This window comes from Thunnus albacares, chromosome 4 (assembly GCF_914725855.1).
Source record: "Thunnus albacares chromosome 4, fThuAlb1.1, whole genome shotgun sequence".
NCBI classification, from domain to species: Eukaryota; Metazoa; Chordata; class Actinopteri; order Scombriformes; family Scombridae; genus Thunnus; species Thunnus albacares.
This window is the reverse complement of record NC_058109.1, coordinates 6,198,211-6,259,158: the sequence shown is the minus strand read 5'-3', so window position 1 is coordinate 6,259,158 and position 60,948 is coordinate 6,198,211. Positions and strand designations below refer to the sequence as shown.

The 60,948-nt window shown below is 38.3% G+C and overlaps 1 protein-coding gene, 3 long non-coding RNA genes and 2 other non-coding genes across 6 annotated transcripts; 2 read left to right on the top strand and 4 right to left on the bottom strand.

The window, feature by feature from the left end:
* The first annotated feature begins 9,388 nt into the window (after positions 1 to 9,388).
* On the top strand, positions 9,389 to 12,864 carry LOC122981457. The gene is made up of 3 exons (XR_006403241.1): positions 9,389 to 9,644; positions 12,189 to 12,233; positions 12,574 to 12,864. It is a non-coding gene; the product is annotated as an uncharacterized LOC122981457 (long non-coding RNA).
* Positions 12,865 to 18,296: 5,432 nt separating this feature from the next.
* On the bottom strand, positions 18,297 to 19,149 carry LOC122981134. Its single transcript, XR_006403163.1, has 2 exons — positions 18,944 to 19,149; positions 18,297 to 18,643 (listed from the first exon to the last, which is right to left on the bottom strand). It is a non-coding gene; the product is annotated as an uncharacterized LOC122981134 (long non-coding RNA).
* Positions 19,150 to 19,558: 409 nt separating this feature from the next.
* LOC122981133 lies at positions 19,559 to 22,649 on the bottom strand. Its single transcript, XR_006403162.1, has 2 exons — positions 22,059 to 22,649; positions 19,559 to 19,777 (listed from the first exon to the last, which is right to left on the bottom strand). It is a non-coding gene; the product is annotated as an uncharacterized LOC122981133 (long non-coding RNA).
* A 1,455-nt stretch (positions 22,650 to 24,104) lies between these two features.
* lsm3 (LSM3 homolog, U6 small nuclear RNA and mRNA degradation associated) lies at positions 24,105 to 28,169 on the top strand. Its single transcript, XM_044349691.1, has 4 exons — positions 24,105 to 24,204; positions 25,792 to 25,902; positions 26,080 to 26,175; positions 27,235 to 28,169. Exons 1-4 carry the CDS (start codon positions 24,184 to 24,186, stop codon positions 27,313 to 27,315), a joined length of 309 nt encoding a protein of 102 aa, XP_044205626.1. The 5' UTR covers positions 24,105 to 24,183; the 3' UTR covers positions 27,316 to 28,169.
* A 5,815-nt stretch (positions 28,170 to 33,984) lies between these two features.
* Positions 33,985 to 34,056, bottom strand: trnaq-uug. Its single transcript has one exon. It is a non-coding gene; the product is annotated as a tRNA-Gln (tRNA).
* A 577-nt stretch (positions 34,057 to 34,633) lies between these two features.
* trnaq-uug lies at positions 34,634 to 34,705 on the bottom strand. The gene has a single exon. It is a non-coding gene; the product is annotated as a tRNA-Gln (tRNA).
* Positions 34,706 to 60,948: the final 26,243 nt, after the last annotated feature.

Below are 60,948 nucleotides of genomic sequence, written 5' to 3'. Positions count from 1 at the left end.
CAAATGTCCATGAGCTGAGCTCAAGGCTCAAGTTAGGGACCATCTCAAAAATGGCCTGCATGCAAAATAACAAGAAGACATTTTCAGATTTCTGTATACAATAGCGTTCTAATTTCTTCTCATAAAAACTTCAAACCAACTTTATTTTCATGTGGACCTCCTCCCACTTTATTTATACTCAGTTTAGATTCACTTTTTCTTTTTTTGAAGGGCTGCATCAATACAAATATTGCTCAATTATTTGATTCATTTAGGTACATGATCAAAAAACTGTATTATGATATTTTGTTGTCAGCTACACACATACACATTAGGAGTATAAATGGCAGTAGAAAACAAAAATGAAGCAGTCTATCAAAGCTGATGACCTCCAGTATAAATCTGATTACAGATATTTTATGAAATAAACAGATACAGATGCAGATAGTAGCTTTGTCACACTCCTAATTAAAAAAAAATAGCCTAAACAATTTTTTTATTGCTTATTTTTGTCTACTACTGTACAATACGACTCAATACAATATAAGTATACACTGCACAACTATATACTCTTATAGTGTGAATGGCAAGACATTTGAACTTTGTGTGTGGATATTTCATGAATAATTTATTTTAAAAAGCCTGACATTTGAGGCGAGGTTTGCTCGAAAATGAACTTGTTTGTACAATGTTTCGTCCGACCACACTAGAAGGCGGATCTGTCAATAGCTGTTATGAAGTTGGGCTGAAAAGCCCGCCGTCACAGAGAGGGGAAGGGTGAGAGGCAATGTTTGTTAAAATGGGGATACCGGTGAACATTTTCGGGCAGTCGCTCCTCCTCCTTGAGGTGTTGTACTTACCAAAAGTGATGAAGAAGAAAAAATGAGAGCTTGAAAGAGAAGTTCAAACCCAATCGCTGCATTAGGTGAGTGCAATAGTTGGACTGTCTGTTTAGGAAAGTTACAAAAATTGATGATTCTATAACCCAAGAAAGCACACTGACACCTTTAACCTTGGATAACGCATTAAATGTTATGTGGGCTTTTGCAAAATTGTCCAACATCAACTTTCCTGTCTTGTGAATAGGTTGCAGCTACACACACACATACATACAAACAAGCACACAGTCCCGCACACGCACATAAACACACATTTGCAGCGGTAATGGACAGTAGGCTGCATTTTCTCATGGAATTTATTTAGTAAAGTGAAATTCACAACAGTTTGCCAACAATCATCAATTCTCTTCCATTTCCTCTCTTTTGTCACCGCTCTGTTGCTCTCCGTCCACTTCTCTCTCCACCTCTTCTCACTCTTGCTGTTGTGATAACAAGGAAAATGGGTTCTGCACTCTTATAATAGAGATTAATAGTGATATTAGAAACAGTATTGCCACCATTTATCACTTTCCCTCCTCTTGTTTCTTCCCTCCTTCCGTCGCGATAATCAACCCAATAAGTAAGTCTGCAATGGTGGAAAATATTTGATGACACACAGTGTTGCAGCAGACTTACTGTAAGTGCAGCAGTGCAGTCATATCCAAACCCATTAGATAATGGAGCTAATATTGGGATGGAGCAGATAATGCCATCCTCAGCTCAACTTTCTTTACACAATGTTGAATATATAGATATGATACATTTCCTGAACTGCAGCACTCTATTTTATTGACTAGAAAGCATCAACAATATTTCAATTTTAAATCATTTCAGGCTTAAAACAACTATTAAAAACATCTTACCAATGCAAATTGTTAAAAAAAAAACAGAAATTAGGAAAAAGCAAGAAAGAGCGCTAACTCAGCATCTTCACATGGCTGTGTTCCACATATTTATCTTGAATTATAATGAGATTGTGTTTGTGTAATGCAGGACTGACACAGGACAAAAGCACAAGGGAAGGATGTCTGCAGTGGCTCTCGCAGTACAGTATACAGCACTAATGCTCATACTGTATGAATATATACAGATTACATGCATGCCAGATAATAACAACTGCACCGAGTCTAACAAGCTGTGTAATAAATAATCCCCTTATTCTGCAACAAGCTCTGCTGCACAGAGAAAATATTGCTGCTGTCAAATACGGTTTTAATATATTCATCATGTGCAGCTACTGCAGTCATGTGGAGCCTCTTCTTCTTTTGGTGCTCATTGGTCACCATCTCCTAGTTTTAATCAGGAGTTTTGTTTGGTTGCAAAACATTTACTTTATTAAATAAGCTCTAAGATAAATGATGCTTCAGTTTTTACATATATAGCCTCATAGATATAAAATGTGGCTGCTGTCATGTGTTTTGATATATTGCTGTTGTTGGATGAAAAGCAGATACCTTCCTAAAGTATAGTTTAGCCACAGTGAAGTTGAGGCTCTAGAGATGGTTATGGTCTGTTGGAAAAGAGTAACGCCTGCACACTTCCTCTTTTTTTTACATTTTGACCTGATGAAGATCCAACTTGGATGAATAAAGAACTACTCTTTTCCTATTGATTCTGTTTTGAATAGTCTTGCACTTGCTGTTATGTGTGTGTAATTACACCCCTTCAATGTTGGCCTGTCAGTCAGTGCACCACTTTGATGAAGAATGAAATATCTCAAGAACTATTGGATGGATTTTCATTAAATTTGTTACAGATATCAGTGGCACTAAGAGGAGGAATCATTATGAGTTTGATGATCCCAGACTTGTCCTTTAGCACCACCAGCATGTCAAAGTTTTTAAATTAATAACTCAACGTCTACTGGATGGATTGGCAGGACATTTTGTGCTGACAGTCATGGTTTCCATGGTTGTGGTTATTGGTGAAATGTCTTTTGGATGAAATTTGGTACAGACAGTCACATCCCCCTCAGGATGAATTATAATAACTTAGCACCATCATCAGGTCAAAACTGCATCATTCCTATTCAAAGAAGCCTCTTCAGTTAGTCACCATTTTCTGTAACAGCATCGAAAGAACCAAATTTATTACCAGTGCAAATTAGAGAAAGTAACACTTATCGTTCTTTCACTGGTCAGTAGAAGCTGTAGCTCGTTAACAATTAAACGTGAACATTAGAAGACTAGTTCACTTTCTCTGCTAACTTCCTGTCGCCAGTTTTGTCTGTCTTTATCAATTTTTTCCTATTCCCATCCCTGAATGTTTGTTTGTTTTCTTAACTTTCTTAGTATGTATTGTTGTTAACTATCCTCTATTGTGTTCAGACATTGTTAGATTGTTGGATGTGTACTGTTTTTAGTTGGTGTATCTTTTAGGCTAATGCTGTTCTTTCCCCCCCCTCTTGATTAATGAGCAGTAAAATGAAAATTCAATTTGTCCAATACTCAAAATACAAAATTAGAGACATTCCCATCAGCCTCAGATGTACTTTGTGATTACCACTACTTTGCAAAATGTTAGCACGTTTACGTACTAAACTAAGATGATGAACATGTTGCTGATGTTAGCATTTAGCTCAAAGCACCACTGTACCTGAGTGCAGCCTCTCAGAGCTGCTAGCATAACTGATTCTTTTCAGATTTAACTTCAGTCAGTTCAGTTGCATTTGATGTGAATTTCCAGTTCTGTAAACCCCTGTGAGTTTTTACCTGTCTTGAGTAATTAAGGGTCCACAACAAGTGTTTTGAGTGACTCTGTCTGATTAGACCATGGCTCAGGTTAAAGTTGGTGGAGTCATGCTGGGAATCACTTGAGTTTCCTGAACTTAATGTACTAATGATAAAATTTGTCGCACAAAATAACCTGGAGAATGGGGGAGATGTCAATCAAGCAGAGTCTGTACACACAGTCCTGAGGAGAGGTCTAATCAGGCAAAATATGCAAAAAAAATACCTGTGGCTGTAAGGGCTTAAACATCAGCATGTTTTCCTGTAGAAGACTGTAATGTCCTAGAAAGCAATGTTGATTTTAAAGCCCACATTATCATTGTTCAATAAACATAACATAAACTTGTACTATCTATAGAACCAAAACCTAGCGGACAATATTCAGCACAAACTCTTTGTTTTAAATGAGAATGATTCATAAATAATACTTCTTTATTACAACACGCATGTCTGGCTGAAGCTCGTGATGAATGAACGTGTTAGCAGAGTCGCTGCTCCATGGAGACATACTGCCGGTGTCCATTATTTTTCATTGTGTCATCGTCCCGGACAGTAAGATATAAGGCCTGCTCTCTACTGCGAGGAGTCGCTCCGCCAGCTCTGACATACTGATATATTAATTAGTCTAGATAACAAGCTGTTTGTTGAGACAGGAGACACCTCATGTTTTGGCCCACCCAGAGCTCTGTGTCTGTAAGGTGTGTGAATGTACTGTATATGTGTGTGCTGTTTGAAGTTTATCTGTGTTTGCATTTGCATTGATCTGAAGGTGTTTAGTGTGTGTTTTTGCATGTCCACTGTAATGTGTATATCAAGTTTTCATGTGTTTCGGTGTGTGTTTTTGGTGTGTGTATTCATATCTACTTGTGTTGTCAGAATTTGTGAGTTTTTTGTGTTCACTTACTGGTTTTAGACCTTTAAAGTTGGGGAAATGAGGACATGTGCGCCCCTCTTTTCTTCAAAGGACTGACTGGGAATTTTTTGAGAGCACAAAAACCTAACAAGACCAACCGGGAGACATAGAGTAGTCATTTGTCTGTGGAATTTGTTTTGTGGAATAGCAATGCTAATCACCATCGGGGAGCCACAATTAATGTGCATTGTACCCATAAATAAACAATTAATTATTGTGGATGTAGGTTAAGGAATGAATTATATTTAGTGGTGTAACAGAACGTAGTTGATCCATGATCCAAACGGATCACCCCCCACGGTTCAGCACGCTCGTGAACTGCGGATTAACTACAAAATTTAACGTCTCATTGGAGACAAAGGAAACAAACTGCTGTAGCTACAAGTCACAGACAGACAGCGTGTTGCTAACAGGGATTTTGAAACGCAATGACCAAATTAGCCTCTAACAGGTCTGAAGTGACATTTTCAGGTATGTTAATGCGCTGTTTAATGTGCTGCCGCTGAGCAGCTAATTAGCTTGTAGCTGCTAACTGATGTTAGCGGTGCACTTTTTCCTGGTGAATGTTTGTTTGGTGGCTCGTTCAACAAGCTAAGCTGCTGGACAAGACGTGTGTTCATGTTTGTAAGTTATCATCAAGGTTTGATGATGTGGACACAGGCTGTTGTTTTATTTACTACTATGTTTAAAGGAAAAAGGTATCATGCCTCATATTGCACCTTAATTTAATTGAATATTTTATATATTTTAAGATTTTATTTAAGCGTTGGACATCTTGAATGTTGTTTTCCTTTAAGACCATGGGCAGAAGTTCCTCACTTTAAACGTTTTACAGAGCAAATGAAAAGCAAAGTTATATTTGTCTCCCTCTTTTTTTCTTTCTTGCTGATCTGAAAAATGATCTGATCCATGATTCAAAACTGTGATATGATCAGAACTGTGAGTTTTGTGATCCGTTGCACCCCTAATTATATCAAGGAGGGTTCTCACAGTTATAGAAATACAAACATGTGAATATGTGTTTGTAATAGCCCCCTGACTGTTGTCATTAGGCGGTGTGTCGGTCTATTTCTGTGTTTGGCTTTGACATTGCTGGAGCACATTACCATCATAAAGAGAAAATTAATGTCTTGGTGTCCTGTTGCTCCTCAGAGACGAGCTGCTGACCAACTAACAAGTCCCTGATTCACAAACACAGTCACGATTATTATTACCCTGCTGCTGGATTGCTGGTTAACAGCAGCTGGCATTGCCCATTTTCAATGTACAGTATGTAAAGGAAAAAAGTAACCTACCTAGAGGATTAGATTAAATGTTACAGTAGTTTTCACTCAGATTCCTGTATAATTCATCTTTAAGCTGTGTTTAAAATTAAAATAAAAACAGATAATGAGCCCTATACATGTATGAAGTGAAGTTTTATCACCTATTGTCAATGTCTTTCACACATTTCATCATAAAACATACTTACATCAGGGATCTCAGGGGATCAAGGGATCTCTTGCAGAGCTCTCACTGGATACATAGATTAGATTTTTGCCCCAAATTCAAGTAATGTCCCTCTGGCTCCAGGTCTTCAATATAACTGCTCTCCTCTTCCCTGCTCAAATGTTATTCTATTCTCCTCCCATCCTTCTTTTCCTTTCCTTTCATTTCCCTGATATATACACCATTTTCCTCAGCTCTCCTTTTTCTGTCACTTCCTCTCCTGTCTTGTCATCTTCATCCCCCATCTCCTCTTTTCATCTCTTCTTTCATTTCCTTTTACTCCTCTTTTTCCTCTTCTCAGTAGTATCGGAGACGATAGCGGTCTAGCCTCATGACAGATAGCTATCATTTCTGCCTGCTCTAATTCACATTGCTCCAAATAACCAGCAGTGGGTCACAGCCTAAATTGCTGTGAACTCCCTTCTCTGAAATGGGTTTCTGTCACAGAAAGTAAACGGGCACAGCGAGTTTGATCAAAGAAACCAGAACTTATTCTGGTGCGGGAAACTTCAGTGACACCACAACGGCTTACTGTGGTAGAGATTCATACTCTCCTGAGATGTTTTTGGTCTTGCTATGTGAGTCATCCAGGTGTTAGTTGATAGATGATGGTTGTTGTAACTAAACTGTGTGCATAAATTCTTCTTCCTCTGTTGTTTTGTAGCCATTACCAAACAGCTTCAAGTATATTATCACCACCCTCTGGAGTATAAATGAAAGTGTATTAACTGTATCTGAATTTAATTTGGATATAAGACACTTCAAATAAGTGTAAATGGGGCCTTTCCTGTTTCCATTGTCCTGGACATTGCATTGACATTGTATCCTCTCTTGTGTTTCTGCATGATTCACTGCTGCTATTTGGATGCTCATTATCAAATTTAGCAGTGTTACTTAGTGCTTTCTTCTATTTTGTAATGAATAATGAAGACTAGATGTTAATGGATCATGTGTGTGTTTTTCCCAGCAGCCCTCTGCAGGCTTGATAGTTCTCAGCTCCTGCTCGGCCGGTGTTTTAAATAGATCCTGTTTAAATAGCTACAGAGCTCACTGAAAATGACTGTGTGACTCGGTATTTCTGTGTTTTTTTGCCATATGAGTTTGTGTGCATTTGTATCTCTGTCTGCTCCATTGACTTTGGCTTCATCCATAATTAAATCCATATAAATCAGGCTGTCAGTCACTGCTGTAATGAGAAGGACTGAATGACATTTTAACGACTGCTGAGCTATTTTAGGGTCGACCTAACAGGTATGCACTTTCATCACTCATATTCAACAATTAGTTATTCTCCTTTTATACCCTACCCTCTATTTTTTGACTTCCATCTCTCGGCCCTTCCTCCTCTTGAAAGAGTGTATTTTTAGATGCTTGCATGGAATATAAATCTCGTCATTTAAAGAGAAGGAAATGTGATTTTGCAAGTGAAGTCACTGTATGTATTAACAGCATTAAGTCATGGTGTAAACACTTCCTCAGCTGCTCCGTTTGGGTGTTTGATTGTGTTTGTGAAACTGATAGAAAGATTCAGATCTTAATGACCACATCTATCCTCGCTAAATGCATTGTAAAGAGGAAATGAAGCAATACGTGGTTATTTTCAGAAAACGAAACACAATTTACATGAACTTTGAAGTCAAGTTTCATATTGATGTTGACTTGTATTGATAATGTATTTTCAAAAAAGCACACACACCCAAAACAGATCAATATATGCAAGACAGAAAAAAGACTTCTCCTCTGCTGCTCTTTAAAAATGAAAGCACATGTAGAGTATCTACAATGACACAAAAACACATAACTATAACTTTAAAGTGGCTATAATCAATATTTTGAACCATGTATGAAATGACCAATGTGTAATGTGAGAGGCGTCGCTCGCAGTGACAAACCTATAAGAATTATCAGTGACTCAGCAGCCAACTGAACACTACCTGCTCAACAGACACAGTTAGCTGTAGACTAGCTGGTGAACATAGTGAAGCATTTAGCAGCTAAAGAGCCAGATATTTCCCTCAGGAGTTGATAGAGAGAAAAAACAAGAGAGCTAAAAAAAGAGTGAATATTGGTCTTAAAGACACCAAATGGATGGAAACATGACTCCAACTGAATGATAATGTTGCTCCGTAAGTGCCGGATGTGTAAATGAGCAACAGTTTGCAAATAAGTTTAACATACCAACTTAAACTTAAAAGGTGATGATATGTCAGTTATGTTCATAACTTGTTTCTGCTGCCCCCAAGTGGCCAAAAAAGCAGTTAATGCAGGTTTAAGTGGATCTGGATTAGATACTTTAAATGACCACGAGGACAGTCATCAGTGTTAATACCAAGATACTTTTCTTCTCTCATGACGAACATAAAACAAAGGGCTTGAAATGAACGAAAATAAAAAAAAAGAAAAACGTAATTAGAATAAAAATAATCACAGTATACTATCAGATGGTGAAACAGTGACTTCAAGTTTGGCGCGGCCGCAGTGAGGTTTCCGACAGAAAATGACGCAGGACGACAGATTACGGCTGTGAATGTTCAGACTGAGCAGAAATAATGACACCCCGTCAAACAGACAAATGTTGGTGTCACAACATTCAGCCTTGTTGCTGTTTATTTTTGGATTTGGGGAAACCTGCCAACAGGATGTTGTGGTTGGAAGTCACCATGTTTTGAACGACATGTTGTTATGTCATTTGTCTGGACTGAAATCTTCTACCATCAGGCTCTGATGCTCAGCCTTGAATGAGTGTGAAGACAAAACCTGTCAATGTTTAACTGAGATAAAACCTATTTCATGCCACTCAGTTTAATTATAGCTTTAATTTGATTATTGAATATCTATGAGATACAGAAGTAACTGTAATTTAATTATAAACCTTTATTTTATCCAAAGTAGGTTCACTGAAGACAAAAGTTCTTCTTGAGAGATGCTTCACTTTGCACTAACACTTATCCACACCTGGAATCTGCTCAGTATGAGTCTATGAGCACAGATACCTCTGAGACCTGTCTGCGTGTACATCATGGTGTTGTATCTTGCATTTCTTCGGAACATTGGTTGCCTGCATAGTCAGAAATTCACACCAAGCCCATGGACAGTGGGGGCAATTTATCAGGATGTGACGTAAGCTTAGTAGTAGACTGAAAAAAACAACAACAATGGTGGAAAGATTACAAATTGTAGATGTTTTGGAGCAGTGTGTGAGAGGCACACAGTCTGCAATTGTTTTTCCCTAGCATGTTTTAGAGTGTTGGGTTTTGTTATTTTAGTTTGTGTTGGAGATCATTGGTAGTCCAGTTATTGGGTTTTTGTGTTGGCTAAGTTTAGATTAGATTTTCCTTTTGGTAGTTTAGGGGGACAAGCTGGGTGCAACGGCCCATTGCGTGGCTGGCTCAGTAGCTTCCCCATCTTTTGTTCCTTTTGGCTAGGATCTGCACCTCTTGTTTGCTTTCTTTGCAGTTTGAGTATGCTTTATTATTTTCAGCTCAGAGGTGTTGGCGTCCTTTTATATGTTTCGGTCTCCCGCTGAGCCTTTATTTGTTTAGAAGTTATGTGAAGTAGTAGAATAACAGTAGTTATGTGAAGAACAAAAAAAGAGCTTGAGAGACGTTCAAATCCAGCATACGATGTCCAGACACCTGGCCAATGGCTGGACAATGGGTGAGTGTTGCCTTTTTTGGAAAGTTATAAAAAAACAGTGGATGCAACCCCACCAGTTCCGACTTTGGAGCGATGTGTGACCGGCTGTGGCTCAGGAGGTGGAGCGGATCATCCACTAACCACAGGGTTGGCGGTTTGATCCCTGGCTCTTCAGGGATCAGTCTCTGAGCAAGAGGACTCAAAGACTGAACCCCAGTCAGGCTGCCTTGCATGGCTGCTCCGTAGGCATTGGTGTGTCTGGCTGAATGAGAGAGAGAATTTGTCTGTTAAGGTAGAAAAGTGCTATATAAGTGCACTCCATTTTTTCCTCTACCATTTACTGTTTGGTCATCACCAACAAGCACTTTTTTGAAGCATACTGTAGCAGTGTTTCCTGTATAATTGTACAATGAGAACCCCTGCCAGGCCAAAAAAATACTTTTTTAATACCAAAAATAACGTGAAATATCCATTCATTCGGAAATCAATAGCGTTTGGGAGTCTCTGTATAGCGCTGTACTGAAATGCGAGTCAACCTCTGTGTCGTTGCCTGGGAAACTCCTGGTAGCGTAGCTCCTTTTAAGGAATAGGGCTGTAAGTAATGTGTGTGCGTAGCAAGTGAGTGGTTTAGTCAAGCGGCAACCTCCAGGGATGAAAAATGAAGCCAATGCGGAAGTGCCAAAAACCTGCATTCTTTCTAATGGCCATCAGGGGGCGACTCCACTGGCTGCAAAAAGAAGTCAGATTGTATGGAAGAAAATGACCCTACTTCTCTCTTTATTTATTACCTCAGTAGACTTTTTCCTAATGAGTTTATGGTCTCAATCGCTAGTTTCAAGTCTTCTTCAATATAGCATGATGTTCATTTTGTAAATTATGGCTCCATTTAGAGTGAAATAGATGATAAAGCAGCGTATGCTTTAGGGCATAGCTATGTTGTGATTGACAACGTGCTACCACGGCGACAACGTTGCTTATGTAACGTAACCATACCATACAGGCATAGCTGCTGCTATTTCACAGTGTATTTTCAGTTCACTGAAGTTAATTGTAACATTTTGGTCACCTAAAAAAAGTCTTGTTCAGCGTTTGGTTGTAATAAAAGACCCACCAATGAGTTGGATGTTCAGTTTTTCCGGTGAGTACATTTTGTTTTAATGGTTTTAGGCCTGTTTTTCACTAGCAAAAATTAGCATTAGCATTATCACTGTTAACCATAGATTGTAAATGCACCGTGTTAACCAAGCTAGCAGCTAGCACTAGGGTCAGTTGCACCACCCTTTCGTCCAAATATGGTCACTTATGGCTCCAAAAATCAAACATGGCGACGGCAAAACCCAAGATGGCGATGGTCAAATCGCTACAGGCTTCAAAACGGCAGTTCACAAACCAATGAGTGACGTCACGGTGACTACGGTCATATTTTTTACAGTCTGTGGGCTTACTGAGAGAGCGAGCGGCAGAAATGTGACAGTGAATGCGAGTGGAGCGGAGGAAATGGTTAGCAGTAAGTTGTCAATCTGGCAGTAAATGTACAGCGCAGACACAACACCAAGAAAAGTCTTGCTTGTTGTTTCCCCAACTACTGGAAAAGTGAAGGGGTTTAGCAACAATGGGTTAGCCTAACCTGACGACGGTAAACAGAGAAATAGAGAACAGGAAAATTTGTACTGCGGAGTCTCCCGAGTTTTGCTCAGAAAAACCTGCAACAGTTAAGCCACAAGTTCACTTTTCAAACCTCCTGCAAATGCTGACCATGGTTGTCAACTTGGCATTGATAAATATTTCAATTTAAAACAAAAAAAAAAAAAAACACAAATTGAGATGCTGTCTTTCTGGCCAATCTGCTCAGTTCATGAAATTACAACATTGGCAATGGTTACTGTTGAGAAATCACCACTGACAAAGTATTGAATCTAAACTTTCTCACAAACAGAGAATATTGTGTGCTTTGTCTTTACAATGTGTTTTCCACTTTCAGAGATTGAATGGGTGAGTGTGTTGTGTGCAGCTTACAGACATCACACTAAGCGATTTCCACCTTGGAGTTACCAGAAAAAGAAGTTGCTTAGTGCAGCTGCAAGTGACCTTATGTCCTTTAAAAAAAGTCATAATATTTAATTATGTCCCATCAGTCATTTTGTCAGGCTTAAATGTCTTTTTTAAAATGTTCATATCTCATTTCAGTAGAGAACCTTTCATTCGACCTCCCAGCAGTGCTGTGAAAAGTGACAAACAAGACTGAAAACTTGTTTAGTTTAGTGTTTGAAACTGTGAAACACTAAACTTCAAAATTTAATGTTGATGCAACATCACAGTAAGCAAAAAAGTTAGCTGAGCAAGGGTACATATTTCTCCACTTTGTGTATTGCCATATCCACATAGAGAGATGAGGCAGATTTCTTTAACTGCATCTGTCCTCTTTAAGGTGGAGAAGATGTTATTTATGTAAATGTGTCAGTATGAGTATTTTCATGAAACAAGGCAGATGAGTAGCTTGGTGATGAGGTGTGAATCTACTGTATGTGAGTGTTTAAGGTTGAGTTTGTGTGTGTGTGTTTGCAGGATGACAAGTCTGGACAGCTGCAGCTGGTTTGTACCCTCCTAACTGTGACCCCTCCCTTCCTCTCCTCTTCTCAGTCTCAGTCAATATAACACACACCATATGGCCATAAATATGTGGACACCTTTGTTTTTCTTCACTGAGGCTAGGCCCCTTTGTTCTAATGAAGGGGAAAGCTCAATGCTACAGCTTAAGGTCATATTTTAGACAGTAGTCTGCTTCAAACTTTGTGGCAAAAGTTTGGGGACGACCTGTTTCAAACATGACAAAGTGTGTTTCCATCCACCTGTGCACATTTTCAATATGCACATAAAAAGTGGAACAGTGATAACACCAGGAAATGTGAAAAAGTCAAATATCACAAAAGGTATTATATTTCATTTTTAGGTTTTTTGGTTTTCTATTGGAAGCACTGCCTGATCAGGAAGAAGTATGCATTTTTGTGGTTCAACACTGACCTGCTGTGGCCGTGGATGAGATTGCACTCCTTGGTTTTCATTAGTGAATCTGCCTCGATACATTATTTCACAACAAATGTTTGGTTGATGTTAAATAATAATTTAATTGCTGGATAAATCACAGTACTTTATCAGAGATACTGGCAGCTGCAGACATCCTGAAGACAGCTTGATGCTTAAAACAGCTGTTTTGTTTCTCTGCTGCTGTCTGGAATAAATTTGTCTGGGACTTTCTATTTATTTCATTAATTGATTTTATTTATTTTCATTTTTTAATTAATTTGTTTTGATGGGTCCAGCTCAAGATCCACTGGTTGAGAGCAAGGTCATTCCATTACAGTAACTATCAAGCTCTAAAAGAAAGAACTGATATTTAAAGCCAGTTTATTAGTTGAGATTTAGTTTTAATTTCAATATTTGTTTTCATAATAAGTTAATTATAGTACTTTTACATTTATTTTGTAGCTTGGGTATCTGCTGTTCATTCCAACATCAGTCAGACTCTCATTCTGTTTGGGGCCGTATAAATTTATGAAGTTCACCATGCCGGGATCCCCTAATGCAAGTATAAATTGAGCTTAAGCAAAAACCTGCCAGTGTCATAGGTCTAATGATCAGTAGAGCTGGTGTGGATGGCTGCAGCCATATTTCTCATTTCTTGTTCAGCTTACCTTAGTGGAAACTCTGAATCTCTATCTGCACTTTTTTTTTTTTTTTACAGCTTTATTTCAGTTGATCTTGCTCCTAAACACAAGTTATATCATTATCAATCACCAACACTGAAAGACTTGAACAAGTTCAACATATCAAAGTGATGAAATGTGACTTATTAGATTCATGTCTACAGTGTGCATCAAATTCATTTTTCAAGAGATTCCACAGACAAACCTGAAGACATTCTGCTAATATAACATTTCACATTTTCTTAACTGAGGTTCAGTTTGGTCAAGAATTTAAAATGTATACCTTTACTGTAAACTTACAGGTTACAGTAAATGTTATCCCAAGAAAAATGTCAGACTTGTTGAAGGTTTTCTTCAGCTGTTAAAAGGTTGTTGACCTCAGTAACTGTTGTAAACACAGCACTAACATTGACAGATAGTTATTATAAAACACAAACTGCTGATTCATCATTCATCTGACTGATTAATCTATAAGTCAAAATGTCTTGATTTGGCTTTAAGTTTGAGTAAATTAATTCCCCATAAGTTAGTCTTGTTGTTTTGTTATATCTCAAACACTGATCTATATTCAGGATCATATAAACTTTGTGAGAACTGATGCCTCATGGCCGTGATGGAGCGGCTGAGATAAGGTAGGTTTACCCAAGCTTTTATTTACCACTACAGCCCTGCATGTAATACAACCACTGTCTCATATACAAACTGAACTGCTATATTTGATGTCGATTTATGAGTTTGTCAAGTTAGTTAGCTGATAATGTGGAGAATTCTGACTGGGGCATGAAACCCAATTGAGCAGGAGAGGAAGGCTGAGGATAAAAACGAAAACAAAGGAGAGGAGAAGAAGACATTTAATGCCAAATGGCAATTGGGTTGTGAGTGGCTTATATTTGAACCAGAAGAAAAACAAAACATGATGTACTGTCGGGATTGCTGGATCTGGAAAATACAAGACAACCATTCTGTGGTTGGGACAAATAATTTCAAGGTGGAGGCTGTCAAAGAGATTAATTATGCTATATCTTTTATTTTTACTAATACTTATGTTTAAATTGATCAAGTGGCTATCTAATCTGGTTTATTTCAAGAAAAACATTTTGTTTAGTGGAAATTCTGATTGCCTGGTAACTTTAAAATCTAGTTGCCATAATGACCGATGATCAAAAAGTTAATTACAAGCCCTCCTGACCAGCATAACCAAAACCAAAACCAAAACCAAAGTTCTTCCAAAAAATGAAATGAAATCCAGCAAATCAAACTTACCTTAACACAGCTCCACCCACATCCTCTTTCATTTCTGCTTTTTCTCAAACCTGTTTCAATGACTCGCTTCACCTCGCCCGAAACCACATGACCAACCCAAACGAGGCCTCATTACATCGTACTCCTATCAGAGTGGTGTGGTGCATACAGGAATACAGGATGTGCTTCTCGATCTGCCACAGTATTTAAAAACAGAGCTGTAGACTCTGTTTAAAAGTGATCCGTTTTAATTATACAGACTTTCTTGAACAAAATAACAATAAAAAAAGCAGTAAGACCACTAATAATCTGACTAATTGGTTTATCTCAGTCTCAGATTTAATTCAAATTTAATTAACTTCAGTCATGTAGAAATACCAAAGTTGTACATGGAGGGTTGTGTAAAAGTAGTATACAATATTAATTTATTAATAATTAATTTTTTTAATTATACACTTTTTTTTTTTATTGAATTTATGTCCACTATACAGACTGGGTTGTCTTATTATATGGTATTAAAATACTATGTTTTCTCATTTTAAATTGTATTTCATAAAAATGTATATATTACAACACGCTCAACTCACAATCATAAAGCTGGGTGCTGAATCCTTGAAGTATTGAAAATGGACAGGACAGCACACCTAGTATACTAGGACGTTTCAGGCCAGGCGCCCTTCTTCAGCGTGTATGCTGGCAATCTACACAATCAACAACAGGTGGGATTAATTATAGACATCCACAACTGGTACAAAAGGTCCATCCCAGCAGAGGGGGCTACAAACATAAGAAACAAAAAGCAAAAACTTATGTTCAGTTCATAAGAAGACAAATAAAATCTCCTCATTCATGTAGCAGATCATAGAGAATTATATCCAGTTCATGGGAGAAAAATGAAATCTCCTATTCAATCCATTGGGAATGAGGATATTCAGAGAGTGTGTCCAATACGTCTCCCTCTGCAGAGGGATTCTGTCTCTGTTGCCACCTCTCCGTGGCATATTCACAGTTTCAAAGAACGTAGAGTCATGATACATTGTAGAAATCCAATAAACAGAAACCACAAATTCTGTTCAGTTCATGAGAAACAAAATAAAAGAAAATCACCTCAATCATGCAGCAGATTCTTCACATAAAGAATTATACTCAGTTCATAAAAAACAAGAAAATGAAATCTCCTCATTCAACCCATTGGGAATGAGGGTAATCAGGGAGCGTATCCAGTACGTCTCCGTCTGTAGAAGGATTCTGTCTCTGTTGCCATCTCTCCGTGGCATATTCACAGTTTCAATAACCATGTAATCTAAGTCAGACAAAATATGTTTATGGCTGTTAAAATGCCTAGCAACTGTTGATTTATCGTCATGATTACGGATGGAACACTCCTAGTCTTGTTTTGTTTTCACCAACATAAAATAAATTGCATGGACATCTTAAATAGACAACATATTTCGTATTGCATGTGATTCTGCCCTTAACCTCAATCTCCACACCAGATTTTGGGTGGGTGAAATGATAAAATCATAGTCATGTAGGGAGTGGATGAGTGAATGTATGCTGTGTGGGTGTTGTATAGTGAAATAAAAGAAAAAGAACCAAAAAACAACACAGGAGTGTGTGTGGGGGGAGAGAAGAGAGGATCTGAACTGGCAGCTTCTCTGACTTTATATATGGGGCACACCGGGTCCAGGTGTGTCCCATCCTGCTAATCAGTGTGCTCAGAAACCTGCCCCTGCAAACAAAAAACAGAGCAGTAACAAGGAGCACAAAGCAGAGGGCCATCACAATGACTTTTAGATCAATCAGACTTTACTAAGAGATCCTCTTAGATCCTCTTATAAAAATATCTGGGTGGAATACGAAATGCACTCCCAATATGAGGGTCGCTCTCCAAAATGTGCCAATGTTCACTCACTGCTTTTTGGAGTGACTTAGAGATGGAACTAAATGTAATGACTAATGCCAGCCCCCGAGAAAGGATCTCTCAGGAGCTCGGTTTAAGTAACTCTGATCGCTGACCTAGGCGTACCCTTTTAAGATGATAATCCAATAATGTCTCTCCATACCCCTTACACTTAAAATGATCACACAGGACTTTAGCATGTGACTCAAAAGAATCATCCAAATTAGATGTGTCTGATCCTCAATAGTTTGCTCTAAGGTTGACTTCTTTTTAATGCTCGTGAGTGAAAAAGTATTTCTATTGGTTTTCTTTTTATATACTTCCGTTTGTATAGAAGCTCCCACTTTCATCACCAAAACATCCAAGAAAGAGATGCATACAAGATCAAAACACAGTGTGAAATTACTTGAGTTCATCAATGCATGGAATTCTTTCAAGTCATTAGCACTACCACCCCAAATGAAAAATAAATCATCTATATACCTCCAATAATACTTAATGGACTTAAAATAGGGATTATGATTATAAATAAAATCTAATTCAAACTTCTCCATAAACAGATTCACATTATTTGGAGTCACCAGTGAGCCCATAGCTGGAGATAATATTGGTCCTTAAAATAGTTCTTTGTCAACACTTCCTCGGTTAAAGATAACTCCGTAGAGGGACATGATTCAGTTCTTTGATTCAAAAAATAACTCAGAGCTTCCAGACCATCCTTGTGAGGTATACTGGGGTACAAACTAGAGATATCCATGGTACATAAAAAATCATTAGAGTCAATATTGCAGTCCATCAACTTATTCAAAAAGTCTGTGGTGTCTTTAAGCTACGAGGGCAATGCATTTACCAAGTCTTTGATGTGAGAGTCAACATACTGAGAAAGTGGCTCTGTGAAATTGTATTTCATACCATTCTGTGTTTGTCACTTCACAGCTGGAGAATGGTCATACATGAGGGGATTGATGGCTTCAGTCGAAAGACAGCAACAAGGGATGAGATTATGTTGGTGTGGCAAGGTCATGTACCTTGTTCTCTGGAACATCCTGAATGTGGACCTGGTACGTATTTGCATTTTTTTTTCACATTCATATTGTGGTAATCACTACAAATATCATGGTTTCTAAATGAATATTCATTATATGGGATGACCCTGAAAATTCAAAGCATCAATAGAAAGACATTGCTTCAGCGGCATTTATGAAAGTCAAACAGTCGCAGTAAATTGAAATATTGGCCCTGAACTCAAAGTTCATTCTGGGATTTCTTATTGAGTGAGGATGCCATCTTGTGGTTGGCCAGTGGTACTACAGAATGTGAACGTTCCAACTATCGCATGACCTTCAGTGTGCCCTGCAGTTAAAAAAATCTTAAGTCTGGGACACAAAAGAAGAAGTATCTTTCTGTACTTTACAGAACAATTCTTTGAACATTAAAATGGATTACTAATGCATCAATGTAACTTCCCAGTTATAATATCATTAATGAAAAGACTGAAGTATGCAGCTGGCCACCGGTTTAGTTTTGTGTGACATTAAATATGAATAGCTAAAAATGTTATGTAATCCTTGTGTCAAACAATGTCACAATGACCACAATGGTGCTGGTCATGTCTAACAAAATTATCCTGTTTGCAGCATCAGCAATTGTTGGCCAAATAAACATTTCTGTATGCATTTGTGCGGATTAAATGTGCTTTGTACCCCACAGACACACACATAACTGTAAAAAAGAAACTGTTAAAAAACATGGCTTCCTCTTTTGGTTCACCTCTTTAAGATGGCTCATATGTCTAACATGTGACACAGCAAACAGAAAACAGGATCAGTTTTTCATATTTAGGCTTTTAATTGCATAAAAAAATAAGGGTTGCAGCTCTGACATTCTTAATAAAGGATACTGGAGTCACATTTCATGATGGTACATTGTAAACATGTGAAGCAACTTTGTTTATAAGAGCAGAGTAATGATATGCACTGCTGTCAAACCCAGAACCTTGCACAAATTCACATTTTGTCGAGAAAAAACCGATTTGCCTAAAACAAAGCTTCTAGCTCAGAGATTTGAAAATTAGTGACAGAGGGACTTAATGAGCATGAGGAAGTACAATGTGAACAAAGTGTTTGTAGGAAGAGAGATTCTGTAAGTTTGAGAGAGAAGAGACACACAGCCTAAAGATTGTATATGTATGTATTGTATTGTAAGGTTTAGATCTAAAAAACCATAACTCCTATGGGAAATAGATTTACATTTTGAGAGAAAGGAGGCTTATGGCAACATTTGAAGGTATGATGGTGCTTGAGCAGTTAAAATGGTGGGAGTGAGACACGTTGAGAATTTATTTTCTCCTTTAAAAAAACTTTGCTCTCCCCTCTGGTCACGACACACTGGTGAGATCTGAAAAATGCTGTAAAAGCCCTCACCTTAGACTTTTGCTCCAAAAGTACAGGGGATATCACAACACAAAATACAACATTGAGACTTCAAAGTTTTGTTAATGTTTTAAAGTTCGAATGGGGTCTCTACGATAAGGGATGTCCGAGCAGTTGAGTTTCAAAATGACAAAGGTGCCAACTCAGTTAGATAATACCCCCCATAGACTGCCTTTATAAATTTTGATGTTTAAAAATTAACATAAACATAGTACAAAAAGTAAGGAAATTTGTGTTTGGTAGAGTATTTCTTTGTTGTAACAATGCTTCTTGGCAATAAATCTTATACCGTTGGAAAGCCTGTTTATTTCCCTTTTAAATGGTGCCACATTTGTAAGGAATATGCATTTGTGGGATGAGCAGCAGAGCTGAGTATGTGGGTTGCACCCATGAAAAATTTGCCAAATCTTCAAACAACTTATTCTGCCATTGACTCTTGTTTGGTGTTTGGTGGATTGGATGATTGAAGTTTGAAGAAACAAGACATATTGGCAATTTAACAATTTATTCATTTAACAAACAGAAGCCTCAGTAGCATGTGGAAGAACCATACACAGACATACCAGCCTGGCACCAAAGATTTATTGCCAAGAAGCATTGTTACAACATAGAAATAATCTACCAAAGACAAATTTCCTTACTTTTTGTGCTATGTTTAAAATTGCTGGTATATGCTAGAAAACAGAGTTAAAGTAATAATAGTAATACAGTAATAGTACATAGTGAGAAGAACAAACTATTAACAATTTTTACAGTAATTGAAACAAACCGATTCACTCAGTTGGAACAGTGAACTACAGTGGACGGTGACGTCATCTTCTTTCTTCTTGCAGTTTGGGGCCATCTTGTGGACGGCCTGACACACACTGGATCCTGCAGGATGTGATAATGGAAAAAAAAAACAGTGAAGGGAGGGAGGGAAAGAAGATGAATGCAAAAGTTAGCATTATTGTTACTCTTACAAGTAGTAGTATTATGGCACCATTAACCTGTTATTGGCCTCCACCCCCTTGTGTGTGAGTTAATGATTAATGGTGAAGGTCTCTCTCACTCTGTTTAATCTTATCTGCTTTTATGTTACATGTTAGCAGCATGGTCTGTTCATGGTCAACCACTTTGGTCCAGACTGAGATATCTCAACAACTGTTAAAAGGATTAGCATGAAATTTTGTACAAACGCTCTCCAGAAGATGAACTCTACTAACTTTGGTGATCCCCCTTCCAATTCTCTATCTCCACTATGAGGTTAACATTTGTGTTTCTGAGTGAAACTACTTAGTAACCATTGTGTAGATTGCCATGAGATTTGGTAGACACTCATGTTCCCCTCAGGATAAATTGTAATGACTTTGGTGATTGCTTGTCTCAATCCATCAAGCATGTCTTTTCAGGTGAGAGCTTGCTTTAAATGTTTCTCACTTGGAAACAAATGCACACACACGCACACACACTTAGCTACCATCTGGTGGTTTCCAAATTGGAAAATAACAACCACAATGTATAATAATGACAGGATACTACGCATACTGGCTGGTTTAACCTTAAATTAGCAGAAACTGTCACCAGTCCAATACTAAAGATAGCTACGTGGCCACATGTTAACTACTGTGTTTAGTCTGTAGCAGGGATTTCTTCCACCGCAGAGCCATGGTGCAGCTAAGGGTGGAATGGGTAACACCGCTGCTCTGTTCTGCCTCCTCAGCCTGCATTCAGTACCAGCCAGACCCAGTATGGAGCACTGGGCTGGACTGGGAGAGGAGGCGTGCACATACACACACACACACACACACACACACACACACACACACACACACACACACACAGCTTATACATTTTATGTTTAATTGCTTATTATATGATGGTGTAAGGGTTCACTATTTAGTAAAATGTCCTTCATTTCTGATCAGTTTTTCTGGATGAATTGTTATAAAAAAAACTTGAGCTGCATTTCAGTTCAAAGACGGTTTAAAAGTCCAAATAATTGAAAATCCAACAGATAGATAGAGAGATACTTTATTAATCCACTTAACATAAATCACAAAATGCAAAACAATGAAGTTGGTAAAAGAAACAAATCAAATTAACAGCAAAATTATATAGGCTACAAGAACTTAATAGACTAACTCAAAAATAAATAGAATAAATAAATCTAGAATATATTTGCACAGTATACACTGTTTAAAGATATTAATATCTTATAATACACTGTACATTAGTGCAAAGTCAGGTGAATATTGTTAAAGTAGTAAAGTGCAGGATTGTCAATGTAGATTAAACATTCAATGAAATAAGGAAGATTTGCTTTAACAAGTTCAACTCTGTCGTTGTAATTTCAGAATCCAAAGAGCTTAATGACCTCTCAAAATTAAAAAGTACTAGTAAAGAACATTATACAGGATATATCTAGCTGCCTAATATGTATCAACATGCTACAACCTGAGGGACAATGAATGACCTTGACACACACACACATACAAATACATGCATAAGGTATACGGTATGTGTATAATAAATTGTATGGATATATATTAATATATATCCATCTCAATGTTTATATTATTGTTATTTTATACTGCGCAAATATTTGAACAAGTTGTATTTTGATGCTTTGGTGCCATTGTTCTCCAGTAAAGCTCACTGAATTGAACTGAATTCATAAATGAATAACTTACACAATATGCAACAGTATATATAGCCAGCTGGAGACCTCACACAGATAACAAAACATATAATTAAATAAGGTTTTAGCCTTATATTTTAAGCTAAAAACTTGCAGAAACAATGAAAAGATGTTGTCATCTTTTTCAACTTTCCAACCTGCTGCACGACACGCACAGTTCGCAGTTATAATGTACAGCAGGCTACAGCATGCTAGCAGACATCATATTAGTTTATAGAGAGTTTATACTAGAGCTTTTATGAGTCGTGTTTGTCTTACAGCCATCTCAATGTCGTATTTTATTGCTAACACTTATTTTAACCTGAAACTCGAGACGCCGCTGACCTTGTAACTCGATAGTCTGTAAATCTTACTCAGTTGTTGACAGTTGTTGCTTTGCAGTCGCTGGAAGTGAGACAATAACTGTCTAAATATGATATATACTCGGTGATGGAATAAAAATTGCATGATATACTAACGTGAAATTATACATACCAGTGTTCAGGTGGGCTGTTCGTCGTTCCGAGTGTAGTCGTGGAGGATGGAAAGGTCTAGAAAGAGGGAGAGAGGATAGTGGTACAGCTTCAAGTAGCCCTGACTGGGCGGCGCTGAGTGAGACGTAACGGGTTGCCAGGTTTGCACTTTATCCTGCAGCACGCATGGGATAGTGCGCAGAAGTATTCGGATCCTTTTGCTTGAGTAAAAGTGCCAACACAGCAATAGCCTATACGTCATTACAAGTCCTGCTTTTGTTTTCTGCAGGAAAATGCCCACATGTAATTCATTATTGTGTAATGTATCAGTGTCTGAGTAGCATTTAATTGTTGTAAGTGCTTAAGTTAGAGCTAATTTTAACTATTTTATGTAGGTCATAGTTCAAGCTACCCATAACAATACAATGTACTATGTTTTATGGCTCATTATATGTTTTTTTAAGTGAAACCATTATATGGAAAGTAACTAGAGCTGTGATATAAATGTAGTGGACTAAAAAGTACAATATAAAAAAAGTACCGATAATTGGTACCGATAAGTTAACGCTCCAAAGTTTGGCTAAATTTTGGCAAGAGAAAAACTGGCATGACATAGAGGATGTATGGTTTTCCTATGTATATTGACAATAAGGGGGTTTCCAAACAATTTCCAGAACAGAAGTGCTCGCCATCCAATTGCTGAAAAATGCAATTCTTACAGAAATCTCCAGATGTCAAAAGTTTTTGACACCAAATCACAGCATGAATTTTTCTGTGGTGTTCCTCACGGTCTTAGTGTCCTAATATGGTATTTTGGAGGGATTTCTGACCATTTTTATCAATTCTCAAGTGGTCAGAAATGGTTAAGATTTGCACCAAATCTGTGTAAAAAATGGTATCAACTCAAAAATTGTTGCAACAACTAATTAGACATAATTGAGAATAGGAATAGCCATCATATACTTCTATCATAATGATCTAAACCCTTATACACTCTAAACTTTCAAAATTTGAATAGATGCCCCCACCAAAACACAATGTTTATTACAGATTTATTACTAGAAAAACTTGATGATGTATACCACTTCAATGTGGCATATACTGTTGACCTGCTATCTCTCCCTAAAGATCCCCTGTCCCTGCAAAAAATGGGTCTACAGTTGGGGGGCAGGAGGAGAAGAGGTTAATACTAATTTGCCTAAAAGTGACTCATAGGTGAATATACAAACAGATGACAAATTAAAGGAAAAACCAATAGAGGCCTGAATGCTTGCCCCGTGAGCAGTGAGGGGATCTGGTGGCTCTGTTATGCTTTGAGGGGCATTTTGCTGGCATGGTTTGCATCCACTTGTCCCCTTAGAGGGAAGGGTCACTGTAAATCAATACAAAGTTGTTCTGAGTGATCACCTTATTCTATGATGAAACATTTCTATCCTGATGGGAGTGGTCTCTTCCAGGATGAAAATGCCTCAATTCACAGGGCGTGATGGGTCACTGAATGGTTTGATGAGCATGAAAATGATGTGAATCATATGTTATGGCCGTCAAATTTACCAGATCTCGACCAATGAATAAACCAATAAATGTATTTAAAAGTTTATCTGAAGCTTACACAAGGCTTCAGCAGTCTGAGTTAGTCATATCAAGCGGATATCTGCCACATTTACAGTCTTTTAGCATCAAATCCCCTCTTTGTGTTTCCTCAGACAGTGTTTCCCTGTTGAGCTGTGGTGGAAGTATAGTAACAAAAAGAGGGACTTTGGCACTAAAAAGACTGAAATGTTGAAACATATTTACTTGATTTGACTCATTTGGACGACTGAAGCTTCAAATTAGCTTCAGATGAACATTTAAATACATTTTTGCACAGAAGGAGGCTTGTGGATTTTGACCCCCATCACTTACATTATCAAGGGATTTTCTAAGGGGCCAGTATGAACAGGAGGAATGATTACAGCAAGAAAAACCTCTTTCAGTGTTCATTTGGGCACCGGACTATTGTTTTAAGACAGACTTGAAAAACTGTGAACCCGTCTTTTAATACAGGAGAAAGTAATTACAAACGTAAAGCACATGTCTGTGTCCTAGATGAAAATGCGTGTTTTTAGCGGACCTGGCACCCTCCGTGCCGGTCAGACTCAATAATCATGGCGGATGAAGTAGAGCAGGTTGGTGTATCTGCGTTCAATTCTGCTGTTATTCTCTATCACAACATGCACACAAGTTCCCCGAAAGAAGGATAACAAACAGTTTTACTTGTGCACGTATTTAAACGTGCTTATCGTGTCACTTTGTTTGTTTTATCTCTGTTAACAGCGCGGAAGGCCTGTCAAACAAGCTAGCTAAATTAGCCTTTTAGCGCGTAATGCTACCGTTAAAACACTGACAAAACGTGTTTGATTAGCGGTGCTGTTTTACTAAACCCCTCAGGCTCAGGTTAAATATAAAGATAGTGAAAATAACATAGAAACTATTACATATAGTAAAGCATAAAGCTATCAGTGTTCACAGTTCTCAGTTTTGTTCACTGTAGTTCTGAATAACAACTGTAAACTCGTGTGAGGAGTTTGGTTTGTTTCGTTTAAAATAGTGACTGGACTTGAACTAGATACACACGCAAACAATCAAAGATCAAATGTAAATGAGACTTTTTCACTCATTCTTATTCACTTTGCTCCACATCTTCATCTCACGATCTGTCTTCCAAGTGTTTTGTTAGTTTCAATCAGTTAACTGTGAGAACCAAACTGAACCTCTCTCACAATTGAAATTGCATTGTGAAGGGATTTTCTAATGGTCAGTATGAACAGGAGGAATTATTATGGCAAGAAAAACATGTGTTAATGTTCCTGTGGGTATCTGACCTTTGTTTTACGACAGACTTGAGAAATTGTGAACCTATCATTTAAGGCAAAACACAGCCAAAAAGGTTTTGGTTTGTATAATTTTGATGATCCTGAAGCTCACATGTGTCTTCACCTTGCTGTGTTTGCATTCATAGAAACAGTAACATTATAGTACAAACACACACCCCTTCTTCTTCTTCTTCTTCTCATGTGTGTCCCTCCCATCATACTGTCTGTTTTCTGCAGCTTCACTACAGCCACAGTCTGTTAACACGGGTCTGGGGTGAAGCCCTTGTGGTTTTTCCTAGGAAACTGTGGTGGTGTGGTGATGGTTAACGTTGCTTTTTTAAATAACTGAAAATATCTGAATAACCGTTACATCTCTGAATTATGCACCAAACATTTTACCAGCTGTAGCCTGCAGTTTGTGCCTTTCATTTATTATCATTGTTTTAGAGTCACAGAGCTAAACATCTATTTTTCTAAAAGTTCCTCCGTGTTGATCTTTGAAAATAGCCCAGGTATCTGCAGGGCACTGCTGCGGCAGCAGTAGGGATGCCTCCCTTTATAAACAATACCTTCTATTTTAATACACAATGCATTTGTATTCTTCCTACAAAACAAGCAAAGACATTTAAGGCTACTTGGATTAGGAAATGGAGACATAACTTGTGAAACTGATCCAAAAAAAGTTCAGATGGTTAGAGTTTTTGAGCATTTTGAGGATTCTGGAAATACGTTTTAAAAGAGTGGTCTGTGGTCAGTGTCTGCGTCTTTACTATAGACTGTCAAATAAAGGTAATACATTAATATTATGGAAGCAGCAGTCCACTGAAATACCGTTCACTTTTATCATTAAAGTTGTTCAAATGTACATCAGCCAACTAATGTCCTCTTTGTGTGCTGCAGCAACCGACTACCAACACTGTCGAGGAGCCTCTCGATCTGATCAGACTCAGTCTAGACGAGAGGATCTACGTCAAGATGAGGAACGACCGAGAACTCCGCGGCCGACTGCATGTAAACTACACACACAGCATCTGCTTACACTGTCTGTTTCTATATCATAGAGTAGTAGGTCCAGAATTAAGAGCGGCCAGCATTTCTTAGAGACTTGCATTTTGGTTTCTGCTCTTTTGTTTCAAGCTTTTGTTTGTACCTCTCCCAGCTCATCTTTTTGGATTTTCTTTGTCCCAGGCCTACGATCAGCACCTGAACATGATCCTGGGTGACGTGGAGGAGACGGTGACGACGGTGGAGATTGACGAGGAGACTTATGAAGAACTCTACAAGGTACAACACAGATATCCTCCCTTCCCTCCCTCTTACAGCCTCATCTCTTCTTACTGAATGTGGTCATTGTGGCTCCTAAACAAGTCTGGACTTGCAGGGCTGTTTACCACAAACGACCACAATCTTTACATAAATAAATTAATTGTTTAAAGAACAGACACATCTCACATGTTGCTAAGTCAAAGTCTCATTTTGCCATCACACATTTTTCTGAAGTGACATGTGACACAGTTCATCATAGGCACAGCAGAACTACAGTACCAGCCAAAAGTCTTCACTCCAGTCCATTCACTTGAATGAGGAAGTGTGTCCAGACTTTTGACTGGTACTGTATGTGAGCTTGTTTTAATATTATTGGAGTTGCATTTTACATGAAATGGCTGAGACTTGAGATAAACAGTGCTGTGATAAGAAATAAAACGTCCTCGTTATCTGCAGCTCCATATTTTTATTTTTTTTTTATTGTAGAATTGCACAAATTAGTGCTGACTTCTCTTGTTGTCACCATTATTGAGGATGCAGTCGACTTGTTTTAATAAACTTTACACAAATCATACGTTTTGGTGATGAAAGGCTGATTTAAAACATGTAGTGTGAGGAGAAACCTTCAGCAGGTTTGATATCGCAACCGCACTAGACTTGTGTATCACTGACTAAGTGATTATTCCGGGTAGTCGCCATATTTACATTCTTTCTTTCACTGTGATGGAGAGCAGGGGGGAGTGAAAACTCAACTTGCTTCATGTTGTGTCGACTTTGAACAATCTCTACTGGTATCAGAAGTTTGTTAGAGAGAACACAAGCAGCCTGATCACAGTTCGTAGCCTTGATGTATAGCTACATTTTTGAAAAGGTGCACATCAGCTACGGTGTGGTCATAACTTCAGAGCCTATGCATGTGTAAGCCTTTAATCCAGAAGTCTAAATCCAGCTTCAGTTTTGACAAAGTCTTAACTATTAATAGAGTTGTAAATGTGAATGTTTATATTTTTTGTTTGCTTCTCAACTTGATTCATTTCTGGAAAGCTTAGTTACTGACTCGATTTTATTACTTCACAGTCGACTAAGAGGAACATCCCCATGCTGTTTGTCAGAGGAGACGGCGTCGTCCTCGTAGCTCCGCCTCTCAGGGTGGGCTAACCCCGGGACCGCTTCCCGGTGTGAAGGAGCGTTCGTGACAGCTGGGACGTTCATAACTGTGAGGGAGAAGATGGTGCTGTCATTGACAGGCTAATGCAGGGGGAAGATTAAAACATCTTCAGCCCCCTCCGGTCAGACTTTCGTCAACACCTTCCTCTTACTTTACGTTCATGACTCGACGGGAACTTCACAAATACTCAACTTCCTTTTGTGGGGCTGCAGGGACACATGTTTTACATGTTTTGATAAAGATAAAGAGGACTTTTGTTTTGGACTGACAGGGCTTATGACCTTTTAAATCTTTATTTGAGTGAATTGTTATTTGATTGTTTTTTGGAGTGTGGGTGATTTCAGGCCACCGTTTTAAGGATATCTCTTTTGATTTTGCTCAGCACTGCATTTAATAAATCCCCACAGTTTTAGTTAAGCCAGAAAAAAAAACCCTAAAAATGTAATCACCTCTAGAGGATTTAGTTACCTCTTAATCCCAGTGTCTGCTTGTACCAGACTACGCTACAAACAGCTCTTCATGGTTCAGATGTGTGTATGGAAACTTGTTTTGGCCCCGATTTAATGTGTTAAAGAAGTATTACCAGAGAAAAACTTCATGTACTTCTTGATATTTGAAATTTCTGAAGTGAAACTTTTTGGTTCTAAGCAAAAGTCTTGAAGTGACTCCAAACCCCATGATCTGTGAATATTTGGGAAGTTGTTTAAGTTTCTGTTGGACACATTTAGTTTCTTTTTTTTTAATACATATTTTTGTAGTGTTTATAATGAGATTATGTTGTGCTCATTTGTCTCCATTTGATTTTGGTAAACTTTAATAAAAAAGAAAAAGGTGATTTGAAGAACGGTTGTCTTCTGAGTTTTGTGTGAAAATACAGTTTGTTCTCCAACACTAAATCATTATTAATGTTGATAATACATAATGCAAAAGGGATGCCTACCCCACCAGCTGTAAATGTGTATATGTCACAATTTTATTTGGAAAGTGATGATTTTCTGTTAATGAAAACAAGCTGAAAACAGTCAATTGAATGTTTCATACTGTAAGTTGATGTAAAATTTGTTTTCAGCAAAATGTATATATAGTATAAACAGTATAACAAGTAAAAATAATTCCCTTTAGTGATATATATAATTACAGTATTATTATTGCAAATGCATATACAGTGTATAGGCAACTAGTGAGGGGCCCCGGGGACCCTGAGCCCCAAGTTCACTGTCTGTTACTTGGTTGTATATATAAAGTGAAATGCCAATGTATTTAGGAATTAGCACATTAAAAGTACAATATCAGCTAAGGTTGCTAACTAACTAACTGCTTTTGGGTATTTTAATCTATAACAATACACTATATTATATTTCATACGGTTTCTATTTATTTTTTATGAGGTAATTGAACTTTTTTTTGTGGAAAAAAACAAAATACTAGAGTAAAAAGCACAGTGTTTCAGTAATCAGTAAAAAAAGTACAGTGTAGTGAAGTACAATTATAAAGTAGCATGAAAGAGAAACAATTACGTAAAAGTATTTCAAAACTGTACGGAAGTAGAGTACTTGAGTAAATGTAATGTAAATACATTGAACTGTGAGTTCTGGGGCATTGCTGTATTATGTTTCAACCACTAGATGGCAGCATATATCCAATAAACTGTTGACAGTGTCACGCTGTTTAACAGGTGATGGTATTGATGAGGATGAAAAAACTGTTGGTCTTCCCACAGACTAACATTTCACTTTTGCGTGAAATTTGTTGTTTGCTTATTTGTGATCATTTCCCAGACATGACGTCATTTTATCGAACAACTTTATTACTGTAGGTGAAGAAGCCCCCCAAACATGAACTCAGACTGCAAGTCCTTTTTTTTTTTTTTATAGTTTTAAGTGCAAGTGACAGCTGAGCTTAGCTAATAAGACTGTTCTGTAATCAATCCAATATTTTATTAGTTGCAGGAGACTTGATTTGTAGTCAAAATCAACAAACTTAATGAAGAACAGAGCTACAGACTCTGGTGAGGTTTTGGCTTAAGGCAGATAGTTGGTTGTATAGTCTATATATAGAAAAGTTTTTTTGCAGAGTCAGGCTGTCTGTGTATGTATATGACAGAGAAAGGAGAAAAGACTTATTTTGGCCGACTGACAAAAAGTGTCAAAGTTAAGACCAAACCCAACCCATGCCTTGTAGCATTGAACGCTTTACAAAGAGTACAGTATGTCCTTTTGTAATTTTAGCAGTTGAACATGTGTGGCATGTTTAGAAACATTTTCTGTACAGGACATAATAGTACACACTGTTCTGGAATGACTGAGTCAGTAGCTTCTCTGTGCCTCCCACAATCCCTCTGTCTCCTGTCGTGAACACCAAGAAAAAAAAAAATACAGTTTTTAAAGGAGAGGTTCACATTTTTTCAAGTCTGTCTTAAAACAATAGTCAGGTGGCCAAATGAACAGTGAAACATGTTTTTCTTGCTGTAATCACTCCTTCTGTTCATACTGGCCATTAGAAGAAGATCCCCTCATAATGCACATATCATGTAAGTGATAGGGGCCAAAATCCAAAACTATAAGGTTTATCTGAAGCTAATACGAAGCTTCAGCCATCCAAAAGAGTCAAATCAAGTAGATATCTTTCAGCGTTGCAGTCTTTTTAGTGCCAAAGTTCCTCCTTTTGTTACTATACTTCCATTGCAGCTCAACAGGGAAACATAAAGAGGGAATTTGATGCTAAAAAGACTGTAAATGTGGCAGATATCCACTTGATATGACTAACTCAGACTGCTGAAGCCCCATATAAGCTTCAGGTAAACTTTTAAATGCATTTTTTGCACCAAATGACTGTGTGGACACACTGTGGATTTTTGGCCCCCCACTACTTAAACAAAAAGCAAAAGAAAGAGGATCTTTTATTAGCCAGTATGAACAGGATGAATGATTACACCAAGGAAAACCTCTTTCACTGTCCATGTGGACACCTGACTGAAAAATTCAAGGTGTTTTCCCATTTAACATCACTACCAACTTTTTCCTGGCGGCAGCAGTATTGACACATAGCATCTTCAAACGAAAGAATTTATTAGTTCCATCTCTGTGCAGGTACTCAGTATCACAACTGTGTCAGGGCACCCAAACAGCAAAAAAACATTTCTCGCTTCTCTCTAGCGGTTTCTACCCATGCAAGTTTTGGTTTTATTTGTCCGGTTTGAGATATACAGTATGCCTCTGAGATTTCTGCCATTGCCCCAGTGCAATTGACGTTAATGGCATTTCATTTACGGTGCTCTGCTCACATCATTGAAAAATTACATTTTAAAAATTCAGCAGCGACATCTTTTTCCCGGAGCAGATGGATAATCCACAGGTTGTCCTGTTTTTACTGAGAAGATCCAAAGAAAACTCTTCTTGGGGAGGTCTGAATCATCAATGTGTTTAACAGCATAAATTAGACTGCTTTAATTACACATTCTCTGATGACTTAATCGGAATATAAACCTGCACATTACCGTTATGGAACAGGAAGTTTTAATTGAATTGCAAGCAGCAGCGTGTCTTTTTCCAGCAGATGGATTCCCACTCCAATGGAAACTAAGGATACATGGAAATCTTTACCACTACTTCTTCTTTTTTTATTTTTATTCTTGTGTGTCCAGCAGTGGCGTTGGTATAAAATAAGCTCTAACCTCGAGGATGTTCTTTACTGGGAATATGAAATGTTTTGTTGATGCCAGCGGTGTCTTGCCACATCACCACATCATCGTCCATTATCACTGTACAAAGCTACCTCCAAGGGACCATTACTGTAATGTAACATCAAAAGGACAAGACCTTAATGCGCTTTAATGAGGCGCTCAGCGTTGTCTTGCCTCTAAATGTTTGTAAATGAGGTCTATTGTAGAGGTTATTAAATCAGAATCATAAAAAACAACTTCAACTTAACAATTCAAGCTAAAGTTCCACTTACTAGCTTTTCCTGGAGCTTTCAAGCATTTCTTCTTCATGGAGATGGATCTGCTGACAAGTGATGCTGTTGGTTTAAAAGTGACGCATCAAAGTTGATTCTTGACCTTGGAAACAGTTTGACAAAACGTTCCCAACTCAAGTTCCACTTACTAGCTTTTTCCAGAGCTTTCGATTGTATCACAAAATTAATACTAATAAATAAACATGAAATATTTAAAATATAGATATTTATTTAATACAAGACATAATTGAGAATAATATTCTATAGAAATGGTCAATAAAGGGAAAGTTTATTTTAAATTGTTTTTTTTGATGTTTTGATGATGATTACTTTCACATTTTCCTCATAAAAAACCCTAACCCTAACCCTAGTAGATAAATTCACAAGCGTGCTACCAGTTTTCAGTCTGTAACATTAAAGTCGCCCGCAGCACAGAAAACATTTCTGCATCCTGTTGACAGGACACCTCTAGACAGCAAACAAGAGCACTTGTAAGTATTTTAAATTGAGCTCCTATTAACTATTAAACTATTAAAACATAATACTTGTAAAACTGTCATATCCTCCACAATGTGGACGCAAAGCAGAAAGACTGAAAACCTTTAATTTTTCACAGAGAGTTTCTTTTATTAGTCTTCCTGAAATGCCAAAAATGTCCCACGGGCGTTTCTATCCATGTTATGAGATAAAATACCAGACAAACTTGAGCATCCTGTGAGTTTTACAAAGATGTAAGACTGATATTATGGTAGCATTCAATAACTACTGTTTCCATTGTAGAATGCAAACAAACATACTGGAGAGAGCAGACTGCAAATATAACAGAGCTTCATTCTTTCACTGTCAGATATCACCAGTTTGTGAAGTTCAGCGCATTCCAGCAGTAGTTTGAAGTGCTGACAGACATGACAAACTATCCGCAAACATTATGTCATCAAATTCTTCACAGCGGTCAGCGGTCAATAAATACTTAATGACTTCATGCTTCACATGTATTTACACTTGTGTCAGAGAGATTTCTGGGCTCTAATCACATTGCTCGGTATTCACACTCAGGCTCAGAATGTCTCTGATGTGGCTGAAGTTATTTAAATCTACTCCTGTCATTTTTCCCTCAACACTGCCACCTGGTCTCCTCATTTTTGGATAACAGAAGTGAGCTTGTGATTGGAAGGTTATAATCCCCTGAATAAATTACACTTTTGCTCTCATATTCTCACCAAAATACAGCTCAATATGAAGCTCCTGCTTCTTGTTTACATGTTTAGCAGTTGTATTTAGCTGTATTTTTGGGGAAGCATGAGTCTTTGGAAAATAATGAGCAAATAGATGAACAGTGGAGTAATGGATTATGTTTCTATGGACTTGTTATATTTATTTTTAGCTGTCAAAGTCACCACTGGAATCCATACCTGTTGTAAATTCAACTTATCAGAACTACCATTCAAGCCAACTGCTGGTTAACATAAAAATGTTCATGTGGCATTGCCTTTATCCATATCTGCCCACTATTACATTTTGACATAACATGACTTCATGACCATTAGGATTTGAGGTGAGAAGATACTACTGAGATTTGAACTTGGATCACTGGATTCACAGCCCAGAATGCAAACTATTACACTATGGAACCTGCACCTGTTTTTACTTTTTGACAGTTGACCCCTGGGCCTCGCCTCTATAATAATTTGAGGCAACGCTAGCAGAGACCAGAAAAAAACAGCTCACCACTTCACACACAAGTGAGTTGAAGAGTGAGTCTGTTGTGTTAGCTCTGCCTACCCTCTCTGGCGAACCAACCACCGCTGGGTGATGGAAAACATTGTGAACACTGTGATTTTTCCCAGAAATGTCACCACCGACACCAAGTTCGTAATACTGCAAATGCAAGGACTTTTATCAGTGGGCCATAGGCTAAATCACCACTGTTTTACCTCATTCAGTGATAGATAATGACTTAACAGTCCTTTATTTAAATGAAAATCTTTGAGATTATTACTTTAACTTTAGCTACATGCAATATGATCATTTTATCAGAAAAATTACCATGTAGCATTACTTTTACCTAAAATCAACATTACCAACTGTTACATTTCAATATAACATGACTTCATGCCCATTAGGCTGTATTCAGACCAAATCAGGCGGTGTGGCGAAAATGCCAGTCCTCCCATTCATTGGAATGGCGTTAGTGCATTTAGACTGTGGAAGTTTTGACCGCATTGGCGTCGCATTGGCGTCGCATTGGCGCCGCATTGGCGCCACAATGGCCTGCAGCGAGAAATTTGATCCAGAGTCAACTTTTGGAGAATGGCAACCCGATGTCACTGTGACTGATCACAGCTGGCGAACAGACTGATCGGAGCTGTAAAACCCTGCCATGAGGAAGTACAAAGACATTACTAGGAAGACGAGAGGACATTTCTCTTTGTTTGATAACATTAAAAGTAAAGTTAGGCTTTGCTGTTGGCTTCCTAACTCATTTTTAAAAAAGACGAGAAAAAGAGAGGGAGCAGTTGTGGTCAAGCGAGCTAGAGAGTGAACAGTGGTAGCGAGAAGGCTGGTGAATCAGATCAATAAGGTGTTATTTTGATTGTTTCACAATGGTTACATTCTAGGGCACAAATCAACACACTCACAAACCTCCGCTCAACCCTGCACCAATGGATTTGGTCTGAATGTGGTCTTAGGCTTAGGAAGCTATAAGGTTCCACCGAGACTTGAACTCGGATCACTGGATTCAAAGTCCAGAGTGCTGACCATTACACCATGGAACCTGCCCTTATTTCTGATTCCTTTATTCACAACTTAACCCCATCATGAGAGTGGTATGCTCTCATCTGATTCTTGGAAAGAATGTAAATATATGTATTTCCAAAATTAAGATGATGCAGCTGGGTTTGAAATGTTTAGAAATATCACATTGCCTTTCAAGACTTATTCACAAATATTTCAGATCATTTAGAGGTGTGAGGTATGGTTAAAATAAGTAATGGTTAAATTGGAGTAAAAGGTGATGGTTTTAATCAATGCTGTACAATATGCATTTTCTGGCAGTAGAAGTAATCAGGTTTTTACATAGAAATAGAACAAACTGAAATTGTTTGTCACAAGCCCCACCCAGCACTCTGACAAAAATCACTGTAAAATTGTTCATGATTTCTGCATCTTTACAGTAATGGTGGAAGAATCTGGTCTTTCCCATGGCATTCAAAGCAACTCCCACTTGTTTACCTAAACTCAGTTTAACTTTAGATACATACAATATGAACACTGTTCATGTAGCATTACCTTTACTCCAGCGTCAAATTTGCTAACAGTTACAACATGACTTCATTAGACTTAAAGGTCAGAAGGTTCCACCGAGATTTGAACTTGGATCACTGGATTCAAAGTCCAGAGTGCTAACCATTACACCATGGAACCTGCATCTCTGGCTCTTTATGAGAGTGGTCCGACCGTCTTGTCTGCCTTTTTGAGAGAAAGTGAATAAGCATATTTCCCAAATTGTCAAACTATTCCTCTAAGGATGATGCAGCTGGGTTTTGAAATGGTTAGAATATATTACAAGATTTATTCGCAAATACCCCTTTTCTATTGGTTCAGTGTAGCACACTATAGTGGTGCAGCGTTCACATGTATTTCTATTGCAGCCTCAAAACAGGAAGTAGCCACACTGACCAACAATATTTAAGTCCTGCAATCAAAACTTTATTTTTTGAATAAATCATTGTGGTGCAAACTGTTTCTATCTCTATACTGCTCAAACATTTCTAATAACATCCTGTCTGGACAACAATTTTGCTTCAGTATTTTAAAGCTGCATCAGTTGATTTTGTTAAGCCACCAGGGGGATAAAAGAATTCTACAATAAGCTGACAGACACAAAAGCTCACGTTATCACCTCTTCAAGTTTCACGGCTAGCATGTTGCCAATTACCTTGCGAGGCAGCTGGATTTGCGAGATCACGACATCACAAAATCACGGGCTCTCGTCAGGCTTCAAGTTATGCGCTTGTGTCCGAACCAATCAGCGTTGCAAATCCAGCTGCTTGGCAAGGTAAGACGGTGATAGAAAGATGGTTCATCCAATCACCTGCCAAGTATTTTTTTGAAAGTGCTGGCCTTTTCCAAACCGTTCCCATGGACGACCTCTCAGATGGTTCTGTGTAACAAACCATCTGGTATCAGGTTATGTTACCAAAGGAGGATTTATGCATTTTAGTACTGGGCCTGAGTGTGATTTTTTGGAATTTAGCCATATTTTTGAGAAAGCATGAGTCTTTAAAGGCTCCACTGAGAATTGAACTCAGATCACTGAACTCAAAGTCTAGAGTACTAACAATTACACCATGAAAACTACACCTGTTTCCTCTTCATTCACACCTCACCTTCATGAGAATAGTATGAGTTCATGCAATTCTTGGAGAGAAAGTGAATAATGGCTGGAATGGACAGGTAGTGTACAATTTGCATGTAGAGTATAATTTATTGGCTGGGATTGAAATAAAACAACCAAAAATGAGTTAAAAGAGGCTGAAAAGCTCAGACAAGTTGCAGAGTTAGAGACGATTCTGTGTCGGGTCGTCATTACAAGCAACCCGTTTCAGATAACACCGAGTCATTAAAAATATAAAAATTACTAGAGCTTGATTTCAGCTGCTGCTGTTGTGCTGCTGACATGCTGCTTTCACTGTTTTGTAGTCAAGTTGTAAAACTTTCACAGCAGCGTTAACTTTTTTTTGTTTTTTTTTTACCTTGGCTCTGTTAGTGGACTGCCTGTTACTACATGATCTCCAGCCTTGATAAGAAGAACAGAAACAGACTCACAGTGCAGGTTTGTCACATGGGGAAGCATTGTGGACAGGAATAACTGCTGACAGAAAGACACGTAGCACACGAAAAGCACACAAGATACTCAGACATGCACACGCACACACACTAAAGCTGCCTTTGACACAGACGTGTGATCCACATGCACAAAAATAAACCAAATCAAAGCTTATGGAACCTCGGAGAAATGTGTCCTTGAATGAATATAATAAACACACACACACACACACACAACGCTTCTCCTCTCTTGGAGGCGTCAGAAATATCACTGTCCTCCTACTGTCTACTGCCTATTTCTGTATTTAACACTCAGCAGTGTAACAAAACTTGGGTTTGTGTGTTTAACTTAATACTCAACTGTCATGGGTGTCTGGGGATCGCTGCCAGCTGCTGCTTTGTGCCAATGTTTTGAACTGTGCATTTAAAATTCATGATAAAAAATTCCAAATATTATTCTTCCTGTGGGCGTAACATCAACATCTAGATTATGTGTGATAAAAATCCTCTTTGGAAACCCACATCTAACAAAATTCTTATGTGGGTTGTTTTTACTAAGTGTTCCGCAGGTGTCTGTGAATGCAGCTGCGTCTCCAACTGTCGCCTGTATGAGTGTTAAACCAGTAAAATGTTAGAGCTTTGTTAACTGGAGCATATTATCTGAAGGTTCCTTGAAAAAATACATTGTCCAGTCTGTTCTGAGTGTCCTGTGTCTTACAGGACAGTTTTTCCTGGTTACTGTGGAGCAGGGTCCTTACCAGATTGTATTTCTCACTCATTCCCCTGAGTCTACATGTTGGACAGTTTAACAGAGTTCCGTTGTGTGTGTGTGTGTGTGTGTGTTTCTCTTTTGTTACATAACATCATGTCACGGCTGCTTGGCAGAACACACACGTGATCTCATTGCTAAATCCCAACTATGCTCTTTCTGTCTGACTGTACATTGCACATGCAGCCTACTTGTGTGGTCAGTGTGTGTGCAAGCATGTGTGTGATGTATTAATTCTGTGTGCATGCACATGCAGAAATTGCAAAATTGCTTCAATGTGTGTACTGTATATTGGTGTTTTACATGCATTTCCCTAAGGTATGTGTTTGTCCATGTGGTTGGTTGTAAGTTTTAATGCCCACAGTTTTATTTTGCTATAAGTTTGTTCAAACTAGAGATGTTCTGCCATATTTACTGTGGATCAGACAAAATTTCAGTTACCTTTTACCACCACATGGGGCGACAAAGTAAAGGAAAATATTTCAGCTTTAAACTTGTTCTTTATATTCTCAGGAACTACAGGACAGAGTGGCTTTCTGAGATGATTACACAATGAAAAACCTCAGTTATAGAGACTCTGGTTTAAAACTTTGTCCCTAGACACCCCGTACACTCGCTCTGACCTGAACCATAAAACCAAAGCAAAACAATTGTTTTGTTTCAGTCAGATGATCAATTACTGGTCTACACAAGGTGGTAGTTGTCTAAGACCCCCCAATGCGTTTTGGGTGATTGGATTACAATCAGATAGTGCTTGACCACATGAAAGCACAAGTGTAAATGTACCCAAGATGCACTGTGGACGGACGGTGATCTGATCAGCCAAACCATCTCCGGAGGTAGTCATTGTGACCACAATGAACACAAGTGTAAATGCAATTGTGTTGTCAATCCATACGCAAAAACTATGTGGGAAATACGTAATCATGCTGTTCCAAACCAGCAAGGTAGCAGCCATTAGCCAGTTAGTGAGCTAAGACTATTCAAGATGCTAGTGGATGGAGTCAAGGTGGCTTCTTCCCCTGCTTCAAAAACAAGCAAAGTCCATACAATAGTGCAGCTTTACGGATGGCTACCATCTTTTTTTTTGTTTTATTTTTTTGTTCTTTTGGACCTGCGCAAACAAGAGGAGGATGAGATGTTCGGTTGTTTGAGCTGGACAGAGCAATCGCATCTCAATTGCATCTCAATCGCATCTCAATCGCATCTCAATCGGATCTCACTGTGGACACTGGAGACACATATTAATACCAGGTGTAAATGTCATCAGATTAAATCATATCTAGATACTATCTGGAAACAAGACACATTTTAATGCAAGGTGTAAAGGGACTATAAAAGTGTGTTTTTCTGTTGGCTGGAGGGTTAATAAGCCTGAAGTGTCATTGCCATGAGTATATTTAATAGAAATACAAAAAACCCCTAATAAATCTGATATTTCAGTAGGATCTTCAGATTGGAAATAAAGATGGATTAAAGGAAATAGAAATAGTTACATTTTAAACGGAGCAGAGACACCCTCTGCAAACTAAATCTGAGCAAAATTTGAAGGTTTTGTATATAACAAAACAATCAGGTGGTTTCAATATAAATGTGAATTATAGCGTTAAACTGAAGACAGAGAAAAAGTGTTGTATTAGTGAGGGCGTTTAAATATATTTATCTAGTTCAAAATGACAAAGCAACTGTGTTATTGCTGCTGCCGACCGCTACCCTATGTGTATAACCCTTTTTAGGGTTCCTCTTGTGCCTGTCAAGTAGTCTGTATGGTCCAAGGTTTCGGATACTCCTTCCATTTCTCGTTGGCATTTTCGGTGATCTTGATTGGAGTGGCACCAGGTCCAGTGCGCCAGTCCAGACGATGTGATTGGGGACTGAAACTACAAATATTTGGCTAGCTTGTCAGTCGGGGTGGCTGGGATTCTCTGAACAGCTCACCACTGTGCCGCTCATTGATGTTATTTAAGATTGTTAGATATCCATTGTTTGTGAAACCAGTAAGAGGTACTCATTAACTACCTGGGGACTGGGCCAGGTATAGTTTTTTGTTGATTACTGATAACACACACTGAGAATTTCCTTTGGTAAACACACTAGGAGCGTGGGTGCTCTTTTGACTGTTTTTGTGGTTTTTGGTTGAGTAAGAATTAGATGGTGAGGTTTTATTTTCGTTTTGGTTTCTTTTAGATAAAGTTAGTTTTAGCTTGTATTTAAAGAGTCCTCTTTTCGTTATATTTGTTTATTTGATTTGAACAGCACCCACAGGCCCATTTTCCTTTGTAGTTCGCCTCTTGTGTTTTTGTATTTAATAATGATCTAAGTTCCTTGTAAATAAATAACTTTATTTTACCAGCTACATCTGGTTTTATGTTGCTTCCCCTTCCTCCAGCAAGCTGGGCCCTAACAAACTGGAAATCACAGGCAGGAATGGGCCTAACTATCACTGACTGTTTTTCTCCATTATCCCTGTGAGCATCAAAGGGTCCACCAACTCTGTCTATTGGCAACCTTGGGACACAGCTGCACTTTGATAAAAACAGAATTACACATACTGTATGTATCACATGTGAGACCAGAAAGCAAACGTGAAAACAGGACAGGATGGTTTTAGGGGCAGAGGTCTGTCAAGCCCAGGTTTAGGCTACAAAAAAAAAGCCAGTATGAAAACTCCCTAAATTATTGCTGTACTCAACATATGTCAGATGTGCCAGGAAGATACAGTATGTTCATACTGCCTGCAGCCTGAAGGTTGAGCAACATATCATCCACTTATCTTTTCACTATAAATCACTTCACAAAGACAGCTGGCAGTTACAAGTTGTGGTTTTACATTTAAATTGTTTGGCATGAAAAGAGTTCATGAAGCCCTGATGTAAATTACCTGGGCATTTGTATATCATCATCAACAGCCTGCTATTTCCAGTATCTCTTAAATCACATGTTGGAAACCCCACAGTAGCCAGCAAAACAAGGTATACAGTCAAACTGGCAGAACATGGAAATAGTGAGTGAAATTCGGCCTTGCAGTGGCCAAACACATTTTTTCATTTTTTTTCTATCCAGTTTTCTTTTGCCTTTTATTACCCAGCGAGGTTTCAGCCAACCAAGATTTCTGTCCCTGAGGCCTGAAAGCTCCAGCTGTAAATCAGACAGCAGCAGCAAAGCAAACCTCAGGAACCACAAGGCTGCACACTGTTTGTCATCAACAGTTCTTTACTGACTTTACTGAAACAATCACATGAAACACACCCGTCAGAATCACAGAATACATTATTTTATCCGTAACAATACAATAGCTCACCTACGATAACCGAAGAAGCTATTGACAAGCTATTGACAACCTGTGACCATGACACCTTTAAAAATGTCACAGGTTGTCATCTGTCATTTGGATTGATTGGCAAACTTCAAGAGCCTGTCAGAGAGCAGATGCCAGAGACTGTGATGGACAAGGAATGATAACCCAAATGACAATCAATCTAGTAGACGTTGAGATAAAATAAATATCTCAACGTCTACTAGAAACTTTGAGTTGCTGGTGGAAGGTCAGGGTCTCGCCAAAGGATCATTAGGATTCATCCTCTGGGCAACATGAACATCTGTACAATATTCCATGGCAAGTCATACAACAGTTGTTGGGATGTAGTAAAAAAAAAAGGGGGTTATCCATGCATCTTCCTGCAATGTGCATCTGAATCAGGTGCTTCTCAGATCAGAGAGAAAAGACTGGAGAACACTGATTGGTTTGCAGTCTTTAATATAGCAAACAGACTAACATGGGTAGAAGGTGGAAGGTGGAATTGCTAGAGCCAATGTCCAGGTACCACACCCAAAGACAAGAATACACATACATATATTTGAGTTGGCTGCAAGTAGGCTGCAAATCTCTGTTGTTGAGATGTTTCAGTCTGGACCAAAGTGCTGGACCAACTGACCAACAGGCCGGTAGAGCCATTCCTGGTCTCCTCTACTAATTAACCGAGTGGGCCTAACTGGATGATAAACATTCAGAGTCCAAGTTTGCTTTCCTACGTGATGATGCCACTAAACAATTTTTTGTTTAGAATCAAAGGAAAAACACATGGTTTTTGCAGACGTACCCTAAAAATGCTTTATGTTTTGGACATTGTGATCCTGCAGTAATGCTGTTTATGTGGTAGTAGCTTGCCGGGAGCCAGAACTCTTCTGTTAATCACCACCCAGCTGATGATAACTACCCAGCGCATACAGCACAAACAGAGTGCAGACATACATCCACATTTCCAACTTATTTGTTTGCAATTTGACTATGATGCAAAGCCAAGAATTGAAATTATTATGCAAAAACAAACCAGTGCCCTTTGTCCTCTCCAACAAGTGACCCATTGTAGAAGTTGAAAATAACAGCCCAGAGGGATCTGTTATACAAGAGCGCAGGACAGACGGCCAGAAAATACCAAGATGCCACAATCATTTTATGATGCCAAGGCAGATCTGGCTGCTGAGCTGAAGAGCAGAGACCCAGGCACTGCTGTGTGTGTGTGTTTATGTGTGTGAACTGGAGGTGCCACTTTGTCTTAAAGTTTAAATGAAAATAATACAAAATAAAGCAATGTTTGTTCTGAGTATTTTGGCCATTATGTAATCCAGATTCTTTATTATGATGTCTCTTAAATGTGTGTGTGTTCCTCTGTGTTTTCTGCACAATTCTCATTCCTGGTCCCACGCTACAAACACTGAAATTAACCACTGACCAAAACCTTGTTTAAGTTATTGCCAAAACCGAACTGTTAGCTAACTTTTTCATGTAACAAACACATGAAAACAGGGTGAGTAATTTGTGGTTCTGTCTCATAATATTTCCAAGGAATGAGGAATATTTTATATTGTATAATTTTATGAGAAATAAAATCCTTATATGGATTGTGTGCCCACAACATGTAATCTGAGTTCTGGCTCTTTTTTACAACATTATATGAGACTTATCCAGAACCAAAGAGAGCCTTTTGTGGTGACATTCATACCTGGGAGCTGCCCAGTGTGACCACAGTCCTCTCAAGCAGGAGACTGAGCAGTTCCACTGGACCAGAAATGAGTTATATGTCTTCAATTCAGTTGTAGCTGTTGATGGGAAGAGAGAAAATTGTCTGTACCATTTCCCACACAGATTTCCCCCACAGGCCTCAGGATTCAAACCAACAACCTTCTGGTCAGACACCAGCTTCTCCAAGCTCTTTAGCTTCTGCCACCGCTGTTTCTCTTCTCTGTTATTTTGCAGTAATGAAGGCTTCAGAGGCTAATGAGTCTGAATTCCTCTAAAATTGACTACTGGCGCAGTCAGCAGGATGCAGAGGACATGGCAGTTCATTTTTATATTGTTTACTCCTCAAAGTTTCACCTATCAAATGCAGCTTTTTGTAGTTTATATTTGTTTGACTATCACTACCCACGTGGTAAAAAATATGAAACAACATTTCTTCCTTACAGTCATTTTAACAAAGAGTTAAAATGACACAGTTGACCTGTGAGTTTCATATTGATAACTCCCACTTACTCATACTGGAAAGAGCCTGGCACAGACCGGCACATGCTGGCACAACCACAGTCTTCACTACCCTGATACCAGACATTCCTTTACTTTTGCAAACCCAAGGTTGCCGTGAAAGCATTGCCATTTTGTAGCGCATCAAAATAACGCCAAGAAAGCATTTTTAATCAGACCGTCTGCAGGTTTTCATGTGACTGAGAATCTAAGTCTTTCTGTTTTACATGTGCCTCCATAACGTGACTTTATATGGCCATGTGTATGTGTGTATGTGTGTGTGTGTTTATTTTGATGTAATCAGTGAGATGTTCTCTCATTCAGCTGAAGGGCAGCAGTGATTCATGGGAGACCAAATGTTCTAAAAATGCCTCGGTCGTGCCCTGAACTTGTGTGTGTATATGTATGTGTACTGCCGAACTTATGATGCATGTGTATGTTCTATATGAGACATCATGTTTTTCATCACTGTGAAACCACACAAACTATTTAATAGAGCACTAATTTTATGCTTAGCTTATGTTTTTTTCCCATACGCTTTTCTCTAGTGTTTGTTTTTTTAATAATTATTTTTACCTGATAATGACCATTTTTGTCACCACATTATTAGTTTGGCATTTCCTTCTTGTTGGTTGTTTTTGGAAACAGGAAAGCAAAGCTGATATTTAAAAATATTTTAAATCATGTGTACTTCCATGTTTGCTTGCTAGCAGTGTTCTTTTTCACTGCAGCACTGTTTGTTGGTACGTTACTTCTACTACAAGTGTCAAAACAAAGTAGTGTCTAAACATAATTAATCAAGGAGACAGTGTTTTGAACCATAGAGAAATTAATGGTAACCAGTGATTAGAAAAATATAGTGAGAAACTCTACAGCATGATTTTGAAACTATGAAAATAGCTGCATAAATTAAACACGAGTTGTAAATAAGGAGATACTACTTGCAAAAACAGTGGTATGGTCCTTTATGGGATTGCTAAGCATTCACAAGACTCGTACCTCATCTTATTAACTCCAGTCTAATGGGATGATTCAAAGGTTTACCTTGATGAGATTTGTGTAGGCTCATTAGAGCAAATGATTACACCTGTGAATAATCAGGACTTTAGTCAGTGACTCTACGGAGAGGTGATGAGAGCTGCGGAGCTTAGAGCCCGATCCCTGTTCAAGGGGCGTGGTGCTTGGTGCATGTTACGGGCTCATTTCCAGCTAAGCTCACCATGCTCCTAGTTCTGGGTTGTGGGTGCCGTCTGCAAACCTTTTACGACTGCTAGTGGAAAAGATCGTTTCAGTGTTGTACAGTGAGGTTCCTGAGAGTGGCTACAGCCTAGTTAGCAAGGATTGGGAGTTTGGCTGCTCCTCAGTGAGAAAGTGCCTTCATCCTTCTGTGCAACAGAGCTTCACAGCGTTTGAGCAACGGTCCCCTGACAAACTCATGTTGCATGAACAAAATATTCAGATAAGAGCCCAGGGGAAGGTCATAACTCCTGGGTAAGTTATGCGTTTTTATATGGCTCAGTTCCTCTGTAATCATTCGTCTCTATGTCAGTGTCAATTTTAAATGTTAGTCCAAAGTTTTTATTATAGCAGCTTGAGGCAACATAGAGTCACAAGTTGGAAACGATGCTGTGTTAAGATCATATTGTGTTATAAGCAGGCAAATGTTCATGTCAGCCTTCTAGTTGTAATTACAAATAGGAAATAAGAATTTCTGACGGTTACAATGTCTTAGTGATAAAACATCACTGTAGAAGTGTCAATAAACTGTTGCCAAAATGGCTACAAAGCTGCCATCACAGGAAGTTCCATGTACATAAAATCTCAAATTAACACAACTTCAATTAAAGAGTAGCTATAAAGCCTACACATTTAGTTTAAATCTGGTTTATCTTGTTAACAAACCATTTAAAAAAACAAAAACAAAAAAACGACAACCAAAAAAAACCAAACATGTGATTTAAACTACACTTGCATGTATCTGGTGTGACTATAGGGGCAGTTAATATGTTTTCTGAAGTAAGAGGTTCCTGCTACATGCAGTATGGTGCAGGTTATGCTTGAATTAAAAGTGGAACAGAATGTACAGCATTACATCAGTGTCCTGTAATGATCGTAAAGGTGGTTTATATAAGATAAAGCCTGTGTAGAACTACATCAGATGAGGCCTCATCAACTCACCTCTACCGGGGGTCTCTTGAGTTACATCACAAACACCTGGGTCCTTTCCATGTGTATATTGTTTCAGTCACCTGTGCCCGTGGACAGGATGTATGGTGAGGTCATAGAGACAGGCAGAGTGTGAGGGATCAGAAATAAAAAAAAAGAAGCTCACGTGGAAGGAAGTGCTGGCACACGTGGACATGCATGAATGCAAAAACAGAGACAGACACTCCTGGGCTGGAGATGTATTGCAGTTACATCACTAATGTCTTAGTGACCTCGCCCGGCGTTGTCATAAAGGATCATCAGAGAATTAGCTGTACGCAAAACATGTCCAGACCAGGGAACGAAAGTCAGTTGTGGAATAAAAAGAAAAAAAATCACTGAATGATTCATTGATGTGATCTCTTGTACTTTATTCATTATTTGTTGCTCTGAAGAGATTTTGCTTTGCATTCAAGATTATATCATATTTGTCAATGCTGGCATTTCAGATTGTTTTCAAACTGAAAACTGAATTCTCTTCATTTTTTGTGTAATTAAATAAACCAGTTTAGATAAACTCTTATTAAATGAAATACAATAAACCTCTGAAAAATGTTCCAATGTTCCGTTTTTCAGAAGAGGATAAAACCATTGTGGAAGAAGCATCTAAATCTGTCGGTTGAAAGCTGGTATTTCTAGAAGACAAGCTGTCAGCCTCTGTGGTGCGCTACTGACTGGAGCTTATAGCTTATATTGGTCTGTGTCTGAAATTGCTTCCTATTTACTAGCCTATAGAGGAAATTGTGTCCATAGCATTTACACTACTGTCAGCTAACAATCCCATAATGCAATGCACTGCATTTTACAGATGCCTGAAGTACTGTTGTGCGACTCTATAGTTGACAGTGAGGACATAAAATGATGATAATTTGTTGTCTGAAACCTCAACTTACTACTCACTATTGAGTAAACTACTGAGTGTCTGTTATGTAGGGAGTAGTGAATGAGCAAGCAAGGAAGTGATTTTTGGACTCAGCCATGGAAGTTTTCCCTTTTTTATATAGCTAACAATCATTTGTTATTTAACTCTTACATACTGCTCATGTCAAAACTGACCTATTTTGACATTTGAAAGCAAGAAAAACACACTAAATTACATTCTTTAAGCATGAAATTTCATGACTTTTCCTGAAGTGGCCCAGAATATACAAAAATGGAAATATTTCAAAATTATTTATTTTGTGCAGCTGAATATTTGTACATAGAAGTTGTTCTGGGTCAAAGTTGACCCATATTTATTCAAAGGAATTTTGAAACAGTGAAACTTTAGACTGGCATGTCTGTGTATTTCTGTCCTTGGAACAATGAGGACAGAGTTCAAGGGGGACCTTGACACTGTCATGAGAACTGCCTGTGTTCCCACCATATTGCTACATTTGCCAGGTTTCCACCAAGGTGGGCATCTGCAGACCTTTGAGATGCTATGAGGGAATCTTGAAACAGTGAGTAAAGAGTAACACTGTGCATAGGCATCATCATCATATATGGTGTTCGTACAATACAGACATAGGATCACGAGATGCCTTGACACTGTCACAGCATTTGCACCTGCAAACAAGCCTATATAAAGTAACAAATCAGACCCATCAATTTCCAGGCAATCAACATGGTGGTTGCCCAACATAGTCCTCTCTTTAGTGGAGAGCAGCTTTCATAGGACTATAAAAAGTACCTGAGCCTCTATTTCACTGATTTGGTGGAGTGGAAGGAGTGATTTGGTGGATCTGTTATTCCAAGATGAAAACAGAGACAGTGAATTGAAGAGAAAGTATTAGAAGAGGATGACAACATGGAGGAAATGGAAGAAAGGCCCTTGATTGTGACTTACCTCATGCAAAGACAATGCCACCTTCCCCACATGCTAACCACAGCAGCCTCAGCAGCACAATGGTCTGAATCTTGTCCTGATCAATCTGCAGTCCCACAGTTTTTTTGCAAGGTTTGAAATTTACAAGCCGGTTTGTTCTGTTGTTTTATGACTAACATACTCAATGCAATGCAATCAATGCATACTCAGGGCATGTGGTTTATGGGCAGTGCTAATTGATTGTTTTAATGGCTATAATGAAACCTACGATTCAAAAATGTTATTGCATCCTTCACTTTCAATAACATTAATAGAAATAATTATGGCTGTTATATTCTCTTGTTAAAGATAACATGAGATCATAATATAGTGTGATTGTGAATGTATTTTCTTTATAAACAAATGTCAAACCTAAAGACACTCTGCACTCTGAAACATTAATGAAGGATTAATCACCCATTTATTAATGACTGATGAGATATATATGGATGCAAAATGCATTTGTGGTTCAAAATTTGGTATAGGGACTAATTATAAATGGATACTTGATCTGGGTCACTCCATACTGTGAAGGGTCAGAATATGTGAGGGTTAAAGGAATAGATTGACATTTTTGAAATGATTCACATTCCTCATTTCCAGTCTTTGTACGAAGCTAATAACTGGCCACTGGTGGACGCTAGCTCCATATTTTCTGTACAGACATGAGAGGTATTGTTCTCATCTAACTTTCCGTAAGAAAACAAATAAACATACATTTCGCAAAATGTCAAAATATTCCTTGAAAATGTTTGCCCCTTTAAAACATTAACATTTGGAAGGACACATTGTGCTGTAACGTTTGTATTTCATCCATAATATAGAAGCTAGTTAGCCTAGCTTGCAAATGCTAACGTTATGTTTCGTGCATTAGTTATAACGCCTTTACAGTCATTAGCATCTCCAACACACTCAGTCTAGCAAGAGTTAGCAGTATTTCTGTTATGGTCCAGTTGTGTTGATAGCAAATGAATGACCAGACCATTAAAAAAGCCACAGTCACTTGTGACAACACCTCTTTGTACTGTACAGTCTGTTGCATGTCAAGATTTGAATGACATGGTAAAGCCGCCTTTAGACTGCGTGACAACAACAGTCATGTAAGTTTATTACATGTGACACTGTGTGAGATGGCTCTAATAAAATTTTGGTCACAATCTGTGTCGGACTGCACAATATCAGTTTGAGGCTGTCAGATTGTGCACTGAATGTTGGGGAGTGGTGGGAATGTAACTAGAAACAATATCAAAGCCTGTGTCATCCATCTGCGTCACTTATACCTTACACTTATACCACCTCCATTGTTTTGGTTTTTGTGTATGTGGATGTATTAAGAAGGTTGAGTGTGTTTTCTCACTAAACTTTATTCAAGAAACTGTACAAAATATCACGCTGGCCAGTGTATTTTGTGTCATTTTACATTGTATTCTGATTGGTTGGTTTGTAGATGAGGGTCGTGGCAGCTGATAACATTGTGAGAATTTGGTCTTACAGGTCTTACAGTGTGATCTAGGACCACTGTTTTGGATTGACGACCAAAGATTTTACCATGTTTCCCTCACAAATGTCAACTTTAATTTCAGACAGCCCAAAATCGCACAGTGTAAAGGGGCCTTAATGTCCCGTATGGAGATTATTATATTAGTGCTCGGTGGGGTTAGTGCATTCATGTCATGTTAGAGGTACTATAATTACCAATTAGTAATAGTTAGGATTTTTCAAAATCCGGAGGACATGTTCACAAAATTTCCAGTGGAAATGACACCCTTGGAATTCTGACATTCAAATAAATCCCAGAAAAAAATAAAAATAAAATAAATATATATATGTATATATATATAGTTCATGTTTTGTGAAGTCTTTCTGTGTTAAAAATATCTGATGTGACAGTAATGCTGTCTGCAATGAAAATCTAAAAGTGTGTGTGTTTGAGATTTACCACATGAAAGCACTTCGCTAATATCTCTTCAGAGCAAAGCAAAAAAGTACTGACCCAGAAAAATTAATCCTGTCCGGACAAGGGTTTTAAAAATGTTTGTGTATTTAAAAAAGAAACAGGAGAGAGGAGGAACGATGGTTACATGGGTCACACCCTCATCTGCAAAGTCACAGCAACAAGCAGACGACAACAGCAACAGGCAGACACTGAAGCAGCAGCATGTGGTGTGGTTATAATGTCCAAACTTGTTAATAGAAACAGCTCATGCTCGTTATGACCACGCCAACAGTACTGTATGTGTCTGGAGGAGTTAGTTTCACACTGCTGGCTTCCAACCAAACTCTTTGTCTGACTCTTAACCGGTTTTTGTCACAGTCTGTTAAAGGACAATGCGTGGGATAATGTCATGTATGCTGGAATTATCAGGGACCAGTGGACAGGAGTTATTTCAGCATGGAAAAACAAAAAAACATGTTGTGGGGACTGCATGGTGACTTGTGGTTGGTGCTTGTTGACACAACCCAAATGAGGATGGACATTTTAAAATACCACAAGCATAGAACTTGTTGTGTGTGAGCTACAACATTCAGCAGTTTATAAATTAAATAACAAAAGTAGGATATTATACATTATCTGCATGCCTTATCACTTTGAAGCCAAAATGTGCACATTGAACATATTAACAGATAAAATAAGACCTATAATGGTGTATTACATATGACAACATTCACTATCAACACTTTTCATGTCAGAATCAGATGTTCTGGTATTTATGGTTTATGGAAAAAACATAAACACTTGCTTGAAGCATGATCCAAGACCCGTGTAGAGCATTAACGCACTACTTTGTAATAGGTTACAGTAATTCAGTAATTATATTACAGTTACTACTCCCAGTACACTCCATTACTTTTACACTTGAGGCTCAGTGTGCTTGCTGTTTTACCAGGATTAATGGAGTTTTGATATTAGTGTGGTCTCTGCGTTCTGCTGCCAGACACTCAGAAGGAGGAGAAATGCGAATCGCAATTCCAAAGCTGTCTTATTCATATGTTGTGTCTTCTTAGTTGGCTTGCTAATGTTAGCCACGGGTACACCATTCAGGAATAAGCGAACGCTAGTTTAGTTCAGAGTTGGAGGGTGTGTGAATCGTGTAGCTGAGGTTGGGACTTCTGGAGTGCTGTGTGCAGTCACTGAGGCTATGCTAACACTAGCTATTGGATGGTCAGTAAATCCTTCCAAACTGTATCCTGCCTGTTTGTTAAACCACAAAGGTCTCATTTTCTACTTTTACATGTGACAAATACAAAAGATGCAGCATGCGGAGGTTTCTCGGTTGTTTAAAGGCTTTGACAGAGCTGATGGCTGAGTAATGAAAGTAAAGTAATAAGTAATGTAATTACTTTTACAATGAGTAATATGTAACAAGTAATTAATTACAATTTTCAAGTAATTTGCCCAACACTGTCCAAGAACCACTGGAAGTGACCATCACCTCTGCCACTTCTCACTCATAAAACTTTCCTTTTTAAAGCGTCTTATTAGGGCCGTCCAGGCTCGCCTTGGACCAGCCCCTAGTTAAGCTGCTATAAGCCTAAACTGTCGGGAGACTACTAACTTGGCTTCTTTTTGGGCTTTTTCATCTCATCTCACAGGTTCCTTTGGATCAGGGTCATGGAGCCCCTAGATATGGACGGCAGGTTTCCATGGACCGTGGCTGTGGAGACCCCTGTTCTGCTTGAGGTTTCTTCCTGTTAAAGGGGAGTTTTTCCTTGCCATTGTCGCCAAGTGCTTGCTCATGGGGAAATGTTGGGTCTCTATAAATTAAAGAGTATGGTCTAGACCTGCTCTATGTGAAAAGTGCCCTGAGAAAACTTCTGTCATGATTTGGCGCTATATCAATAAAACGGACATGAAAACTGAAATGAAATTATTTCATTATTATGCTGCTGGTGATTTTGGAAATTGTTGCTCCATTAATAAGATTTGAAGACTGAAATAAATAGTAGATAGAAGATAGTAGCTTTGATGTGTGCTTTGTGGGTGTTGATTGACAGATGTGATTGACAGTTGGCCCACCTGCTGCTCTCTCCAGCTCTGGGACTAGCACTGAGTCAGACTATTTTTGCAATATTTCTTTAAGTTCATTGTTACTTGATGATGATACCTGCCATGTTAGTGTAAATTAGCTAAAGTAGATAACATTAGCCCAAGTAAGCTAGTGTTAGCAACCTGCACGTCTTATTTGGAAGGTCCTAGGTCCAAATGGAAAAGATGGCTCTGACCATAAGCTACAACTGTTGGTTTGCAACCAATGCAAACCAATAGGTGACATCACACCTCACTACATCCATCTTTATATACAGTCTTATGTATGAACCCTGTCTATCAACATCCATCAAACCACCTCCTGTATTTTCTGTTTAGGTTAGCATACCATGCATATGTATGACACTTTCAATGAGCAAATTGTAGACCACTTGCTGGCTTATTCCAAAGCTAGACTCATTTGAGTAGATTTTATTTTTACTTTTTTAAAAACATAATCAAAAAACTCAGTTTACTATCTAGGAAGATTTGTTTCAGCTGGTTGACTGTTAAGTCAGGTTAAGTGGAATAGTCTTGTTTGGAGCAGATAATCAATCTTTAGTTTTACTGAAAGAACCTGGAGTGCAGGCAAATCTCCAGTCAGGTCACATTATACGAAAGGCCAGCAAAAGCCATAAAATCTACATATTTGTATAAACCACAGTTTTTGTCTGTGTATAATAATTTGCCATTTGTTCATACAGAGAATTATGGATTTTTCCAAACTGAAGTTATCTGTAATACCGTTGTAGGGGAGTGTTTTAGGAACTTTATGTAGAGATATACTCCTTGTAATACTGTATATCCTTTACAAAGAAAGAGACCAATATTGCCTCATATCAGCTATGTTTTTTTATTTTTGCTATATATATATATGTTTCAAAGCAGGCACCACATGAGTACTGTCTATTCCTTTTGTTTTCTTTCTTTCTTTTACTATAAATGAATACCAAGCTAGTGATTTTTATTTCAGCAAGTGATAATTTCAGAGAGTTGTCTGCCATGGCTGTTATTGTTAATTTGTACACTGTATAGTGTAGGTTTTATAATAATGAAGGTGGCATTAAGTAATATTTTGCTATAGGACCATCTTCAGTCACAGCCACAGCAAAACACATTGGTAGGAGGATAGCAGGTAAGAAGCATGGTGAAGCTAAATGTTTACAAGTATGGCGAACATCAGGAGTAGATGAGCTGCATGAACACCATCTGCTTCTTCAACACCTGTGGAGGCAGCTAACTCAGCCTCAGGAGAGACCATAGCTCATCAAGATGACTGACAAGTTTTAATGAGCCGGGGTAGGACAGAAGGTCTAAATACATAATTGTGTCTGAAAAGTTACATATTTAGAGTTTGACAGAACTTTTTTTGATGTTCTGTCCCATCTTCACTCGTTTTTGTGTAAAATCACCTGTTGCTGTGTAAGATACAGATTCATTTATCAGTCAGATACTACAGATAGATAGAGATACATGAAGACCAAACTGGTGTTGCCAGAGTGTTCCTCAACAAACTCCTCAACAATAAAAGCCTCATGAGCATCAAATCTCTAATCTCCAATAGAAATGTCCTGACTTGACAAGTGAACTAAATGAAATACAGTGCATCTGTGGAAAGTAGTGTAGTGAGCTCCCATCAACCTGAGGTTACAGTGAAAAAGAATCATCAACCAACTCCACTGCCGTTTTCAAACAGAGAGAAAGGGAAAAAAGGAGAAATATAGTATTTAAAAAAGACAATTGACTGTAAGCTTACAAAATGTTTTTGTTTGTTTGTTCTGATTTAGACATGATAATTGTTAGAATTGTATGGTTCATTGTTCAGTTTCTAGTCTGCACCCCTCTGAAAGTCCATTTGGGTTTTGAGTTAAAATCAAGTTTTCCATAGTTGTTAAAATGAAATTCAAAAGTATAAAAATCCAGATGTTTTGTGTGCGTGTAATATTATCTGAATAGTTCCTGGTGGAAAGAGACCACACAATGTGGGCACAAAGACTAACAAAGTTAACACACTAAAGAAAGTAAGCATGCAAAAACATCTAATTTGACCAAATACAAAATTCTTTTATTAGCTAAAGGCCATAAAATGCATTTTGACTTTACCATGTATAACCTGTTGTATATCCGCAATACAACATGCCGTGAAATTGTCAGGATTTCATTTTTCAGGATTTGATGCAAAATAATTCCTATTCTTTTTATTTAAAAGTTGGTAATAATACTAAATTTGAGTACATCTGTAGTTTGATGTTTGAAGTAGATTGCATATTTGATCAAACTGGGAAAACTCATTTACCATTTTTGGCCTACCAACCATCACCACAAAGATACAATAATTTTATGCCCTTACTCTTTTTCTAAATTAACCATAATTGACTTCATTTTGGTCAATTAAGACAAAGCAAAAACATGGATGCAGTGTCACGAGACTTGCAGACTTACGAGACTTACAGTAAAGTTTGGTTAACCAAAGATGGCCAGTGAACGTAAAAATAGTTTGGAAATATGAATTACAGCCAAAAACTTCAGCAAAATAAGTTAAACACATTTTTTCCTTAAGTTTTGAGGCTGAGTCAGTGATTCCTCAGCCTTCATCTAAGTGAAGGATGTTTTTCTGAGTGAAAAATATTCTCACACGTGCAAACTCTTTCAACTTTTTAAGTAAGAAAAACATATGTTTCCTTTAAGAACATGCACAATTTTATACACTAAGCTATTTAGCTTCTGAGCAGCAATCTTATTGGTCACAAAACTGTTTATGAATGAGCACTATTTATTTATTGCCCAGATTTTCTGGGAAGCAAGGAGCTTATCAAACTATCTTGTTTTCTTCATATTTTTTCTTGCATTCTCTCTGAGGAGACTTTTGCCATTTTGCCAGAACAATCTGGACTTTCTATCATGTATTTCTCAGTATTAAATGCTCCTAGGGTGTGACTACAATGTATGCATGACTCCATGTGGATAGAGTTGACTCGATTCCTGTTTAAATGTTTGTATTATTTTTACAGTGGTATTATTTGTATTTTTATTCTCATGTTTTCCAGTCATAAAAAATGGTAAAAGGAAGAAATGTGTTATGGAGTGTGATCCTGAATAGGATTATGTGCTCTATCTGAGAGACTCAACCACTCTCATATAGGATTATGGTTTTGTTTTCTTTTAAATTGTCCGATCAACCCTAAACTATGAAGTGGTCACAGAATCTTCTGGAGTATTCAGCTGCTGGTTGATGGAGCTGTTTTGACTGTGGAGTCTTGTGGCAACTGGCCGCCCAGGGTGCCACTGTGCCGCCACGAGGTCTACGAGAAACAGGCGTTAAGGCTTGGACCGCAGTTAACCATGTGGTTCACCACATAGACCAGGCGGAGGAGGAGGAGGAGGAGGAAAGACGGAGAGCATGAAGGAAGGAGAGAGCAGAGAGGGAGACACAGAGTGTTGGAAGGAGAAGAGAAAGCAAAGAATAAGTGGATGCAAAGTAAGCTATAAAAATGTTCATACATGATCTCTTCTCTTCCTTCTTGACCTCAAAATCAATCTTGGTGCCTCTTTGCTATTATTAAGGTGGCATCAGTGATGATGGACTATAATTAGAGTTGACAGAAAGGGAGGTAAAGGAAAAGTGCTGAAGAGTACATTAAGAGACAATGAAGGATGGAATGAAAGTGGTAAAGTAAAGGAGGAAGGAATTTGTGAAGAGAAATGAAAGATAGAAAAAGGAAAGATGCATGAATGCAGGAGGAAAGAAGGGACAGGTGAAAAAGACCAGTAAAAAGGGAAGAGAGGGAAAGAAAGAAGAAGAAATATTGAGTTAAAAGCAAGGGGAAGGCAGGGAGAGATGCTATGAAGATGACAGGAGGAAGGTAAGGAGCAACATGTAAGGATGGAAGGTACAGTAAAGGATAGAGACAAACGAATAAAGGGATACAAAGAGGGGAAAGGTGAGAGTGCATGTGAGGACACTAGAAAAATAGAAGGAACAGAGAAAGATGGACACTGCCGATGACCCATTTTGCAGAGTGACATCCTGAACCCAAGCAGATTTCCCTCGAAGCAAAATCACCCGACCACCCTGGGCAAATATGTGACGACATTTTCAACCACCCGATTTTGCTGAGGTTAGTTGGTAAACATTGTTTTCCAGGTTTTTGTATCTCCATTCATTTCATTTGCATTACACTTTTAATACAAAGCAAATTACAAGCAGAGGCTTTGCAAGACATTTGTTCCTGAATTACAAACCAAGAGTGAGAGGAAAACCTGACCTTGCACACATTTCCTTTTCCTTTTTTACTGTAACAGCTTGTGCAACAAAACATTCAGGCAGCGTAGGACAGCCAATCATGCAACCACATAATTCATATTACTAAAACATTTTTATGATGCTTATATTAAGTTGGGTTGGACAAAAACTTAGGAAATGATAAGAAGGATAACATTCCTTTGCAGAAATAATGCCACTTTATGTTTAGATCCTATGCAAGAGCTATTGAATTCTTTCAAATAGGGAACACTGGCAAGTGGCTGCCATTAAGAGGGATTGCAGGAAGTACCTTAGGTTGCAGTTACACTAATGGCCACTATACAGGCACTGTAAAAGACCCCAGTCTGTATAAAATCCTAGTGATGAAAGGCACAGCAAGTAAACAAGTACATTTTTCCCACAAAATTGACTTACAGAGGGATGTGATGGAAGTCAAAACTTCCCTTACAAATAAAAGCCCGTCAGCATCACTGTGTCGAAATACACTTGTGTCCTATTTCCTAGCATCTATACACGTCAATATGCCAAGAAAAACAAACTCACTATCATCAAAAAGTAAGACTATTAATCTTCTTAATCGTTATGAATCAGCAATGACTTAATGTGGGTAATGACAATTTATCATGAGAGAATGATGATACTGTTTATGAAAAATGATGACTGAACCAGTGACGCACATTGATAACTGTACTTTGTTGTGCAATACAAAACATCTTACCCTTTTAACCCTCAGAGCCTTTATTTGATGAGACCAATTTGTCTTTCAAAACACTTTTTACTGGAATCAAGGTTTGCACCATTCAGAGTGTGTAATCCTTTTGTCACCTTAACGGTAAAGATTTGCTAACAGGAAAGATTGAGCAATTAGAGCCCTCCAGTTATGCTTTACAGCCTTTCCTCACAATTAACTTTGCATGAAAAGGTTAGAGTCACAACTTGAAATGGGATCATCAGAGCTGTAAGTAGATGTATCCACCTGTTTGAGTCTGCAGTTCCTTGCCATCATCAACCCTTTCATTATTTTAGCAGCCAGTTGCTGAGGTGAGTCCGGTCTCCGAACACAGAGTGATGTGTGTTTGTTTCTGTGACACCTCCGTGCTATGTTTACTGTCCATCCATTTCCACTAACTGCCTCTGTGTTCACCCGCTGGCTGTCGATAAAGTTTGCTGTTTTTAAACTTTAAGAAGCTTGTGTGACTGAGCGATGTCATCGTTTCTAACCGAGATGAGACCTGGTGGTCTACCAGCATACATGCAAGGTTGCACAAACACAGGACAAGCTCAAAAAACAAACTCATTTTTTTCTGACTTTAGAGGGCCATACCTGTCTACATGTAACACGGGTTTTAGAGTTGCAATTGTGTGTTCAAATTAAACTGAGTCCCACACAATGACTGTATCTCAGATAAGACTAGAGTAGAAGAACATAGAGAGGAGGAAAATGCCTTCAGCATGTCTGTTAAGCATCTAAGACAACGAATGTTAACAAAACTGTGCAAGCACCTTTTCAGATTAGTTTGTAAGTCACTTTCATAAGCAAATAGACACCTCTTACTGACTGAACACTTGGTCTTTGGATTCACTCTTGTGGTGTCAACTAAATCTCTGATTGGTCAACTGTACGTCCAACCATGGAAACCTCCATCAATGAGCACAACACGAAAACTATTTGAACTGCTGAACGAATCAGGCGCTGATTCTCTTGAACATCTTGAACAAGGCTAGTAAGTCTGGGGTCCCTTGATGACATTGCAGCTCCAAGTTTTGGTTGGAGGCCCCAACTGTAGCAATGACCTGCCATAGTTCATGTAAACACACGGGCACACTGGTGGTGATTCAAAACAGAGAATCTTCATAATTAAACAGTTTAGGTCTAAAATTCAAAACAAAAAGAACAAAAACAAAAAAAAATGACCTATAATTGTGTTTATGCCATCTAGTGGCCGTAGTAATGCAGCCCAGAGCAACCCATAGGGCCATAATTATCCGCTTTCCAAAAACCTTACAAATCACTGCTAAAAAATAATGATGTTTTATGGTGTGACGACGCTGTGGTTAAGATCTGGTTTGGTTTCATCACAAAAACCACTTGGTTAGGGTTAGGGGAAGATTATGATTTGGGTTAAAATGATCACTTGAAACATGATTTATACTTTCTTAAAGTTACGCAACCTTTGTCGTCAAGGCAACAGTAAACACCATGATGTTTTCTTTTTTTTTTTTTTTAAATGTCCCAATTTGTGGTTGAAAACAAGACACTCACTGTTGGAAGCAGGAAGCGAACAGTGGTCTCCTGCAGCGAAGTCCACTTTTTGCCACCTAACTATCTATCTAGCCATCCACCCAACGTGCCTCCTTCTAATAAGGCAAAATCATCATATTAAGTCACCTTATACTGATGTCATCTGAACTGCATCACTTCCTGGGTCATAATTACCATACATCATATCCTTATATACCTATACTGTTGTTTTTCTTGTGAGGATGTGCTGGTCAAAATGGAGTGCATGACGGCCCCTAAATGGAGATGGCGCCCCATCTTTTTGTTTGTATAATTCCTCTCTACAGCATAAAACCCAGTGGAGATGCATGATAGAGAAAATGATAGCTTCTGATATTGTGCCAATAATGGAAAAGAAATGGATGGAAAGCAATTTCTGACAGCCAATTAGCCTTTGAACCAGACATATCAATTGTCCATGTAACCATTTTTGCGAGTATCTGCATAAAGCAGTCCAGTTTACTATCCTGACAATAAACTGTGACTTTGTGAACATATGATTTTTGATTTTGTCTGCATCCTATTGGAAGTATTCATATTTGTCCACCCCCCTAGAGTGAGTGCAATCTAACACAACCCAACAACAACAACAACAACAACAACAAGACTTCTCTGTTAGAGTCTCAAGAAAGAATGTACATTATACACTGCAGACAGAGTTTCTGTACTGGATTGTATTATAATATGTGTGTGTTACTGTGTTGTGTCCACTCCTGAACACCCTGATGGAGCAGAAAAAGCCAATATTGCAGTCTGTATGCTATACAGAGTGGTACTGCAATATCTTTAGCCTATGCTGGAGAGATTGAATGCATAAATGTTTAATCTTGTTTCAGTGTTGTATTGCAGAAATTACCTCGACTCCCACCTGACCAGAAATTATTCATGTCATGAATAAAACTGACTTGACTTTCATAGTTCTCTTTTTCCTCCCCTCTTCCTCGATATATTCTGTGACCAACACCATGAAATATGTACTGGACATCACATGCTCATTTACACAAGAGTGAGAAGCAAACAACAAATGTGTAACGAAATATTTAAAGAAATGCCGGGAAAGCTAGTGAGCCATGGAATTTTCTATTATGTAATAAGAAAGCCATAATGAGCTCTTGGGTTGCCTCAGGCATTTGTTTACTTGAAATTCTGGCAGGAGTCATATGTTGATTGAGAACTGATCCAGCTACAGCGCATACAATTAGCGCTGACTGATGGTTGGCTCAGGTTTAAAGCCCCAGTCCTTTAAAAGCCTAATCTAATCAATTTTCTTCACCATATATACTTAATGAATTAGAATCTAGATACATATAATATTCATATATTGTGTAATGCAGTATAAAAAATACATTTCTATATTCATTTACTGATGGAAAGGTAACTGTTAGGCTTATAGATTATACCCTTTAAGTATAAGGTTGATGTTTTTTTCTATAGTTTTCTTATTGTCAAAGACAAATGCAGAGCCAAACCAACAATGAATTGATCTACTTACGAGTATTGTGTGTGTCTCCTAAGCCTGATATGTCTGTGCTGTACACCTCTGTTGTTGTTCAAAAACTATTAAAAACACATCAGTGAGCCACATCCTTGCACTGGGTGACTCGTTCCATCGCCAGTCTTGGGTCCGTTAGTTAATTTAGTACAAAGTCTTTGGAGCCATTTCTAAACAACCAACATGCCTCTTCATGATCAAAAAACATGTCACCCAGTGCAACAGTGTGGCTCCATGACATGTTTTTAATAGTTTTTGGACAACATTGGAGGTCTGCGGCACCGAGGAATAAAATATATCAGGCTTTGGATACAGACATAATACTTATGTGTAGGGTAAGTTCGCTGTTGGTTTGGCTCTGCAGATGAAATTTGGTTACAATAAGAAAAAAATAGAAATTCACCAGCCTTATCCTTCAAATTGGACAAATAAGCATGCTTCAGCCATCTCTGTTGGTGGCCAGTAGGAATGACAGCAGCTCTTCCTGTCCCGTTGCGTTAAAGTGTCAAACATTTCTCAACAAAATCAAACCTGCACATTTAGTAATTCATGCGAAATGCAAGAACGATACAGTGGCTCAGTCATTTGCCTTTTTGGCTTAAGAACGAAAGAACTGGGAGCGTCTTATAATCAAGTACAGGCAAGAATTGTGCTTTTGTTGCTATCAGCAGAACATTTATATATTTGCTTTCAAAACAAATCATTGAGAGGATTGTGCAGCCTTGGCAAAGGTGTGAGCCCTCTATGTGCTTCCTGTGGTATCAAGTTTGACTACACTGGGTTTAATTGGCATGTGATATGTACTGTACACTTGTTTGCCAAATGATTCAGCTCTATTTTCCCTAGAATTGAGGACGGTTGCAGTGAGGTAGGCAAATATTATTTCACAGTTTTCTTTGTTGCAAAAAGAACCATGACCGAAAAAAACAAGTGCTGACTTTTGCATCCTTTCAGACCCAGTTAAGCAAGGGCTTAGGTTTGGTTTGGTAGGGACATTTATTTTTATTGGACGGCCAAAACAAAATGTTGTGTACATGCACATGCTCTCACACGTGTTGAGCCTGACTCTGCAAAATGTTTACTTTACTGAGTATGTTTTTGCAGTTTTTTTCCCCTGATTTTAAACAGATATTTTACATTTTATTTTATCGACGTAAATCTGAGTCTTAGACAAAGCTACTATAAGCCTTCAAATCTTATTAATGGAACAGTAATTTCCAAAATGACCACCAGCACACTTATTAGATGGCCTGAATTTAGTGATTGAGACCAAAATGATTCAATAAAAAAAAAGATTGACTTAGCATTTCCACAGAGAAGTTGGCACTTTTTAATGGGAGTCAAATGGAGCCAGCATCTAGCGGTTGTTGGTGGCATTGGACTTAAAAGTACTTCCACATTGGCTTCAACCTCAAGCTGTGTTATTGCTGCTTGGTCTTAACCTATGTGGAGTTAAAATGGCAAGATCGTTTGAGATATTGGTATATATACTGTATACTGTGCAAAAGTTTCAGGCACCCTAGATGTTTAGATTCTTATCGATTATGCAATACCATCAGGGAAGTGTCTGATCGGTCCCAAATGTATTCATGACATGACAATGACCCCAAGCATACAGCTAGAGTCATAAAGAACTATTTTCAGCAACAAGAAAAATGATGAGTCCTGCAACAGATGGCAGAGCCCTGATCTCAACATCATGGAGTCAATCTGGGATTACATGAAGAAGCACCTGAGACGGCCTAAATAATAAATCCACAGGAGAGCATTCTTTCTCCAGGATGGTTACAACGACCTACCTGCAAGTTACCATGAAAAACTGTGTTAAAGTGTATATATATATATGTATAGGGACAATTCAACAACACCTTTGGTGGACATGAGTAGGGACATGTCCCTACTCTGCATACCCAACTCTACGCCCATGCAGTTAAGGTTTTAGCAGCTCTATGAGGCAGGATTTATCCAACCACAAACAAATAAGTTACCAAAAGACAGCTTGCATGTGAAAGTGGAATTTGGAGGGCTGTGTGCGATCGTGGTTTGGAAGAGTCGTACTACCCCCTACTGATATAAAACCAATCAAAAGCAGAGTAAACAGAAAATCAACAGATCAGCTATGTTGTTTTTATCTTCAGACAGCAATAAAATCAGTGTTCCACTGTGGGAAAGAAACCTGACACGTGAGCGGGTTGGGGATTGGACGCTGTTGGTGTTTTTGTAAAACTAATATGACCACAAACACTAAAATAAACAAACTGTTGATTAAAAGATGTTTTGGCTTTGATTCTGGATTGGTACACAAACAGGGCAGTTACAGATACTATTCATTTATTAGTTTCACTTATTATTCAGAAGTCGTCTTAGATGTCAGACGTCAGATGGAGCGGCTGGGCGGGCTACAGTAGCTTATATGAAACTGAACGTGAAGTGG

Excerpts from the sequence above, each read along its gene's own strand:
- lsm3 (XM_044349691.1), top strand. The coding sequence starts at position 24,184 with ATGGCGGATGAAGTAGAGCAG. Across the intron at positions 24,205-25,791 it reads TGGCGGATGAAGTAGAGCAG|CAACCGACTACCAACACTGT; the intron begins GTTGGTGTATCT and ends TGTGTGCTGCAG. Across the intron at positions 25,903-26,079 it reads AACTCCGCGGCCGACTGCAT|GCCTACGATCAGCACCTGAA; the intron begins GTAAACTACACA and ends TCTTTGTCCCAG.